Here is a 72,089-nt window from a genome sequence, read left to right as displayed (position 1 = left end):
AGGATCTTATCAGCAACCCTTCAACTTCTGTTCTCTTCAACCACCAGAAAAAATGCCGTGCTCTCTTAAATGGCACTGATTCTCCAGCTGGACCAAGTGCAGATCAGCACCAGGCTCCACTCCTATGCGCACTTTGGGTTTATGTGTTTAAATGAAAGCCAGTGCGTAACTACAGGGAGGACTAGCAGAAGTTGAATGCCCTACAGAGTAGAGGGAGGTTTATCCAAGCTAGAGAATAGGATATGGATCCTTTCAATGGGAGAGTGAAGGCAGCATCTCCATTTTCAGAGGACTTGCCCAAGAAGAGTGGCTGAAGGAAAGGGTTCAGATATTAGTCATTAGGCAAATTACTTGTAGTACAAATCTTAACACTATAAGCTAGGTGAATCTTAACTGTTTTGTTACTTCAGATGGACAAAATCCAAAACCAATCTCGTAGTGAAGCTCAACATAAAATCAGTTACAGCTGACTCTGAAACATATGCACATCTTGGAGGCCTTTGATCTTTTAGAATGGGTGACAGGAGCTTCTCCTTGCAACACACTTCATACTGAAATGATCTGGCTGTGGGGTGATGACTCTGAATGCTGGCACATGCTACAGACCATTTGACTCAGGAAAAAAGCTCTATTCCTTCACACTGGTCACTGGTTTGAGCACTGGAAATCACCATTTTGGTCTCTTTTCACAAACTCCTGTCAGAAGCATAACAGGAATTAGTGAATACCTTCTCTCAGTTGCATGCAGTCATCACTACCAGTAGCTCCTGTATGACAGTGTTTGAGTCTCCCAAAGGTCTTTCTGGCATTTGCAGTGCACATGTCTGTGGCAACCAGAACCAGACCAATTCCCCCCCGAGTCCTCTAAGATGAACGAGAGAAGAATGGGAAACCATCATAATATTCTTCCCAGAAAAACTCTACCAAAGCTGAAATGTTATTACCATCATGCAGATTGTGCCTGCAAAAGAAAACAAAAAAGAAAGGAAAAATAAAAGGTTTCTCCAAGGACATGCATATAATTATCATAGCAGAATAAGTCCTTGAGTCATGCAAAGGACAAAGCTGTGATAAAGCTAAAGTAGTAACACCATGTTTTTCAGCACTACAAGCTCTAAATGTTTCATATCTAGCAACGTTTATGCGCATTTTAAAAGGTAAAAATAATGAGTTATTAGAGAAATATGTGCTCATACATAGATATAATAGATGTTTGTCTCTTGGCTGGAAAAGAAAGAGGTTTGTATATAAAATTGGAAAGCCTTATAACACAGAATATGGTTCCAGAATGAAAACAAAGAAGAAAAGAAAACTCCATTCCAATAGACTATATTGTCATAGTTTGTCCTTAGCTAAAAGCAAATCCATGCTTAGTTTAAAAGATTTGTCATTGGGGCAGATATATGTAGTAGTCTGAGCAAAAGACAGGAAAGGTGATCAGATTTTGTTACTTGTTCTGTTGTTTGTTTTTTTCATGGCAGTTAATTCATCTATAAACTTAACGTACTTGTACAAAAGGTTTTGTAGAGCTTAATGAATTCATGCTCTTGAAGACTATCCATTTGTACAAAGAAAGGCATCCCAAAACTCCCAGTACTCCACATCATGGTTTTGATGATGGTGATGGTGTTGAAAGCCAGTAAGAAAATCCACCTTCCTGAAAAAGTACATAAGTTTTGTGAACCTTTCTAGAAATAAAATAATAATAATAATACGTCACTCCAGCACCAAAAGGGTGGATAGATAAGAACAGTGCATATGGCAGCAGGCAGGTAAGGCACACGATGGCCCTGCGCCAGCCTCGCTGTGCATCTGTGGCTCCTAGCAGAGAAAGCGTGTCATTTCTAGGGAGGAAAACTTCTTCTGGATGCTAGAGAAACAAACCAAAACGACTCCTGGCAGGAGGCAGAGCAGGGATTTTCATGCACGGCGGATATAGGTATCAGTTTGCAGAGTTAGGGGTTGAACGGCTGACAAGGCAAATGCAGCTGCGAGGAGGAGGAGGGACAGACAGATGCCCAGAGATCTGCCCCCTTGGGAGCCAAACATACTGCTTTTGGCAAAAACATGATTAAGATTTAATTACTAGGTAAGAACAATCTTAGAATCCCCAAAGGAAAATCTCGCGTTGTTCACAGCAGGAGTAAAACACCAAATTAATTTTGTCAGCACATACAATTCAGGCTGAGGCAGAACTAACATTTGACTTCAAATTCCTTGTAGAGCAAATCTTTGTCTTATCCTGAGAGGGATCAAATATCCATGAACATGCTCTGTTGCGGTATCACAAACCAATAACGTTTCTGGTAAAATAAACATCTGGAATAGGTTTTACAGAGCTCGTCTCATAAACCGGACCAGGCAGCACGCTCGGAACGGCTGCCGGAGAACCCAGCTTTGCAGCTTCACGCTGAGATGGACAGGGAGACACGTTGATTTCCAAGTGGGAACATTTGGCTGCCACAATCAGTCAGCTCTTCTCCCTGCAGCCTCAATTTCTTCTCCAGGAAGACCCAGCGCCCTGTGTTGTCCATGTTTTCTCAGGGGACAGAACGACAGAGTAAGGCAAGTTTTCCATCTGAACATCTGCTTGGACAACATTATCCAACAATCACCGCATGCTCAATAAGCCCTGGGGTGCCATCACTGAACTTGGGTCAAGTGCTACCACCAGCTGACTTCATGCTCAGCACTACTTGAATCTTCAGCACCGAGCTGAGTGACTAGTCAGACATCTGTTGTAACATCCTTGGTTGATTTCCAAGCAGCGCAGAGCTGAACACATCAAGCACGGTAGATTAAGTGGCAGCAAGACAATCCCATCTTCCTTTAAGCTCATGGATTTTTTTTTTCTCAACCTCCACTCATCTACTGCAAAACTAGAAATTATTGACAGCTTACAGACTGATTTTGAGAAATATTAATGCTTTCATACAACAGTCATTAACAGTCAAAAGACTAGTGGAAGCTTTCACCACAGCCCAGTTAAAACACTACTATGAATATCAGCCAGTCTGCTGTCAGGGCTACCATACTTTCTCAATGTATCAGGTGGAGGGCTGGTTTTTAATGTCTTTTTTTCCCTTATTGAAACAAACTGAAGTCAGCATAAGAGCAGTACGCTCATCACTTTTTGGTGAAAACCAATGTGTGAAGGACCCAAATAAATTAATACCTGGTTATGGGTAGGGAAATCAATTGCAGAAAATTTTCACTATTAAGTTAGAGAAGAGGGTGCTTAGGAACCCTGGAAGGGCCCTCGTGTCTAGGAGATTACAGCTAGTCAAAGTAACTCCTCTGAAAAATACCTTTTCTTCAGTAATAGCACAATAAGATTTGGCAGTTTTAATACTGGCAGCAAATGTCTCCTGAAGTTTTAAGCCATATTTTTTTATGAATAAGTAAGTCTCTAGCCCTTCCCTGCAGGCAAATTTTAAGGGCAAGCCAGCTGGTAGAGAGAATTAAAGGAAATAAAACGTTCACTGGAAGTTTGGGAATTGGGTGTTTCTTGCTGATCTCAGCAGAGGACCACGAAGAAAGCTGTAGGCAGTAGCTTGAGGTGTTCAGAGATCTCAGTTCTTTGTCAATGAGAACTCCCAGTCAGGACCCCACAGCACATCCTTGACAGAATAGTAAATAATAAGTTTTAGAAAGAAGGATATGAAAGGCTTCCTCCACCAAGCTGCTGTCCCCAGCTGATTGTAGTGGCAGCTGTTTCAACCCAAAAAACTTCAATACTCTTAAAAGGCTGTCAAATTTCCAGCTGAGCTGTGTGTGCCTTCCAAACTCAGGCAAACGGGGACAAAGCATTCAGTGGCTTGATATTTCACCGGGACCTTTCTGTAGGCTTTGTCCACTGTCGGTTGAAAAGAAATTTCCTAGTGATTTTGAGACAAAATTCACAAAATTATAAAAAAAAAAACCAACAACAAAGACTGAGTCTCTTAATTCTCGTAAGACCTTAAAAACAGCCTGGAATTATCATGTCAGTCAAATCAATGCAAGCAGCAAAGAAATGGAGAAATTGTACACGATGCTGCACACAGAGGTAAGCAGGAGGTGACCAAGAAACTGCGGACACCTCATAGAACAAAGAAATATTTTGCCAGCTGATGCAAGTGAAGCTGCAAAATTTTGGGTCACTTAAGAGCAAAACTGGCTGCCACTGCTTCAGCCCTGAAAAAAGGCCTGTGAGTCCAAAACCACGTCTATTAGATCATTTGATACAGCTGGAAAAATACAAATGATACCCGCTCCAACCTCCAAGCCTCACATTCCTCACGGTTGCAGTGACCAAGCCCAACGCAGCTCTGAGAACTGGACACCGCACCACACACCTGCCAGGACTCCCAGGGAAGTCATGGGTCACAGGCAGCTCACATGCCCCACAGCCCTGTGCTGCAGACACCCCACTCCAGAGCCAAAATATCCATGCCAGCCTGAGGGCGGCTCTGGACCAAAGAGCCGTAGCCATTTCTGAGGACCAAGCTCGCACGGTGTGTGTCGGCACGCCGTTCCCCAGCCACACACCAGGCTGCCCAGCAGCAGCCTGGGTAGCTCAAGCCTGCCATCTGCACCCTTGTGCACATAAATATGCTCTTTCCAGCTGTGCAGCCCCTCTGGATGTTTCACTGACCTATATCCCCACGTGCACACCTCGCAGAGCAGCACCGGTTTCTTCCTCTCACCGCGGCAGTTTTCCCACTGTGCCAGCCGATCACGTTGCACGCTGCAAAAAGGACCACTTCCAGCATGTCCTCAAGCCTCAGACGAGAGCACAGATCTTTGGCTGAGCATTTCGGCGTCACCCCAGCTCCAACACGCTCACCAGAGGGGTATAAGAGATGGAGCGGCACAGCTCGGATCGCCAGATGTACAACTGTGTCTGAACAGCAGCGGGCCAGTATGTCAGACGCAGCAGGAGCTCATGAAAACAGGCTCATTAGCCAGAAATCTAGGGCGCTCTGCCAATTAAATTATTAACCTCCAGGCACATTTAAGTGCATTGAACATACTCAGCTTTTCCAGCTTTACTCCTTTTGTTACGCTCAGTAATACATAAGTGTCACAGCGCTATCCATCTCTAAAGAGTGAGGTGCCTTATACGGCCAGGAAAACATGCTGGGGAAAGCTCTGCAGTGTAGGAAACTTCAAAGTACAGGTCCTATTGGTTTTCGATGGGAATTATGCCCTTCGGTCCCACAAATGCTTTTAAACACTTACTCCATCAATGTCCATTTTTCTTTGTAAGCCGTACATCGAGTGGCGCTGCCCTTTGGCACTGGGGAATGTCTGACTGCTCTTCCTATGTGATGCAAACAGAGAAGTGAAGGAGGGAGAAAAAACTTACCTTATTTCAGGTCACAAAGCTGGGCCAGGTTATTAATCTGTTCCATGTAAGAATATTAAAGAGAGGTTTCTGTAAGTTAACATATTTGACAGGGCATTTTGAGAGGATCGGGGAAGCAGAAACTACTTTTGCAGAGTCAGAATGAAAGTAGCAGGCAAAACCAGGTGTTAAAAAACCTCTCACTCTGAGAAGTTTCCCTTATTATGATCTCTGTGACCATCATGTTTTAAGTGAGCATCACTTTACCAGTATGCTCTAGCACCATCTAGCTTGCGCCTAAGGTATCTAAGCTCCATTCTTTTCTCCTCGAATGGGCAAACTGTGGTAAGAATCACCATTACCCTGAGATAGATGTCAGAAGACATCTCCTGAGGAGTCAAGATGGCTGTTCCTCTCCCTGATACTTGACACAACTGACAAGTGAGCTTTTGTGAGCTGTGAGGGCTCTCTAGTCATGCCTCCACAGGGCTTGTCAGCAACATTGTGGAGACCTCACTTACATTTTGGGGTGGGCTTTTAGCTGGCTTCTCCCTGAAAAGCACTGCGAAGATGAACCCTCGCCCATATGGCACTGCCTTACAGTGCTGCACCGAGCAGAGCAGGAAGCCAAGTTAATGAGTCAAATTCTCCTTCTCCAGGTCACTGTTGGACACAGCAGAATGACAGCATCTCAGTCTTGGGGTGTCCACTGCAGAGCTCCAGGAACTGCATCAACCGCTCACAAGGGCTGCTGCGTGTCTCTCGCACATGAAACAGCCACAGCCTTTCTGTTGGAGTGGCTTAGTTAGGTCCACTGAAACAAAGAAGAAAGAGAAAAAGCAAGGCCTCCAGGATGAAGCACAGTGTATGTTTTGTTTGCAACACATTGCACCAGCCCTGTTACACAAAAAGCCATCTCCCTGCTCAGACAGGCAGCACGCTCCCTGCAAAGGGAAGCATGGAAAGAGGGGAATGTTTGCTCCAGAGACACAAAAAGGTGGATGTCTGACCCCCATCTGGACCAGAGCAGCTTCGCATCGTGCAGCATTCAGTAGAAGCAAATTCACACAGTTCTTGCTCCACACTAGCTATTTTCCTGCATTTGTTCCCAAAAACACAGGGTTATCTATAGAAGAGAAAGGATCAATGTTCCAGGATATGTTGAATGAGTCATTTTAAAAACAAAATCTGACATGGCTACACTGAAGCAGAGCGATGCACTGACCCTGTGTCCTGGGAGTCTCCAGAGCCTGGGGAAGGAGCTCTGCTAGAACTCCTAAAGCAGATGTGGGAAATGTGCTTTTCAGCACATTCTGAAATGTAAAATCTTCCCAGAGGGGAGGAAGTAATTGAAGAGAGAACTGCACGGGAGCCTCTGGAGGCATTATCAAAATCTAGCTGGGCATATACCTGGAGAAGAAAATTGACATAAGTCTGAATAAAACCTGTAGGAAGAGGAAGCAAAGACAAGACATGCAGGTGCCAGGATTTTATAACTCCACAATCCACAGAAATGCTGCAAGTCCAAGGTGAATCGTAAGGGAATTGACCTTGGCTCTCTCTTCCCATCCTGTGTAGAGCTTGTGCTCCCAGATACTCCACAAAACAGTGGCCACTTTTCGTCCTTTCCCAGAAGATGAGCCTATGACTCCACGTAGCCAAGAGAGAATTTCACTTCGTCTGAGAGAAGCAGTTCTGTACTGGCCTTTTTGGAGAATCATGAATTTAATCCCACAGTCAGAGAGATTTCACCCAACATGAAACTATCTGTCACAACATCAGCGTGACACCTGCTGTCTTGAGAAACACTATTGGACCACAAAACTCCTGGAGAGCCCATGTAAGCTGGCTCTCTGCCACCTACTGAGAGGCAGGCACACAGCAGAGCTTGTGAAGAGGGGTTAGGAGATGTCCATGAAAAAGCAGAGGCGAGCTGTGTGCTTGGAGGCTGTTTTGCAATTTGGAAGATGTAGTTTCTGCTCCTCACTCTGCTAAGGTCCTCTTGGGTAACCTCAGGTGTCCCTAGCTCAGCTTTACAATTTATCACCTTGTCTCCACTTCATGGACATCTGAGCTGACTGTCAGCCAAACTGCCAGTGATGTGTTGGTATTTTAAGGTACATCACCACCAGCACTGATTCGCCCTAGACATTATTCTGTTCAGGGCTGAGCCACCTTCGTATTCTGGGTATTTACCTCTTTACAACCACTGTGAGTGAAAGCTTGTGATTGCCTTAAAAGCTAGAAACAGCAACAACCTTTGCTGGCAGTATGATGATGTCTTTCTGTTAAGCAAGGGTTGCGTTGATTTCCTCTTTGCTGTGACGCACAGGTGAAGGTATGCAGCCTATTTCCTTCAGGTTTGACGCCGTTCAGTTCAGCTGAGGCAAGAGCCTGAATACAAAAACTCAATTCTTGATCTAACATTTAAGTTTAAAAGCTTCATTTTAAGGTTCCACAAACATCCTTGGCCTTCACAAGGCAATTAAGCCCAGCAAATGACTTCTGGAAATTGCCATGCTGAGAAAACGTGCAACCCAGGTTAGATGCAGTTGAAATGAGTGGGCTCAGCAGCAGCAGCGACAAAGCAAAGCCTCGCTGTTCTCTGAAGATTTTAATAAAACCCTCAACTTTATAATTTATTGATGATGGCAGCACCTCTCACAAGTTGCTTAACTACCTTTGTAACATAGGTCATTACTAAAATGCATCAGGTAGCACCGAGGCAATGACACCACCACTTCACCAGAGACAGGACATGAGAACTCTAGGTTTTCTTCACCTCCCCTGCTAGTGCAGTGTGAACAGCTCTCTTCCATACGCTGGGCAGAGGATGAGGCTTGCAGACCAGCTGTGTGTAACATCACTGAGGTCCTTCACATTGAACTAGCACTTGTGTCATCGCCCTCCGGAATGTGGGCAGACAGGCCCTAAGGCCACCATGTCTGCAACGCTGGCTCTGGCAGCCCTGGGGAACAGCCTAAGCTCCTCTGTCATAAAGGACTTTGTTGGGCAAACAGGAGCTGGGGCAGGCATTGAATTGGGGATCGTTCCCATTTTTGCTGTGCCGAAGCTTTAGGGAACTTCAACGGGTTTGTTTTCCCGTCAGCAGCTTCATCACTAAATTAGCTGGCAAGTTACAAAGCAGTGATGCCAAAAGCTGGTCACAAGCAGGAGCATCTAGAGACCAAGCAAAACCTATTCTTCTGCCTCAGCTGCACTATAGCTTTACTTGTTTATGGGAAAAGCCTTAAGACTGTCAGTTAGGAGCTCTCAGCTTCATTTTGCAAACACAGTAAGTGTCCAAGACTTGAGTTCTTTTCATACATGATGATGAAAAATACAGGAACCGGGCTCAGCAGGGACAGTGCCCTTCAGAGCAATTTAGAGATCCTCGGCTCAGAGCTACACCGGGACAAACCATGTTCAAAAACTGCATTTTCCTGCCTGTGGGTTACGATGCGCTCACAGAGGCAGAAAGCCCATTACTGGCCCTAATCTAAAGCCCCGTCCTTCCTGACTCGCTGCCCGCATCACACACCTGTGCCATTTTCCCATGTGGGGGCTGGGTCCACCGGAGCGCTCCCACCCCTGGCAGGGAGCTCATGGGGCGCACGGCCGGAGCACGTGCGCGGTGACAGACAGCTCATCTACCGACGGCGTTTGGCAACGCGGAATGATTTCACAGAGGACGCTCCATCTGTCACTGCGTTCTGTGGCACAGCCTGACCTCGCTAGCACTAAGGAAGCCCAGCAGATTAACGTTTAATGATGCTTTCAGTTTCAGCCCTTGTAATTTTTCATCTTTCAGAGGGCAGACATAGAAGGGGAATAAAGTCATATATTATGTACAGCATATGGGTCATCTTCTTGCAATCCTCTTCTTTAATATGTTTGACTTTGACAAGTTGAGATCTTTTTCTTCTTTCTGCATTGAAAAAAAAATTCTCTATATGTATTTTACTCCAGAAACAGAACATCAGCTGCTTCTTGTACACACAGATCGTTGTCATTTTGATTTGTGTAACCATGATACCTAATTCAGTTTAAATCAGTAAACACAGGGTGTCTGGTTGTCTGTAGCTGTGTGAACAGAAGCAAGCAAACTAAAACTTGCCAAGACAGATGGATTGAGTGAGATCCTTCAGGTCACTCTTTGTTGTGTAGAAAAATACATTTAACCACATAACTTAATGCAGAAAGAAATCCTTAAGGGACAATAAAGTGAACCAGAAATGCAGAGTTTGCACTCTTTTTGGTAAGAAATTCTGTTCATTTTGTATTTTCTGCTTGCAAAGCATCCAGCTTGTGCCCCGCACTGAGGAGCACATGTGGACAAATCACTCGGAGGCCCTGCTACATGTGCCCAGAGGACCACCAGTGCTATGTGGAGCACCAGCTGAAGTCAGTAAAACCATCCACAAGCACAGAAGCCCATTGAAGAAATAACACTATAGTATGAAAGCTCATTAAATATATATTTGGTGGTGTGGCTGAGCTTCTGATAATTTAGGTTAGTATTTGTAGCAAATAGTGAACTGGAAGAAGGATTTACATGATAAAGTATAGGGACAAAAGTGATGGCGCAAAAGGAGGAAGAAACACAGAAGCCAGCAGAGAGATCCCAAGCTGCTAAATATTTCTGGAAGATAAGGGCAAGAATTTTAAATTTAGAATGCTATTTAACAAAAAGCAAGGCAATAGGCAGGTCCTTAAAGCAAGCAGATCACAAAGGAAAGTGATAAGACTACTGCCAACAGGATAGTTTAAGCTGCTTCAGTCATGATGCTGTAGAGGGAAGCTAGATGGGAATGCAGGAGGCCACCGGGGAAAAGCACCGACTGAATGCTGCTACCAGTCAGATCTGTGGCCAGCATCTCAGCCTCTATGTGCATGATATTAAAGAAAATGCCTAAGACAGCAAAAGTCCAGTGAAAGTAAGAACTGTGCAGTCACAAGGAGAAAAATTTGGATTACCTGGACTTGTGCAAAGCATTTGACACTGTCCCGCATGACAGTCTTGTCTCTAAATTGGAGAGACATTAATTTGACGGATGGACCACCCGGTGGATAAAGAATTGGCTGGATGGTCACACTCAAAGTGTTGCAAGTCAACAGCTCGATGTCCAAGTGGAGAGCAGTGATGAGTGGTGTTCCTCAGGGGTCGGTATTGGGGCCAGTGCTGTTTAACATCCAGTGGCGTGGACAGCGGGAGTGAGCCCACCCTCAGCAAGTTTGCTGATGACACCAAGCTGTGTGGTGTGGTCAACATGATGGAGGGAAGGGATGCCATCCAGAGGGACCCTGATGGGCTTGAGAGGTGGGCCCATGAGAACCTCTTGAAGCTCAACAAGGCCAAGTGCAAGGTCCTGCACGTGGGTTGGGGCAAACACAAGTACAGCCTGGGCAGAGAGTGGATTGAGAGCAGCCCTGAGGAAAAGGACTTGGGGGTGTTGGTTGATGAGAAGCTCAACATGAGCCGGCAATGTCCACTTACAGCTCAGAAAGCCAACTGTATACTGGGCTGCACCAAAAGAAGCGTGGCCAGCAGGTCGAGGGAGGTGATTCTGCCCCTCTACTTTGCTCTTGTGAGACCTCACCTGGAGTACTGCGTTCAGCTCTGGATCCTGCAACAGGAGGACATGGACCTGTTGGAGCAGGTCCTGAAGAGGGCCACAAAGATGATCTCAGGGCTGGAGCACCTCTCCTATGGAGACAGGCTGAGAGCGTTGGGGTTGTTCAGCCTGGAGAAGAGAAGGCTCCAGGGTGATCTTATAGCAGCCTTCCAGTACATAAAGGGGGCCTACAAGAAAGCTGGAGGGGGGCCTTTTACAACGTTGTGTAGTGATAGGACAAGGGGCAATGGCTTTAAACTGAAAGAGGGGAGATTTCAGTTAGATATAAGGAAGAAATTTTTTACAATGAGGGTGGTGAGGCACTGGAACATGTTGCCCAGAGGAGCTGTGAATGCCTCATCCCTGGAGGTGTTCAAGGCCAGGTTGGATGAGGCTTTGAGCAACCCAACCTAGGGGAAGGTGTCCCAGCCCATGGCAGGGGGATTGGAACTAGATGATCTTGAAAGTCCCTTCCAACCCAAACCAGTCTATGAATCTGTGAATACAATGTGAGCAACCTGCCCCATCCAGAAGCTTTTTGGGGTTTGTTTTTTTGAGTAGTGCCCATGAACCTTCATTAGCCAGCCAAGCAATGCTCACCAGCACCCTATCAGCAATGAGGTTACCACAGGAAGCTGCTAGTACGAGTTTGTATGTTCGAAGAAATCAAACTTTCAAAAAACTATTATCAATGCCTAGAAAACTGACAAATGTAAATAGGGAAGAGAGGAAGTCAGAACTGACAAAGGCCCACCAAAGTGAGAAAAAGGAATTGCTTTTTGAAGATTAGAAATGCAAAATCATAAGGTTGCAGCAGATTCCAAATCAGCCTAGAAACTGAGAAATGTGACTTCAAGGAAAGTGAACCCTACAAAGGCTTAAGACACCTACAAGACGGTGGAGAATCACAGAATCACAGAATGTTAGGGATTGGAAGGGACCTCAAAGGATCATCTAGTCCAATCCCTCATCTTGTCCCTGAGAAAGAGCAGCTCCATTCACAAAAGACTAATTCCCAAATAGACCAAGTTTGTATTCAACAGTGCAAGACACAGCAGAGCTGGCTCATAGGAAACTTCCTTCTTAATGTCATGGGAAGCCATGGTTTTACTGATGCAGGTACTTCACATCTTCATGGCCTGTCTCCATCCTACTCCGCTGTAGGCTGGATACCCTGCAATGGTGAGAGACACACTGAAGTAAAGCCTATCAATCTTTAGAGTGAGAGAAAAGCTTCTAGAAACTTTGGGGCCCTGATCTTCAACTTGCAAACCTTACGGCCCCTTGCTAAAGCTCAAAACAGATAGCTATGGCATAGAATTAACCATCCCTACATCCAAAGATATCCAAACCCCTCAGCGAGAATATCTGCAGTCTTAATTAACCTTGTAAGAAATCAGGAAAAGATAGATTATGCTTAGTTACTGCCTCATTTTGTTAATGAGAGATAATTGAAAAAACATGCTAAAGCGATTGCCTAATCATCACATCAAATTAGCTAAAAAAAAATAAATTCGTTGTGATTAAACAGTTATTTACCAAAAAAAGCAACAACACACAGAGCACATTTCTTATTTGGGGCGAATCTCATTCACTCTGGACAAATGGCCTTTGTGCAAGGAGTTTTGCAGAGCAGGGAAGATTGAGGCTGTGCCCCAGCAGCCCTTGGATGAATTTTCGAAGTCAGAGCATGCTTCCCCCTGCTCCATCACCTTCCATTTGTGAATGTTTCCCATCCCTTTGCTGTGCATCCTGAGGAACCTCTGACACCTGGATCAATGCTCCCCCTTGCAGCAATACCCTGATCCCATCCATTCTCCCTCTGCCATCAAGATAAAGGCAGTGAGGGTCCACATGAAGATCTTGTATGACCATGCCTCCAAAAGGCAGGATTAGACCTACTGACAACAAAAGTCCTCTGTCACCCCTGTCCCCTAATGACATTCTCTTAACCTAGGTTTTCGGTGAGGAAATGTATCAGTCAAATGCATAATGAATTATTTGCAAATAATTTAATCTGAAGATCTTTGTCCCAAACTCATGTGAGGCTCTGTGGATGTAACAAAGCGTTCAGGACACAAATTATTTTAGGAATCAGCAATATGCTTTAGGCAGAAATTTGGATTTGTAAATACTGCATTCTGACCCAGCAGATTTCCTTCCTGATAGACCATGACCACTTCATAATTCTGGGGCAGAACCATGAAGATTAATAAAAAGCAGAAAGAGGATTTTAATCAACACAGCCAGCTGGTCTGGTGTTGTGTGGAAGGGAAAGTGTAACATTAAGATTGAATGAAAAATGCAAAGCACTGATTACCCCGCAGAATATCTCTACCAGCTAAATCAACATTAAACTCAAATTTGCAAATCCTGTGCTTATATTACTGCACACAGGCAATTGCAATATATTTACCATCAACTAGAAACTAAAACATCCACCTTTAAAATAATGAGTTTGAGTTTAAATCCTGTCCATAAAAGTCACTTTCCTTTCTACCCATTACTAAGAAGATGACCTATTTTAAATCTTATCCTTTAAAAGTATTGCAATGAGTTCTTTTTTTTTGGAAGGAGGTAAAGCAGAGGACAGGACAGCTGGAAAGCAACTAGTGAGGGAAGAGGAGAGGGAGCCTGCTCAAAGCCCGGGAGCAGGAAGACAAAGGCTTTTCCAACACAGGGGCATGCAGCCAAAGGATGGGATCCGTGGTCTGCCGGGGAACAGCTCTGGGTGCCTGGGAGTTGGTGGCTCCTCCGGGACACCGACCCGGGGAGTCGGCAGAAGCTGCAGCCACGCTGCTGCTCTTGGCCGGCAGATGTGGGCTGCTGCCAGCTGCTGCAGGGCGGAGGGAGAAGGGGGGAGCAAGCTGGCTGGACCCAGGCCAAGGAGCAACAAAAGGCTTGTGTGCTATCGCCACGTCGCCCAGCCTGTGGAGTGCCATAGCAACCAGGGTTAAAATCGGGTCAGGATTGTCCGTGTGAGACCTGTTATTTTGAATATAGGACTTGGAAATGTCCGTTCATGTGCTATTTTGACAGAAGACATGCTGTTTGAGGAAGCTGGAGAGGGGACTGTATTTATGAGGACGCTAAGCTGCCAGAAGTGCTGCGAGTGCACGAATTTTTCTTTTTTTAACCTACACTGGACCTGGACAAGACACACTAGGACCAACTAAAGTACCTTAACATGTCTCAAACCTCACTGCTGCTCTGGTTGTGTTCAACAAGCCCCAGGTCCCGAGTCTTGCTGGGGACAGTTGAGGATGGGCCAGGCAGGTGCTTGAGCCCGGCCCCTCCGGGCAGCATCAGCCGGGCTGCTGGAGCCTGCCCCCGGCATGGGTCCGTCGCTCAGCACTCCCCAAAGCTAGGCAATTGGCAACATATATGGAATCTAGAAAGGGGACATTCTTATGCCTTGGCCTTTCCTTAGAAAGCACTGTTCTTTCAGCCAAATGATTTTTGAGAGCGGGGGACGTAGCCAGCAGCTGCCACTGCAGGTATTATTTGGTGGTTCACAGATGTTAATTAAAAGTACTCATTCCACAGTGAGCAAACACACCCGCGTCAGGTTAGAAAAAAATAACAAATACTATGCACACACAAAAGCAAGGGAGGGGGTGTGAAAATGTAACAGTGAAAACTGTTTCTTCAGATTACTCGATCAACATTGTTTAGGAAAAAAAATGTTCATGCTTTTTCCGGAAAAACATTTCTGTACCCTAACAAGGATTTTGAGTTAATATGCCAAGATCAAAGCATTCAAACCAAAACGCTGAATTTAGACTTGTAAACACCTCACCGGGCCTGATTTTTCAAAAGAGCTAAGCACATTGTTTTAATAAAACAGGGTCTGTTTGATTAGTCCCGAACATATATAATCCTGACACATATGAGCATCTCAGCATGTTTAATACAATAACACGTACAACACTGCCCCACTTCCAGTTCCTCTTTCCCTTCAAGCAAGGACAATACTGTTAGCAAAGTTATTAGTGAGCAACTGTAGCACAAAGACTTTATCACTGGCCCCAGGTCTACAGAGGAGTGAGACTGAATCCCAGATTTCCTTAGCATCAAGGAAAGGATGTTATCTAAAACTCTGGATCTACAAACTAAAACTTCCCAAACATCCTGTTCCAAAAAGCACCATCTCCCCTAAGAAACCTGAGAGCCACCACTCGATATTCTTTTGTCTGGAATGAACTAAATCCTGGATTCAAACGTAACATCAAACTTCCAAGCCAGTATGATCAACGTCCATGTTCTGCTTACTAACAATTTTTAATGTGTTGACCAATTACTATCAAATGTGATAGAGGCTCAGCCATATTATGTTTCTACAAGATTCAAGAAAATCTGAAGCCAAGAAGAGAAAATAGACCCAAACTGGTGTGCACACAAAGAAATAGACAGGCACAATTTAATACTTCCAAAGGCAGGTAGGAATTCCATGTGTGAGGGAGCAGCCAGCTTTCTCTGTCAGCATGAGAACAGCTCAAACCAGAGCTGTTCCAGTCTTCTGCCTTATCCAACAGGTAGGGAATGTGGGAGGAAGCAAACACCATGTGGCAGAGCAATCCACAGAGCCAGTGGAGCAGATGGGATTTTTGCAGTGGCAGACCTTCAGCGATACAGGACACAAATCTGCCGGAAACTGTTTCTCTGTAGCACAGTTTAGCTGGGACATCAAGTAGAATTATTCCAAGATGAAGGTAGGATCAGTAAATGATTCCTATAACGAGTTTCCATCAGTTGTGATCAATGCTTTTAAGTATAGTCTGATGTCATATATAAAAGCCATGTCTTCATATAAAGCAAAATATCATACAAAAGTCTTACAGCACTGCAACTAGTTCATAAATTATTATGAATTTTCTGTGTATCTTGAAACTAGTTTCCATATCTACAATGAACCGATTTACTTTCAACATACTCTAGCACTCAGATCAACAGAAAGAGTAAACCTGATGTAAATCAGGTTTTCATTTTGTAGCTAGATTGTCTCAGGTTCTATGCAGTGGATTTGTAATTTAAGAAGTGAATGACTCCTTTGGAGCAACTTCTCACACTGTGGGCAGAATTTAACTCGCTACCAATTCTTACTGTAAGTATTTTTCTGATCCTAGACAGCGGGCTATGATCCTAGAAAAATGGAGATAAGCAGGAGATGATGAAAAGCTCACCTCCAGGTCTCCCTTCAGACCCAGGCTGTGCAGGACTCCAGATTCAGCTTTGGGATTGCTAGCTTCTCATGGCAAGCTCACATCATCTCACTAGGTCAACACAAACAGTCTCCTCACTACTTACCAGGCCCCTTCTGAACTAAAGTGTTATCTGAAGGAGCTGCAGCCGGGAGACAAAACGCCCCTTTGCTCACAGCTGTCTACAGCTTCAGCTGGGGTCATGCCTGAAGGCCATCGGCTATTCCAGCTGCAAATTCACACCCCAGAACAACTCGTTCTGCTATTCTGCCTTGTACTTGCTTTCTGTGGGGTGACCACACAGGATTTTCCCTCTTCGCTTAATGTGCCGGGCTTTCAAGTCATCTGAGGTCCTCACTTAAAATGCTCCTGCCACAGCTAGATCAAACTTATTGGAAGCAAGGCTAGGTAATTTTGTGTTACAGTCAAGTAAAAATGTGAATTGCCATATCATGTTCTTGGTATGAACAACATGGGTTGAAACCCAGATCGGATGGTACCAGATCACCCTAATGTAGCTCTACCTTTGCCTTTGGCAATCTACAGCTGTATCACCCAGGCCGGACATTTGCTTTGCCTCAGCTCCCTCTCAAGTTAGGGGAAGATATTCCAGTGATGACTGGAGGTCTCTACGATTCATCTGCATTGTGTTAAAAACAGCTAAGGGAAAGGGAATTTCCTGTTCCAGGTAGAATGTACATAAACCATCAATAATTCGTTATTCAGTATCACAAAAATTGTTTTGAATTATATTGTAATGACAACTATTAAAAATGGTTGCAACTATATCACTGAGCACACAGAAACAGCAAAAAAACGACTGAGACACTTGAACTTTTTAGAACTAAGTTTTTCATTTGGAAAAATTAATCCATGCTTCCTTTAGTTGTTCAGGATGGAAAATGCTGCCAGCCATGTTTTCCACATGGTATTCTTCTAAGGTAGTCCTAGTTCAATTTTGTACAAGGGAGAAGAACTGCACAAGGTAGAGAATGTCACCAGTCCAGTGATGTCAAGATAAGTTCTATGTCTCCAAACACAGGAAAGTGAAGACTCAACAGATATGGGAGTGAGAATCATTCCTAAAGCTTCACACCAAAATGAATCAAAATCTTGGCACGTACATCACCCACTGTGCATCTGATGGGCCTGTGCCATGGTTTAACCCCAGTAGGCAGCTAAACACCACCCAGCCACTCTCTCACACTCCCCCAGTGGGACGGGGGAGAGAATCAAAAGTGAGAAAACTAGTGGGTTGGGTTAAGGACATTTTAAAGAAAAACCTGCATGTGCAAGCAAAGCAAAATAAGGAATTAATTTGCAACTTCCCATGGGCAGGCAGGTGTTGAGCCATCTCCAGGAAAGCAGGGCTGCATCACGTATTAACTGTTACTTGGAAAGACAAACGCCATCACTCCAAATGACCCCCCCTCTTTCTTCCTTTTTCCCCCAGCTTTTACTGCTAAGCACAATGTCATATGGTATGGAATATCCCTTTGGTCACCTGGGGTCACCTGTCCGGCTGTGCCCCCTCCCAACTTCTTGCGCATCCCCAGCCGACTGACTGACGGGGAGGGGGTGTGAGAAGCAGATAAACCCTGTGTAAGAACCATTCAGCCGTAACTAAAACATCCCTGTGTTACCAACATTTTTTTCAGCACAAATCCAAAACATAGTGCCCCACAAGCTACAATGAAGAAAATTAACTCTATCCCAGGCAAAACCAGCCCAGACTGACACTCCTTGGGCTGGCTGCTCCCGCTGTACACGCACTGTACAGCCAGCCAGCACGTCTGGCAATTCAATGTGTTCTGAAAACCTTATCCAGGGCGAAGGAGAATTAACACATTTTCTGGGATTTCCAGGTGACCAAGCACCCAGCTGACTCTCAGATGAAAGAGCCATAACGCAAGTATAGGCTGAATCACATACACTGGGTATCTGCTCTTGCACTTTTGAACCTGGTGTATGTGAAATCCCAGGCAAATAGCAAAGTTGTTCTTTTTTAACTAGACTAAACTTCTGGATGGAAAATCAGGGCACATTCAGGGATGCTCAGGGTTCTGTTACACTTCTATTATTTTCTCCTGGTCCCCAATCCACGAACTCATTCAGTGGTAACCCCAATACAATATAATTAGCGTCACAAAGGGACAGAAGTCATCTGATCCCCATTTAAAATGCTCTAAACACTACTGTTAATAGGTCATCCCATTTAAAAAAGTTTTTCTGCTCACTGTCAATCACAGATTTTCTCAGGAGCCTGAAGACTATTTATGACAGCTTTTTCAATGCCAAATATTTCATTTCTGCCAGTTCCTCCAAAGCTTTTGCCAAGGTGGATTTTTATTATCTCAGACATGTTAGAACACAGTCTTCATACAGCAACTTGTCATATTAAATCTGAATAAAATCTTCAAGAGTACCTTACTAAAAGCATATGACAGGAGTAAAGAAATAGTTGAAAATTCTTAAATGGGCAAACAAATGGTAAGCTTTTTCACACAAAAAAACAGACACTATCCCACATGCATCTCACTCCATACTCTAATCACAGGAAGTTTTTTGATGACAGGAAACACCAGGAGCTTATATTCTCCTACTGCACTGCTCTCTGCCACTGAGAAGAGTATTTCAACTCAGAACAGTGTGATGAAAACTTGGTGGGTCTAGAAATGTTAAATTTCTGTTCAAAATGTGCATGTATTATCATCTGTGACACTTCTTGGGAATTACCCTCAAGTATGGTCCATAAAAAAACTAAAAGAAACAAATGTCTGATGCATTTGGACCCAGAACCCAGTTAGTCTCTGGGATATTAAAGAATATGTGGTCTATACCATAAATACTCAAAAGGAAAAAAAAAAAAACACAAACCAAAACAAAAAAAACCACCAAACCCTTATATGTTTAAGGTCAAAGTCGCGAGTCATTTAAGGCAAAAATACTCACGGACATTGCAGTTAACCCCAACTGAAGCACATACATCTAAAAAAAAATCAGTGAGAATGTCATCCTTAAAGGAAATACCAAAATAGTGACAAAAGAAATGCCAAATGAAGGCACAGAAACAAATTAAATTCTCCCATGGCAACGTGAGGCAATAAATATACAATTAAGACACACTGTTGTTTATAAAGACTATGGTCAGCTCTTTTTGAGAGATTAATTTTTCTTCTTAATGTTTCCCTTTCACTGCTAAATAAAGAATTTCATTCAGAGTAAGGTTGTACACATGTAACTTTTACATTGTAAATCTTTAAAACTCTACAGTCTCTCCATTATATTTACTTTCTCTTTTCTACACAAAATGAATGATTGTTCTAGACAAACCCCACAACACTATTTACACTGCACTTGGTTATTACATCTGTTTTCCTTCTGTCTGAGCAACTAATGTGAAATTTCATTCAAATTTTACCTTAAAAATATATTTCCTAAATATAAACAGAAAGATTTCTCCCATGCAAGTGTGTATCCACATCCATCTTAGAAAATCGTGCAGGCAAGACATTATTCTTTTCAAAGATTTCTGTTCTTTCATCACCCTGGCACAAATCACAAAGACCAAGAAAAAAAACCCACCTGAATTTAGGAGTAAATAATTCATTTCTGCAGTACAGTTTTTTAAAAAAAGGTAGCTGAAACCTATATATCTCATTCAAACAGCAGCAGTGTCATTAAATTACATAATTGTAATGGTAACGATGGTACTGTTCTGAAATGGAAATACTTATACACACCATAGAACTGATCTGTTGTTCTCTAACTCACAGCACGTATTTCAGAGGGCGTTTGCACAGTGCTACATTTCTCTCTCTCAGTTTTGTTTGGTTTTGTTAGAGGAAAATATATATATATATATATATATATATAAATAAAGGGCAATGGATACTAAAAGAAGGTATACGCCTGTAGAATGGAAGCAGGTCTCCTGACTGCAAATAACATTTTATTATGTTATCATCTTCTGAGGTCCCATATCAGCAATGCTTCTACTCATTTGTTCTTGTCTGCTATATGTACAATATCATAGAACTTCACTATGACCAATGGGATTACTTATTTACACATCATACACTACATCACCTCATGTCCTTTTAAGAACAGTTACTGGAAATGCAGAGCTATGGCTGTTGTCAAATACTTTATTTTTCTCCTTTCTTTTTTTTTTTAATTAAAAGTAACACAAAATAGAAAGTCTCATACAACTCAGCAAGAGGTTTAAAAAAATATCCAGGGCCATTCACAAGTCTCTTTTTCCTGTCAAGAGCTTCATGGTCTTTTCCCCAAAGGACAGAATGATCAGCAACCTTTTAGTTACACTGCCGATAAAAATAGAAGTAGTAATCGGTAAAAAACATGCCAGCAAAATAAGGATCTGTTGAGCATTCTGCCAAACCCTGCAGAAAAAAAAAAAAAAAAAAGAAGATTCATATAAGATCTTCCCTCAGTTCACATGTTATTTGTCTTTTGTGACGTTGCCATTTGGAAAGGCTTACCGGTGCAGCTACACGGAAATAGTATGCGCTGTCATACAATCTAGCTACAGGCAGAATCCAAATATGCTGATGTCCCTAGATGATAAATAAGAGAGAGAGATTAGACAATCTTATTTCACACTAAATTGGAGAGAAGGTTAGGATCAGGAAACATTTCATTGACAAATGCACTGCAAAGTAATTATGATAACAAGACTTGATAGCTATGGTCACAGCATTTAAAGACAAAGTGCTGACTTTAAACCCTGCAAATGTGGGTTTGCTCTGATCAGCTCTTCCTAGGAACTGACAGACATCTGGCTCTCAGGGACACTCAACTGGCTCTGAATAACTGAACTCCCTCTCTAGTTTTCCAAGCAAATCCCGCAACAAATAGGGATTGTTCCTGAAGTGCCAAGTGGCCCAAGAGCTTTAAGGTGTAATAGTAGCAAATGGCAATTCTGCTGATTTTGAAACAGCAACTTCAGTAGTTCTCAGAAGACAGTGAAAGTTCCTCTATATATTCTAAAGATGTGAGTAGCATCTTCACTCAATATTTCAGAAACAGACACAGGCAAGATTTCATTCCGTTTTTGATTGCAATGTCCTGCCAGGTACAAATGAAATAATGTATTTTGTATCTGAAATAGTTATGTTACGTTGAATAAAATAAAATTCAATCCTCACCTCTTTTTAATCTAATGATCCACGGTAACTTTTCCTTCATCCGTTTCTAGTGTCTCAACTCCTTCATCTTTCCCTCCTCCCTTCACTTTCTGACACATTGTCTCTGTTGGAGATGGTATGTTCACATGACAAAAGTTAGGCAAGACAGCTGAGCCCAAATGATTGCTGTCCTGCCCTTTGGTAGGGAATAAGCCTTCCAGTCCCTAGGAAAATCCTCTTAAAAAAACTTCTCCAACCAGGCAGCATTTCTATTCTGAGTTACATCAGACCTGAATGCCTACTGCTGCTGGAGGATAGTTAGCTTTAGTCTTTTGATGTGGATTTCAGGTTGACAAGGAAAATCTCTTTAACCAGTTTTGGCAGTAAGCTTCAAGGATATTTATGCTCTGCAAAACTCTCTGGGTCTGACTTAGTTTCAGTTCTGTTGGAATTATGGCAGGCAGGTCAAAACTTGGACAATTGTGGCTTTCTGAGAAGCCTGTAACTTTTTACAAAGACATTTGAAAAGTTGATCAGAAAGTCAGCGTAAGAGCGGGAGTATCCCAATGGCTCTAATTTGACAAAGCATCAAAAAAAAATATAAAATCAATTAAGAACATACCATGTATAGTACCATAGATCAGAAATCTAAAGACAACTCTGAAATGACTTCGGGGAGGTTTCTCCTACAGTGCATTCAGAAATGCTACGATCCTTGCTGCTGCCTTTCCTACTGTTTTAGCCAAAATAAACATTTCCAAGCAATGTGGACAAATTGAGGTCTTGAAAGAGTCTTGTATTTCCAGAGAATTTGAAGGGAGTTTAAGGCATTCATCATTTTACTGAAGATTATCAAAAGTTTGCAAGATCCGATCTCTAAATATTTTTTACTGGGAAAAGACATGTTTTAATAGCTTTTATTCCCATTGAGGCAATCCAGAGAACAACATGTAAATAACTCTTGCTTTTACAATTAAGAATTTTACCTAGAGAGATTTATTGGTAAACTGTTCACACAGAAATAAAGGGGAATACTACCATTGTTCTCAGCAATTCAAGACTTAAAAACTGTAATTCATAACCAACAATAATGGAAACAATAGAGTAGATGAGAGTTTGGAGGACTCTGTCTCCTAAGGCCCCGGTTGAAAAGTACTCCCATTTCTTAACTATCTCTGGAGATATAATGAGTTATAGTGGTGAGTTAGGCTGAAGTAGACTCAAAACTGTCCTTGTAGAGAGTCACTAGACAGATTTTTAGAAAAATCAGCAGAAAACTGACTCCTGCCTAAAGGTTGCATCTCATCATGGTCATGCCAAAGTCAGTTATGACTGTCAGACTCAAAGTACCATTTAGATTTCTACTTCCTTAATCAAGTTCAGAATTTTGCAGCCATTAATGTTATCAAAATGATCCCCACAAGCCAGAGTTTTGCGGTAAAAATCTTACCTGTGTGGTTTTTAGGAAATCCTTCCTACTGTTTTGGCTTGAAGAATAACGGGAGCAATAATTTCCAAATGTGACTTTGCAGAGAAATACAATTAATGCTTCTGTGGTGCTTCAAGAAAAAGAGAAAAATAAGGATCTATCCCATTTCTCTTAAATAGAAGAATCATATATATAAAAATAATATATATACCGGGTGGAAAAGCCAAATAATTGAATTGTGGAGAAATAAAGCAGAGGAGCTTACTTCATTGCTTGATGTGAAGGATATAAACCTAAGTCATCCACCTCTAACCTGGTCCCATTCCCTCCCACAATGGAGAGCATTTTGCATTTGGAAACCTGGGTGATCTTTACAGCTGTTACAATAAATCCAGAAACATATACTGAACTTCCTCAAACCTCAGGCATATTCATACCGGAAGCTGTTGTACGTGACTTTTTATACAAATCAGTGGACATGGCATGCTTAAGTTGCATGGCTTACACCATGCATAGGCATAATATACCCCAACCAGAGGGCTCCTGGGCATCTAAACACAACATCGATTTTATGGAAGAGAAAGCCATAGTAAGTCTCAAAACGGATCTATATAAATAACTCTCATTTGTCACTGTACACATGTAAATATACCATTAAACAGAAGTAAAAATATCCCAGAGTTTGGGAAAGCTGTGGTAAACAGATTTTCATTCAGAATTCCTCAATAGCAAAGACCCTGTGGTCATTTCTTCTCCAAACTATCCCTAGAGAGAGTTTCTAGCACTTCCCAGCTTACCAGATGGCTTTTCTGAGAAGAGTATAAGCAAACAAAAATGCCTTGGAGATCCAGAGGAACTCAGATATGGCAACGGCTTGCAGAAAAATTAAAGCAGAAGGTGGGGAAAAGGTGACATCAATATTTACAGTTTATGCTGTGCAGAACAATGAAACACTCCTCAAAGCACAACAAAACATACTTTCACAACATTAACAAGGTATTCTAAGAAACATTTAAAGCATATAATTTATATATGGCAGATTCTCTGTCCTAGACGAGCTGTCAGTAATGTGTACTGGTTTCATGTGATTTTACTTAGCAGGCATAAAGGTTTCCCAAATTTTTGAAGTATTTACAGCATCTTACAGCATTTGGCCACAGCAGTAATCCAAATATGTTTGCGTTTTATTAAGTGTTTTGATTTTTGTTAATTTTGTGTCTTTCTTTGAAAGTATATAGAAAAGGTATATATAGAAAATCACCCTCCCTCCAAATCACAAACCAACATCCAAAATAAATTACTTCAGTGAAACTCTGAGCATGATGTATTAATCCCTACATGAGAGGGTTGTATTATTAGATTATAATGGCATACACCTAAAAGACATATTTTCAGTTGCTGTAGAAAATAAGCAGGCACTTCAGGAGTACTGTTACATTTTCTCTGATCTGAAAAAGGCAAATGTTTACAAGGATGACATTCAAGATCAAAAGATTGGACCTAAAGACCATCCATAACTTCACAGAGCCCTTGGAGAGACTGGAGTCATGAAGTGTCATCAAGCAGAGTGTTTGGCAGCTGTTCTGACTGTTGTCAGTCTTCATCAGAGAAGAACCCCAAAAGAAAGGATTTGATACTTCCTGGAGAACATCATGGATCTAGACTTTCACTTGGGGAGAAAATACATGCTGAGAGGAATGTCTGCTGCATATTCCTCCTGTAAATCATAATTTTATCTCTTACCAGACATTCCTGCACACGAATTCCCTCTTACAGGGCTTGGCACAACAGGCCAAAAAAGGCATTCTCTGGAGTTATTTATTTATGTTTCTAATAATATTTCTCTACATCGAAAAACGTCAAATCCCTAGGTCAAAGGCCACAATCCTGCTAATATATGCACACATGTCTGCTTAAATGATTATTAGACTGAACTTTTAAGACTACTGGATTTTAATATCTGCATCAACAGGTGAAATTGTCATTGTGCTGACAGTGGTACTGAGCCCATGCTACAGCAAAGAATCTACCCAAAGGTTTACATTAAGGACTTCGTTGTGCATAGATCTTTCCCACTCCTCTGAATAGGGCAAACTTAGTGTCACAATAGAAATCAAGAATTATTATCAAAAAAATGAATTACTATCTTTTGATATATGTATTATCTTTAATTGTACTTACTTTATTTCCAGTGAGATTTCTACATCTATGGGTGTGTATTTGTTAACAGGAATAATACAGCTGTAATTTCCAGCCCTGAAAAGAAGTGGCATTAATGCACATAGGATTTTGAGACAGATAGTATCTTTGCACGAACATGGAAATTGCATTTAAATTTAAAAAGAAAAGATGAGTAGGTAGACCAAACTCCTGCACACCAGAGGAAACAACTGTGAGAAGGAGTCAGACAAGTAGCCATATCACATTAATGGTATTCTATTCCACCATAATAAAGCATAATAAAACAATTTACCTACCCGCACTGTAGATTTTTACTACAATAGAGATTGTCAATGCTTTGCTGAGTTTCCAAAATCTGTATGGAACTGATTGTTGTATCAATCCCTAAAAATATTAAGAATCATGTTTTCTTCTTGATTATTTCAGAAATCTTAGGTAAGAGCATAATAAAATTGCAGTTAATACCATGACATCTACACCTTTGCTTGCCATTACAGGATTTGCTACAGGGTTAAATTAGCACTCAGTAAAAAGTCTTTGGTTGATTACCTTCATTCTGCCATTGCAGGGGACATAAAATCCTTGTTTGATTTACAAGGACAGATATTCTGGGCACCTAATATTGTAACATTTTCTGTTGGGCAGACATTGAAGGCTATTTTGGTGGCAGTCCAAGTAGGATACAAATGTGCCAACATTAACTGTAATGTACTAGAAGCCATGCTTATGCAAGTAACCATTAAATTGAAAAATGTCTTTGATGAGAGAAATAATTTGTAATGCAACAAAACTTATTTCTAATCCAGCATGCAGAAAAACTACCTAAGTCTAATGAATATTATAATTTCTTCATAAAACGCTGCCTTGAACTTCCAAGAACTTAGAATTCTGTAATACTCTACATATAGGAACATCATGAAATATGAATCAAAACATGCTCAGCTAAACAAAAATATATATGCACTTTTATCCTAAGCAAACTGTGACAATAGGAGCAACTAAAAACAGCGTCAGCAGGATACTGCGTTGGAATCTTTCAAATATCTTACATCCTGAACCCAAAGGAAGTTTATAGTCTGAGGAAGGGGAATATGGAATAAAAACTCTACAAAAATTCATATTTTAGAATTAGCTCATCATCTTATGTATGAACAGATATATATATACTCTACGCATACTTACGCATATAGAAAGTATGTTTCAGGGCAGCATGCAATTCAGTTAGATATCTAAACACTAGTAACTGAAAAACTAGTTTCTGGGGAAAAAAAACAACCTCAAACTGTAGCTAATGTACTGATTAGCAGGGCAGATGAGGAAAGTAACTGGTTGCCAGAGCAATTATGTCTGTAACCAGGCTGGATTAAGTTCCCCCATTTCCCACAGGCTTCCTGTGATATCTTAGGCCAGCACCTCTGTACCATGCAGGTGTTCCCTAAGATGGTCAGTTACGGTGAGATGAAGAGCATAGCCACGACGGTGTGGCTCTTTCCCAAGGCAGATTAACCCTGCAGGTAGTTGAGAGGCGAGAACCAGTATGCTAACCCAGCAGTACAACTTCTGCTTTCACTGCAGTGACCTGCATCCTGAAAAGCTGTATTTCTTCTGGGTACATTTACAGCATTGGAACAGTGCAGGTCCATAGGACCTGCAACATCTCAGACCCCTAAACCAGCCCACTTCAGTTTGAATTGTGGAGGACCCTCAAACAGAAGGGGCTGAACAGGTTTAAACCCCCCAAGAGGACCTAGGCTCACACTGCCAATGGTTTGGGGAAGGCCCCCATGGGGAGGGAGTACGTGAGTCATCAGCAGATAGACAGACTCCAGCTGCTGCCTACAGTTGATATTTTAAGTCTTCCAATGTGGTGCAGACAGCATAAGGAGGACCTGGTTCAGGAGGCCCAAGCATGCTCTTCACATTGCACTGTGAGCACTGGTTTTGTGTTTCTGTTCCCTTGTTCTACCGCAACAGTTCCCTACTTTGGAGATAAATTTGATGATTATAGGCTGACCTGTGCTCTGATTATAAAACATTTGTGTGGCAGTACCTACTTAAGTTTCAGCATGCAAATATCCACACATACGCTAAAGTGACAGAGGGAAATTGAGCACGTTCCTTTCAAAGAACTAGCACAGAAGAACATTTCCCTATGACACAGCATCTCATTATGGTATGTGTCATAGTAATGCCACAGAGGCTCTTTTCTGAGGTGTGTAACCATGTAAAAGATCAGAAGGAGAATGATTTTTCCCAGATGATCCCATAGAGATTTACTCAGGCAACAAGCAGAACCTGTGTTCTATTCCTCATATGGCCCTGGGTAGTAACCTGCTTTCAGTGTGTGCCGGTGTATAGATGTTTAACCATCCAAATATTGCTTAATCTTTAATCAAACATTTATTAAAAAAACAAATCTTAAAACAAAGCGTCCACATAAACAGAAAAGACAAGGCACAACCCTGCTCATATTAAATGAATGTCAGAGCATGCCATTGTAACATATGTACTCAGCAGATACTCATCTTCATGGGAAAGAATCAGTATTTCAGCCCAGACTGGCTCTGACAGCAGTGCACGGTCACTAAAAGGGGAGCCTGAAATCAAGCTGAATGTCCTGTGTCAAAGAATTTAATTTCATCTCCGGTGATGCAAGCAGTGTCAGGATCCTAAGGCAGAGATGGCCCCTTTCAGCAGCCGATGTTTTTAATCCATTAGGTCAATGGGGCCAAACTCCAAACGCCTCTTTTACACTGTATCATGCATTTCCTGCACATAAATACCATACTCATATGCTTAAGCGTTTTGCTGTATAATAGTTGGCAGTATTGAGCACCTCACCAGATTTCAGCCCCTGTCAAGGAAAATGTCACTTGTCATTTTATTGCATCTGAAGCCAAGTCTAAGAACTCTCTAGAGAGGGCAGTCAGAATATCTGTAAAAGTCTAATGAAGATGTAAGAATAAATTGCAATGACAAGAAAATTATAGCGAATCACAGGTATTTAAGAGATTCCTAAGTGCTAATTCTCTATAATGGCCAGCTACAAATGAAACTTCTCTAAATTCCAGCAGCAGAATTCCAAGCCTAAAAGTAGCTTTTCGAAGTTATACATTTCAACAGATTTTTAAAAAAATATGGGACTTACAGTCATTTCCAAGATCAGGTCTTTCAGCTAACATGTTACTTCCATTTCCTGTGAAAGGATGTATGTACAAATGTCCCCAAGTTAGCCTTGCACAAATGTAACAGTGAAATATGAATGTAACATCAGATGTTTTGTTAATTACCTCTTGGAAAAAAGCATGCATAACCACAAAAGAAACCTTTAAAATACGAAGCATCTCTATTCAGAAGAAGATATATACAGTCAAAAGAAGCTTATAGCTAACAAGAAACAAGCTTTTGGAATTCTACAGTATATCTAAAACATTTCAAAAAATAGCCTAATAGAAAAGATTTCGTCACACACACAGAATATCACCAATTGTTATAATAGAGAGCAAAAGTGAAAGTCAACATCCAATCAGGCACTTCAGCACAAATCTGATCATAAAGCCACATCTTTCTCATTTGTGAGAAAATGGCATTAGTAAGAATAGGCATCTGCCATATAAACATAGGCCAGGGGCATAACTTAGGTTTTTGAATGTGAGACGTAATACACTGAGGACTGACCCAAGTGAGACACAGCACTTCAGAGGGAGAAGGATGAGTCACCAAATTAAAGAAACTAATACACAGTTCTAACAAGTTGGTCACCAAGTTCACTGATGTCACTGCCGCAATTTCAAACATTGAACTGGACTGGGAAATATAAGCTGTTGTTGTTTTTTTTTTTTATTCTATTCATTTTCTCAGTACTTCTCTAGAAAAGTGAACTTTAAAAGATCTTCTGAATAATCATCACTTAGTACAACCTGGGGAAGGCAAAAGGCCCTTCAAGCCCATGGGAAATGGTTTAAAGTTATTCCTGTGCTTTTACACTCACTGCCAGCCACGAATCTCTCCAGAGACATGTTACCAACAAACTGGCACTGAGAAATGTTGATCTTGCCTAAACTAACATGCTTCATCAAATACCATTTGATGAAAAAATGGAATCATGTATTTCTAGAATACCAAAATGCTCCATTCCCACATTTTCTAAAGGAAACATTCTGATTTCAAAATTACTGTTTAGAAGAGAAGTCACTGCTTCATTCTATAAAAATTTGTTTTACAAAAGGAAGGACTAAATGCATTATTTTACTGAGATTGAACAAGACAACTGGATTGACCTTACTGTTTTATTACTCATTCCAGATTTTGGTTTTCATTTCAGTATTGGGAAATAGGAAAATTCAGACTTTCCTCATGCTAGTAGGTGACTGAGAGCATGGAACATTAACAACTGGAATGTGAGGACTCAGAAGCAAGGTAATACAAAATCACCTCTGGGATTTTCATCATTGTTGTGTTTTGTTATGAATCTGTGATACTGCTGCCAGTTATTCCTTGAATCCATATTCTATTTACTTGATAATCATACACATCTGACAGCTCTGCCAACTGAGGTAGTAACTGTTGCATTTAGTAGTCACCTGCTGTCCCATTTCTTTACACTGTGATCTGCCACCACACACCTAGAAAAATGGCTACTGAACACAATCAGCTATACATGTAAGTCCTGAGAGTGATCTAAAAAAGACCTATTCATTTTCTCATTCTTCCTTCTAATTTATAAACTAGTTGTCACATCTTCCTTTCACTTTCTGCTGTTTTCTCTTAATAGTCTAGGTATGTCAGCAACGCATTAAACGTTCCCTGCCCTTTTACATTTTCATTAACAGAGAACTATTCTGTAGGAAAAACTATATCCCCTGCTAAAGGTAAAAGACTGCTCACTGAAAGAAAGATGTTCTCACTGTAGATACAATACTTAGCTGTGTAAGTGTTGGCAGGAATATTTATTACATACTCCAAATTACTAAACATTTAATACTGTGATTCTTTAACAGATGACAGATGAAAGCGGTGAGTACTAGAAATTTGTATAAAAACTAGGATGAAGACAGATTTACTTCACTAAGATTTCAACTATTTAAATTGAGTCAGTAACCAGTATAGAAAATTATTTTTACTTGATATTTTATTCTTCATAAAATTACTATTTCATTGTCCTTTAAGCTGACGCAATCCAAATGAAATGTAGAAAACTGGACCCTAAAGTTATTTTTATTCGGAGATCAAGTTGCCAATTGAGAACACCAGGAACCACCAAAAACCACTGTAGCAACCTTCAATAAGGTTGTGGTAAACTTCCACTCTGTCACATACAGTAACTCAGAGGGCTTTCTCAAAGGCCCGTGTGGGGTGCAAAGATCCAATTCAATAACAAACATAAAAGTACGAGCATGACCAGAATGTAATGAGGATGATAATCATCTTCAGATAAGATTCGGATAAACTCATCCAATACATTTGGTATCCTTTTTTTTTTCCTCAAGCACTTTCCGGTTTTAATTCACATGAGTTGTGACATCCTATCACATGAGTTGCAATATTTTATAAGGAGGATGGAAAAAATCTGCTGATGATTTCTTGTGGTGGTACCTTGCTATGAATCTATTAACTACCATCCAGAGACAATAAATGTAAATACATCAAGTTGACCAAAATCCAGCAGGAGTCCTCACCAAGCTTTTATCGTGAGGGGAGAGACACCAGGGAGAAACAACACTCTGAGAGAAAGTACAGACAGTCCCTGGTTACCAGTGACACTTAACACAAAGGGGCAAGCAATGGCTTGAAAGCAGAGAGCAGAAAAGGCCCTGATGCTGAAGGGTATTCATGCTCCTCCTTTCCACCGAAATCAACAGGAGTTTGAAAGTCTAAATCCTTCAGAGAAACTGGTTCTTAAAATAAAGTACAAGGAAAAAGGCTACATTGAGCTAGACTACATAAAGATGTGCTGAATTTTTGTTTAATAAATTTTATCTTGCTTATGAATGCTTTGTTTCTATTTCAACACTCCTAACAGCCTTCTCCTCAACAAATCTGAGATGCAAGAGATTAGGATCTACACTGAATGGACTCAGAAGTAGCCTGCACCCACAGAATTCAGGTATCGCATGGTAGAACAGTAAAAGGTCTGTTCAAATATCACAGAATCATAGAATGGCATAGGCTGGAAGGGACCTCAGAGATCATCTAATCGAACCTCCCTGTCATGGGCAGGGACGCCTCTCAACTAGACCAGGCTACTCAAGGCACCGTCCAACCTGGCCTTGAACACCTCCAGAGAGGGGGCATCCACAACTTCTCTGGGCAATTTATTCCAAAGTCTTACCACCTTTGTGCTGAAGAATTTCTTCCTAAGATCTAATCTAAATCTGTTCTCCTTCAACATAAACCCATTTCCCCTTGTCCTATCAGTGGACACTCTTGTAAAAAGTCCCTCCCCAGCCTTCCTGTAAGTTCCCTTCAGGTATTGGAAGGCAGCTATTAGGTCCCCCTGAAGTCTTCTCTTTTCAAGGCTGAACAATCCCAGCTCCCGCAACCTGTCCTCGTAGCAGAGGTGCTCCAGCCCCTGGTCATCTTTGTGGCCCTCCTCTGAACACGCTCCATATGAACTCCTAAATCAGCATTTAATTCAATTGTAATTTCAAATAGTTTTATCTTCCCATGAATCAAATTAATCAGCTGATTCTAAAATATCCACTGGTTATCTTGATTATTCCCCGTATTTAAACCTTGCTTTTTGTTCTGAAAACATTTTCCTTTTCATTTATCTTGGCTACAGCCACATTAAGCAGCTTGTTCGTTTTCCTTCTGTTTGAATCTCATATTGACATAGTTACCTTCCGTCTGGGGATATATTCAGCTTCATTAAACTGAAACCTTTCAGTAGCTTGTGTACTGTGCTTATTTTTCACTCTTGGATCCACCTTTAATGCTATTTGGAGCATAAGACCTTGAGAAGGCAATGCTTTGTGTTTATTCTTATTTTCTCTTTTCACTTAATATCAAAAGCAGCCAACTGGGGATAGAAGGTTTTCGTATTTCATTTTCATCCATCTACAGTTCCCTCATTTGTAAATGAAATTAATGTCTTTTTAATTAACCAACACATTTTCAGGCTTCAGAGCAATACAAATCACTAAGGTATGACCTCTTGAAAGCACTATATTGAGCTACATCTGCCACAGGGCCTCCTGCAGCACTAATCACAAGAACCACAATGACCACTTCCACCCAGCTTGTCTGCAGATGACAGCACATTGCAGTATAAAGAATGGTCAGTGGGTGAATCCCACTGGAACAGTTCATGTGGTAAGAGTATCACAGCAATTGGCAATGACTGCCCTGGCAGACTTTTGTACATCAGACACTGAACTGCATGTGTCTCCAGTTTCACCTCAACTTGTCAACTGTGGTTGGGGCGAGAATTGTTCCCAAGGCCAAGAAAGGAAGAGTATGAACGCTGGGTTTAGTAATACTAGCACTTGCTTCTAGACATTGACAAAGTTAGATTCTGGGAAAAAGGAATACAGATTCCAACAACTTGTACATACCTTTATGTATAAACTCTTTCTTATAAAAATTATCAAAGTTGTAAACAATACATAGACTCATATATTACACATGTAGCATCTGGCAGACAATATTGAAGAAGAATTCATTCCAGTAAAAGAAATTTATATCTTAGAGCTATGCCTTCAAATAACATTTCTCTACTCAAAAGCCCTGTCTGAATAAGCAGAGTTTTAATTCTAAGTTTTGTGTTTTCTGGCAGTTAAATTTCTATCTCTGTCCACAGAAAAGTTGCAGTATCACCACACTGTGACACCATTAAGTGATTTGTTTTTTTTTTTTTATAAATGCTAATTCACCCTCCACTACCCTCAGTCAACTCCTGGCCAACTGTAGCCAAAGGTTAATTAAAGGGATTAGTGACTTTCTGGTTCATATAAAATCATTTACCATGAATGGTCAGGAAGAAGAGTGACACCTGACAAAACATCTTAGGGCCCAGAACTCTTAAAGGTAACCAGGCTAGATTTTTCAAAAACGTATTGACTGCAGTGATGATTAGTTACATCAAGAGTTTTGAAATCCTCTGGACTAGGCACTTTTGTAGGAAGCTCACTACCTTTAAAGATTCTTGTCCCTTCCCCTACACTCTTCATATAGTCTTTATTCAAATGGCAACTTACGTTTCTCCTTTGCATTGGTTTCCTCATAACTTAGAGATTTGACTTTTGGTTGATGAATTGGACAGCAATAGACCTTGTCACAAGGCAAAATGTCACAAAAATTCACTTCAGGGATCTTGCTGATAGGTTGTGTGCTCTGAGAAATTGTGCTTTCCCCCGGCAATGCTAAAGGAAAAAAGAAAAAAAAAAAAAAAGACATAATTCTCACTAGTGCTGTGTGTCTGTTGGCATTTTGTAATAGCAGAGAAATTGAAAGCCTGTTACATGTATGCAGACCAGCAGAAATACAGTACCTGCTGTAGTGGTAGGAGAGAGTACAACAGAACTTGAGGTACCGCTAATGAAGAAAAAGAAAAACAATTCATTAAGAAATGAACATCAGAGTCGTGGACCAAAACAGATCGGTCCACAATCTATTACTAATTCTAATTTACTAACACTAATTCAACTACTTGCCTGTAAATCGGATGTTTTTCAAAACGTCTGTCATGAATGCTAAGTAAATATAGGGTCCATATTGTCAAAGCACTGTAGGAAGAGAATTATTCTGTAGATTTACATCTATCTTTTATGTAACATGATATGAATAATACCTTGACAGCACCTTATAGTAACATACAAGTTAACTATCTGATCACTACCCCTTTAGGGGGAAAAATCTTGACTGAATGTAATGGTTTAGGTCCCATACTTGTATACAGCTAAATTCAACACAAAGTATCATCAGTTTTCCGTGGTAAACAGAATCACAATGCCAGTTCAGAGTAGTCAGTTCACAGAGAGATTGTAAGCCACGTTTTTTGGGACTGGAAACAGAGAATAACAATTTCAGAAGTGTGGAGCGTACTTTGCTTTCCACAAGTCCAATATCACAAGTTAAACTTTCAGAGTCACAAGACTGCCCACCATATTGGGAATGAGTCCAGCTCCATTTCACACAACAGAATCACTCTGTACATCAGAAATTGTACTTAGGCACAGAATGATTGCATAAAACTTGCCATCTCATAAGTTCAGCTTTGGACCTGCAGCATAAGCCACCAAGACACATTCAAGGTGCACCACACATTGTGACATAGACAGAGATTAGCTGTGCAGGTACCACATCAGTATCTCACTTTTCTAAAATGATTACACTTTTACAATATTACCAGGCATAGTCACTGTTACTTTTAATACATTGTGTTCTTTAAGTAGGAAGGGTGAGAAGAAGAAAAAAATTGCAATCTTCTTTCTGATGAGATAACTAGAAAAGGGAAGGGATAAACAAGTCAACTTGTTGATAATTAACTGTTACCATAGTGTCATAATAGCAACCAAAGCTATTACAGTCACCCAGAAAATCTTCATGGAGCAAGAGTCTTTCTTCTTTGACAAACAAACCTAGGGAAAAAAAAAAGTTTAAGTGGTACATAACCAAGCTGCTACTAGTAGATTAAGAAACACTGCACTAATCCGACTTAAGTTAACAGGTTTTTTTCAGAGGAACCATACAAGTCGTCCTTACATAGGGGTCAATGTCTAAAGAGAAAATCTTAATGAAAGGCTTCCTGAAACTGTGAGTGCACTGCACACTGTTGACAGTCTGGGAACACAAACATTGCACAGGAAGAAAGGATGGATAAAAATAACAGCTCCTTCTCTTTTCTTCCTGCCATTTTTCATAGTCTTGAAGTATTTCAAAATCAAACTAAGAACTCAGTGAGCACTGGTCACAACTAAAAGATGACCAGCTTTCAGCATATGCTCAGATCAGGTTAAACCTGTACTTCTGTTCTAAGTACAGAAGAAAGGCACTTTCCAAACAAGTAGGATGATCTTAGATGATGGAGCATTTGATTGTCGTTATGGAATAAAGAACATTTGACCTATTATTTTATCTTGCTCTTTGGTACTGGCAAAAGCAAGGTAGGCAAATGAGCATTGGTTTGTCTTAAAGAACAGGACTTAGCAGCCTAGGAAAACTGTCTTGAAAAACGTCAACATATATTCCCTAACTCATTGAATCCCCATGAAAAGGGGTCTCCTCTTTCTATACCAGGATATAAGCAAAAGGAAGTAATTCAGCAATAGCAACAACATCCTATCCAGGTCTTAACCACCTGAGAGACAGCATTAGCCAGTACAAAACAGGAGATGCTAACTGCAAACCACTCATCCAAAGAAAGCTGAGGAAGAATTATCACTGTGCAGACTTCCAAACCGAAACCTGCATTCCTGCATAAGGCTGCAGTACACTATGTGAGCACACCTACAGGCTCAACAATTCTCTCCTGCTGAGGTCTCCTCCTTTGCACCATTACACAGTATGGATCTACTCTCACACACAGAACGTATAGGCAAGAAGTGGAAGTGTCTTATCTGTATTTTCTATCTCAGCACAGTTAGTTTTCAAGATTCTAGCATGAAACTAGATAATTCTGGCTAAGGAATTTGATTCTATATTTAGAAGCATGAATGCTTTCACCAATATTTCAGCACTTACAAAAACTATCTCATAGGCACATTTCGTATAATTAATTCTACTCACCTTGCTGGATTTTAGCAGAACTGATTTTTTTGATGGCAAAAGACTAGTAGCTCGACTATACCTGCTGTAAGAGACAAGATCTCTTTAACATTCAAATGTTTCAGCAACTAATAAATGAAAAAGAGACATTTACAATAGGTGTAAATGTCACTTGTTTTTGCAATTTTAACATTTAAAAAGAGAAAGGCAGAAGTGTCATCAGATTCATTTTAAAGAACAAAGGCCTCCAGTTAACTCATTCGGGTGAATGCTATTAAATGCTACATTTGATTTCAAAGAAAACTTAGGGAAATGGTTTAGAAATAGGAAACGTCCATCACTTCCACTGAAGCACTAATAAAGATTCTTTCTTGCAGAAGAAGCAGTGCACATTTCTCTTAGCATCACCTTCCAAGCTCTGGGGCTGTAACTAGACATAATCTACCCTTGCTTTATGTAACTGAAGCAATTGCAAAAATCACTGAAATTTTACAGCCATTCCAAATACTAGTTTTGTCAGTGAGTTATAAAATATGATAAATTTGCAATTTTTGCACAAATTAAATGCTGGAAATGAGCTGAACTCCACTGTCAAGCAAAATTGGTTTGCATCTCTGTGGTAGAACACACTTCACCAATTTCTGTGACAACTATTAGAGAACATTCTAGAGAGGTACCTGACTTTGCTCTCTTCACTGACCGTTGACTTTAAACTGCTCATCCTTTTCAGCCTGGCCAGTTTCCTATTCCACTGTTCCAATTCTTCTATCCTGACTTCAAGATTGTTGGTTAGCTTACAAAGCTGCTTTACAGCACCAACATTCTCCATAAAGATCTGATCCTGAGAAGCAAAACAATGAAAAAAATAGATACAGTATATTCATCAATCAGATGTAACAAGCAGTAACGAGTACAGAATTCACCTATGTAAGGACACATCGAATACTTAAAATGCAAGCACGAGTTATCTCACTGTAAATGGGACCCACTTTATGACTATAAAACCCTTTTGCTAGATGGTAAAAATTGCTTATGGTCAATTTGCAGTAAATTGAAAATGAAGACTTGCAGAAAAATTTGAAGAAGCTAAAGGGCTTTGTAGGCCAAGAATTTAAACTATATCTTACCTTCATACTGTGTTAAATTTTAAACCTTTAACACTGTCACAACAGGCATCTACTACTAGATTTGTAGTGCTGCAGCTGAACATAGATTTCAGAATCCGTTAGCAAAATGTACATCCAACCATCTATCTACAGGATTGACAAACCTGGCTCAGACAAGCCAGAGTTGCTGTCCATGTTGTACACATAACGTGAATCCCATAGGAATCAGTGAGACAGGGAAAGATCCAAACCAGACATAAAGCTGTGATGGCATGATATTTTGTTCTCCCCTTTAACCTCTCGAGCCTTTTACAGGAGCCCTGTAAGTTTTAATATCATGATCAGCTCCTCAGCTAACACAGTTCAGACATCCTCCATTTAATCCATCTGAATTTTTTACCCAGGAAAAGCCACTTATTGTTCTACCCACTGCTTATTATCTAGGTAACAATCTGCTGCTGGAGATGCCCTCACTACAACCATCCAGGTAATAAGAATTTTATCCATTTCTGAGTCAAAAATTGTTACTGATCCACTGCAGGAGCACAGTAACAGCATACTTTCTTTGCTGTGTTGGAAAGAACAGCTTTCTCATACTAATGTACAACCAGACTGATGCCATTAAACTTTGGATGAAGCTATTACTGCAGTTAATGATGCTAAGTGTTCCAGTCCAGCCAAGTCATGCAGAAGTAAGGCAAAAGCGGAGTTTTGCTTTTCATGTTGTAAATGCCACGTGCACCTTTCTTTTAAAGGTGACTGCATTCCACAAAAACAGACAGTATTTTGTATAAACAGAACCAGAGCACAGATATCGGTGGTCAGCTGTAAACTTCTCTACTGCCAGAAGATCAACAGCTTGTTTAATTAAAAAGTTACTTCAAAATAACCTCCTGTGCCTAGAACTGTGAAACCATTTATGCGGTCGCTTGTCCTCATATCAATGATATGCAGCAGTTGCCCCTTCCATTCTCTTCAAATTATGGATAAATCTCTTCTAGGTGGCTTCAAGTAGCTAAGAAGATGGCTTGTCTGGCAAAATCAAGGAATACTTTCTTTGGGAAAAAAAGACTGATGAGAGTTTTACTGCCTCACTGATTACAAACTACTGAGCACAGTGGGGTTGAGAAGGTAAGAAAGATTCTTGTCCCAAAATAGCAAATTTCTACATGGTTGAGAAATTTCTCTAGAAAGTAGCAGAGCCTGGTTCAAATGTGTGATGCAATCAATTTTAATTTTACAGAGTTCAACAACGTCAAACAGGTGACTGACAAAGAGACACAACCAAACCAGTCAATATCCTGCTTATCTGGAACTAAACTTGGAAGGTGAGATAACAAAATTCAAGGCCTCATCACCTGCCTAAAGTGAAAGCAAAGATATGAAGCACTGCCCATTTACTAGTCAAGGTGTTGAGCTATTCTGGAGTTGGGAGCTCCAGATACGTAAAGCAGATATTCCACCTGAGACATCAGATGTCCCAAAGCTCTGAATTCAATATACATCTTAAACTGTTAGACATAGGTGTCTCCTGCTGCTGTCTCTCCAAAAGTCACAGAATTGACATTCACATGCTCTGCCACAGGTGTTAGGAGAAAGAGGAGAAAGCACAGATTGCACTGCAGTTGCTTACCTAACTGTATTAAAACAATGTCAAAGTGATTGTGAAGTGAGCTCAGACCTAGCCAAGTGGCAAAAAAAAAGTTAAGTAGTAAATAAGCCATTGCTATAACAAATCATTGCTGCTTGGGCCACATCCGTGTCACCCTGCAAAGTGCAGTAGGCTTTCTCCATTTGCTAGGTCACATCCCTGGAGCACATCCTAGCAAAGCAGTTTTGTGGGAGGTTAAAAATGCAAATGATGCTGCAGCTGTCACACAATGTAACAGGAAGGGCTAAAGGGCAAAATGAACCTAACGTCACTAACGTCACTGCCCTTCTGTGACCATCTAAAAATCAGCTACAGGCTGGAACCCTGACCAAATACAGCAAACTTTCTCAAAGTCTCATTTTCAACAGTACCTCTAGAAAGTGCTCTTTCCACAGCTTTATTCGAAGTGTCTAATTTATGCTTCCTTTCTATGGAATACAGCCTAGCAGATTTAACCCACTAATTTAAATTATATGTGGCCTATTAAAGAAGACAAGTGAAATGCAATATTTCTTACAGATACTTTCTCCAAGTTTGGTGGCGTAAACTTGTGTTTTCTACAGAATAACGAAAGCATGCATGATTATAATGAATACAGGATCGTGTTCATGACATCAACCAGCCAAGACAAGGTTGCTATTCTGTAAAATCTCCCTCTTCCCATCATCGACTATAAGCGGGAAAAAGCTGGGAACTGGTCCTTGACCTGCAGTGAATCAGCACACAACAGAGGGGCCGCTCTGAGCAACGTTCTGGAGAAGGACTATCTGCAGTCACGTGTGAGTGGACTCTCTGACTGACAGTCCCTTGCAGTCCTATTTCTATAGGAACAGAGGAAGAGAGCACAAGACAATAGACTAAAGCATTGTTTCTGACCTATGAGCATGGTAATTACTTTGTGTGCCATAAACATTTTATAGTATATGATTTTGAAGCTATTAATAAGGATTTCATATGGCCAAAGAAAGCCTTCCCACAGAGCTAGCGTCTGTAATTGGTATGAAGTGATTACACCAGGATTAGAGTAAGGAAGTTTTTACTTAACAGATAAAACACCATCATTGCTTAATTCACTTCTGGAACACTTAATTAACTTAAACACAGAAGAATGTCTTGGAGTCCCACTTGTTGGACCAGTGCTATGAAGTCACTATCCACCTTTATTCAGCAAAGTGTGTTTTTTTTTCTTTTCTCTTTCATTGTATGTTTATTTATTACTATAACAAGATTTTAATGTAAATACTTTTTGTGGTTAAAATATTCTGCCATTTAGTAACATCTGGTGGTTCAGTGTTTCTCAATGATTTGCCAAATACTATTTTTGTAAACACATGTGCAGGCCTACATCTTTGTATAAAGCATAGTGTGTGTTTATAGCTCCATATACCAAAGGGCTAAATATGAAATAGTCTAAATGCACACCTCCACTTCCTCTCTCAAGATCATACCTTGTCAACCATGAGGAAGTTTTCTATTTTTTCTCCATCATTACAAGCAACATCTCCAACTTCTCTAACAGCTTGAGGTAAAAGCTCCTTCACTTCCTGGGCTATTATTCCTGTTCAGAAGATAACAGAAACTACAGTCAGGAAACACAGTGGCATACCACTGACCGTGGCTGTGTGCTTTAATCGAGGTTGTCACTTTTTTTTTTTCCATTCCACAGAAAATAAACAGAAACCTTCAGAAGTCCCATTTCTCTGCAATAAAAACAAAATTATTTGTGTTCGCATACTTCATTCTCATTAAACCTCTGGAAAAATAACCTCCTGTCTTTGAAAATTGAACCTGAAGTTGGAAAACTCCCAGAAATACTCAATTTTGGCATTTCTATATCATAAGAGAAAGAGAGCAAAGTGTGCAATTGTAGTATCTTAAGAAATGAGGATGAAATAGCAAGGTGTTAAAAGGCGTTATGGCATTATGAACAACAGTGGAAGTTAATGAAAAATGGGAACAGAGCTGACTAAATACCTGTTTCATGGATATTTTTTATTCCCATAACAGATGCAAATTCAGGCTTGTAGTCATACTCCACCAGCCTCATTTGTGTTATTCTTCTCAACTGCTCATTCGTATCGACCTAGTTGGACAAATACCAAGATTCATATATTGAAACATTAAGAACGGTCATGGCATCTAAGACATCACTGAGATAGCAACAAGCCTGACACGGCCACTTGGCCAACCTTCACATGAAAATATATGGACAATCTTCCCGTTCCCAATTAGCAGAGTGCTATTTGTATTGCCAGCTACCCTTCAGCTCTCATTTACACATGTATCTGCAGCTTCTATGGTCAGCCTCTTCCAAGGTCCATAGGCAATGGCCCTGCAGAGCACATTGGTACACCTGATTTCTTTAGGATAGCACTTCAGCACACCCAGGATAAAAAAGCTGCTTCACATGTCAGAACAATGATCCACACACGTGCTGTGGTGCAAATGCCCTAAATACTCCACAGCCCTCACCTCCTGGATATTCTGTTTTGCTCGGCTGTCAGATGGGTGCATGACTCTGCCCATAACTTTTGCATTTCCGCAGACAACCAGTGCTTCATCTGGTGCATCTGTGTTAATTCCTACTCGACCATGATAGAATATAGTCTCTGGAACATGTCCTCGCTGCCACAGTATATCACTGTCATTCTCAAACTGCCCTGGGTTAGATGCCTGGAAGAAAAAATTATGTTTAAAGACATAGTATAGCATAGATGTACTGTTCCTTATTCCATTAGGAATTCAGGGAAAATAAAATGCCAAATCTTTAAATAGTATTCAAGAGCTTTTCTAACACACAAACAGAAGAAAACAGAGTCATTTCTGAGTGTTTCTGCTCATACAGCATTGGCCTCATTGCTTTTTCCCCTTGAATTCTATTTTATTATCACCTGTGATGGTTTGATGTAGGGGGGTTCTGGTGGCAGGAGAGGGGATTTGTTCCCTGTGACTTCCCTGGTTTTGGAGCCGGGTCAGACCCAGTTCTGGCCACCGGATCGGGCTCCCATCCCCCTCGAGGTTGAGCCAATTATCGCCTCTGCGAATTGCCCTATTTAAGTCAGGACAAAGGAACTGGAAAAGGTGCTTTGTCCGGGAGTGAGGAGAGAGGAGGAGGGCACTGACCCCGCTTCCCGGCTCCCGGCCGGGGCCTGCCCATGCCAGGCCAGGCCTGTCACTGAGAATGGCGGCGGCAGAGCCGCCGAGGGAATTCAGGGAGTGCCCCGCTCCTGGGGTGCCCGCTGGGCTGAGTTCACCCAGAGAGGACTGAGATCTGAGAGAAATGGCCACACTGACACCAGGTCAGTGAAGATGGAACGGGACGAGGTGTGCCGGAGCTGAGTTTCCCCTGCAACTGGTGGCGAGATGGCAGGCGGCAGCCATGGCAGTCTTGGTGGAGCAGAGACCCACTCGCAGCCCGTGGAGAAGCCCACATCGGAGAAGAGATGCCTGAGCCTGAGGATGGTCGTGAAGCATGGGATGCACAACAAGGTAGAGAGGCATCTAGAGTCCATGGGACGACCCATGCTGGAGTGAGTGTCAACAGCTCCCTAAGAATCCAAGACTGTGGTAAAGCCCACACTGGAGCAATCCGATGGGGAAGGATTGCATCCTGTGGGGTAGGACTCACTCTGGAGAAGTCTGTGGATTTTCCCTTGTGAGTAGGGGATCCACTGGAGGAAGGGAAAAAGGGTGTAAGGACTCCTCCTCCTTTAAGAAAGGAGCGGCAGTAACAGCATGGGATGAACTGACCTGCACTCCCCCATTCCCTGTCCCCCTGCACTGCTGGAGGAGGAGGTAGAGCTGGGAAGAAAAAGGAAAAGGGGGGAGGCGAGGCGGGGGGAAGGTGTTGTGTTTAAGATCTGGCTTTGTTTCTTTTTATCCTCTCAAGTAACCGGTTTTGTTTCCCTTTGTCCTTTTAAGTAACCGTTAATAAATTGCTTTGCTTTAAGAAAGACGAGTCTGTTCTGCCCGGGACCATGGTTGGTGGGTGCTCCCTCTGTTCTTGTCTTGACCCTCAGTCCCTTTATTACATTTTCTCCTCTCCACTTTACTGGGGAAGGAGTGAGAGAGTGGCTGTGTGGAGTTTAGTTGCTGGATCGGCCTAAACCGCGACATCATCGTAAGCTAAATTATCAATGTCCAAAGCTTTCTGAATTTTAACTTTCACATTGTGCCACATAATTATTTATTTACCAGCAAATTTTAGCTGAGGCTGGAAATCAGAAAGGAAGAATTTAACATGTTTTAAATGTTAAAATTTAACATTTTTTTAACGTGTTTTGGCCATATTATTTTTTTTCCTTTTACATGCTGTTTCACAAACTTTTCCAGCATGCATTGAAAGCCTGTGCTGAACAGGTCAGAGGTGATCTTGGCCTGCATTCACAGGTCCTGTTCTCCTGAAGTAGATCCTCCAAATGATAAATGGCATGTATTGCAGGTTTCTAGAAATAACTATTTAAAGCAAGAAAGTTGAAAAAAGAAACCCAATTGCATTACCTAAATGGTAAATTACAAATGTAATTGTAAAGCATTTGTGGAAAGGACCCATTTTGTTCTCTGTTTACGCAATAGCTAGTACAGTGGAGCCTTGCTCCAGAACAAGAATATGAAAACAAGGAGAAGGAGGGGAGGCAGGAAGGGGGTAGCGAGACTGCCCCTACACATGCTCCCTTTTCACAATCATCAAAACATCTGCTGAGGAGCCATCACCATGGAGGAGGTTAGGTTTTGTAGGGCTGAGGTTTACTTTTCAGGCTCATTCTATTTCCTGCAACCATTTTGCAGCAATGTCAGATAGACAATCACCTCAGCACAACTGAAGCAATGGAGAACTGTGACACAGGGGGAGGAAAGGCAATCAAACTATACCCCAGGGCTATAGGTTAATGTACATTTCTGGCAGCAGAACCAGTGTAGGCAGACCATATCACTCCATCAACCATCTCCACCTGACAGCCCTCAATTCTGCTGATACACCGACATAGATGACAATGGAGGAACCAGTCTGACTTAAAATTAACCAAGCACAAAAATTAGACTTCTTTTTAACACAGATCAGTCTCCATTCCTGTTCATTGCAGGGCCCTGGAAAAACAGTTGCACCAGCATGGCTGAGGAAGAGTGTGGGAACAGTAGCAAGAAGTCTGATAGGAGCATAAATGAGTCAAGCACTGTTCATTCAGTGCTGCCGCAAAATGAAATGCCCAACAAACTATGGCCCAGGAAATACTTGTGTCTTTGTGGGCATTTCTACAACAAAACACCACAAAAAAATCAAGTCATTAAATCAAAAGTCTTTTGACATTCTGAGGAGCTTAAGTCTTACTAATACGCCCCCAAAACAAAATGGAATAATGAGATATTTTTCATTTGTTTGTGTTTTTGGACCAGTAGAAAACACTGCTTAATGAAATGGGCAGGAACAAATTAACTTTCTAACAGTAACTTCTGCAAGTCACAGCTACCAAATGAATTTTGCTTTTACTTAGCAGATGAGATACTGAGGTATAAATTACATTCAAAATCTGTTTGCCAGGTTCCAGAGACCTATGAAGTCTAAAAATAGCAGTTGCTGAAGAGGTGACCATCTGGAAAAACAAATAATTACTACTATCTAGTTAACTAAACACCATTTTCACTGAGGGATCACAAAACAAGCATATTCATAAGTTCGCTAAAATCCTCTGTAATGTTTAAAATTAACTCATATTCAAATTTCACGTCAAGGAAATAGGGTCATTCAAGAAACACCAAAAAAAAAAAACGGAGTGTGTATAATTAGAAAAAGAATTTTGTTTTAAGAATTTATTTTGTCATGTTATTTTCATTGAACTTTGAATTCAGGCTTTAAAACTTGAATCTGAACAAAAGTATGACCACAATTAGAAGTTTGTACTCGTTTAAAGAAGTCAGGTTTTCACAAGGCTTTGCCATCTACAATGCATGGTGCTGGGCACTTATCACTGTTTGTCACAATTAGAGCATGATCTGATATGCCACTACTCAGCTGGTAGTTTTGTTGCGTTATGCTTGAGTGTATAAAGGGCCAGAACACGAGTTGCTTTCTCTCACAGTACATTCGCACAGCTTTGCCTCTTTAAGGCAACCAGTGGCTGGCTCACTGTACCCTGCCACTCAAGCCCTGTCAGACATCTGGAAAATTACTTTTTTTTTTTTTTCTTTCCAGCTTTCCTGTTGACATTTTCACCACTTCAAATCACAGCCTCTTGATCCTTCTGCTTTTCTGCTTTCTTTTTTCTTTGTCTGGAATAGTGGCCAGGTTTGCAAAATCTCATTCCCTAGATTCCTATTAAAAAATTGTCTCACATACATCAAAGGAGCTCTCTTCATTGAAATTTCAAAAGAAACATTAAAAATGACAGAAAAATGTAAATTTCTGAATCTTACACAAAAATATAGATATTATAAGGTAACAATAACCCCAAGGATGAGTCAAATGTGAAAATTCAACAGCCTTCCCAAATTAGTAAAGAGATTATATTTGTGACACTGCTAGATGCAGAAAGAGAAATTCAGACGAAAGCAGTACTGAGGAAATTAATGGACAAAAAAGGAAAAAAAAAAAAACACCTATATATGCAGGAACGATACAAACACAATGCTTCAGTGTCCTGAAATAAAAGAATCCACAGCAATAGCCAGGATGACAAACTTTTCAGTAGAGCAGAAAACTACTGAACTCTGAACATGACTTTCAAAGCCCTTTCACAGCTCTACCCAGAAAGGAGCTCTCGGCCATATTGTCCTCCAAAAACCTAACCGTAATTGCAGGAAGAGGGTTTATGGCACAAGAGGACATAAAGTTATGGCCCAGACAAAAAAGGAGCCAGGTGTGAAACCATCTGAAAGCCATCGTCTCCCTTTGGCAGGTCCCATGTAACACCGCGCTTACTGGGAATTTGTGCTTTTGCTCTCTCCGAACTCTAACGCTAAACCAGGCTGTGATCAGAAGCCTGGGCAGACAACGTGCTGCCAAAAAGGACCCAAGCAATGGCATACAAAAAACGATGCCAGGACTAAAAGCTTTTGACAGCCCTCACCTTTCTGTAGGAGCCCCTTCCCAGCCACGCTTCTTATACTAGAGCTCTTGGTGTTATTTGACTCTAAAACAAAACACTAAGCCTATTCCTCACCATAAGCCGAGGACGAGAAAGGCTCCATGCAAACAATAGAAAGCTTCTTGATCGGCCCACAGGAAAAAGTTCACTGGACTGCAATCTTCTGGAGGTCCTCACCATCCTTTGCAGACCCACCATGTGGCACCTATGCATTTCCTATTTTTCTAAGCCCTAAACATAATCTTCACCCTAGAAATAATCATAACCCTAGACTCTGACCGATTCAAACTTTAAACACCAGCTACTGGTCACACAAAGAAGACGTCAGGACTGAAAGTTTTTGGTAGCCCCCACCTGCCCCTGGCAGCTCCCTCACAACCCCACTCATGCTGGGGCTCTGTGCTTTCTCGCTCTTCTAAACCTAACCCTCCATAGCTCCTGTTACAGTAGAGCTCCGGGTTTTTTCTTTCTTCCAATTTGAACTCTAACTGTAGGCTAAAGCTGAGTACTAAAAGGAAAACTTTACATGGATCGGGGGACTGAAAAGTAATGGTCATGAGGAAGAGAGACCAATTCTTCCTTTTTCTATTTTGAAACCTATATGACAACCACCAAACTAAGAGCTGGGACACTCTGGAAACACACTGGAAAGAGGCAGCTATGGGTCTTAATCTTCCTAGAACTGCTTGATCTTCTTTCCTTGCAATTTTTTTCCTTCTCTTCTTCCTTTGAAAATTAAGCATCTAGCCAATGAAAGCATTAACCAAATTCCTGGCAAGTGCAGGGAATTGTTTCACCTCAAAGAAAAAACAATCTGGAAAAAATCAACGTATTTTGTATTGGAATGCACAACAAGTTTTCTTATTAAATTCTTCTATAGTTAGTTCTACTTTTAACATTTTTAAATCCTGATAAATAAAAGATAACAACATACTCATACAATATGCAACCGTAATTTTTTTTCCTCAATATTTTATACTCAAGAATTACGCCCCCCATAGCCTCCTGTCATTATCAAAACAGTAAATACTTTTCACATGAAAGCAATATAAATTTCTACCTACCCTCACAATGATCTTTTCAGAGACATTTGCAGACAATAGGTAGAACTGGTCCTGAGAGACAGCATACAGTCCAACCACCAGCATGAAGTACCTAATTTGAAATTGATTTAATCAAGACAACAATTGAAGTAATGTCTTCTCACAGAAAAAAAAAACAAAAAAAACCAAAAACGTTTTAAATACAACTGCTATTATTGATGCATATAAAGATAGCCAGAACATTTTTTTTAAAGTATTTATGTTACAATATGAAAGAAAAAGTATTTCCTTCAGTCTCAAGTCACTGAAAATGAACAAAGATTACAGTAATTTGGACAAATCTAAATAACGAAGACTCTTTCTTACTCAGAAGAAAATGACCATCATTTGATTTTTTGGCTTCCTGATTTTATAGGCCATCATTCCAGCTACGATTTCCTGAAATGATCTCTAACCATGAGGATGAGGTATTTTCTTTTATTCCTGTATAATTCTGTGACTAGAAGAGAAGCCTTTAAGCAGATAGCAAGTATCACAGAATTTGAAATAAAATCACAGATTTAGCAATGCTGAGATTTTTCACAAACATCAGCTCCATTCTAAAGTAGACCATCTCTTTTCTGCTTCACACACACACAGGCCGACTAGCTACAGCAATACCTTTGGTCAGGATTAGGTTTCCCCTTTTTTCTCATATTATTTGCTGTTGTTTCACTGAAATGCAACCTTCCCAGTGTTACTTTAGTTATCTGGTCCCCTGGCAGATCAACTCTGAAACAGAAAAGGAAACAAGATCAGGGAAATAAAGCATTTGGAGATCTACCTGGCTCAAGCTAGATTTTTTTTTTATTTCACCTACACCTAATTTGTATGTCTGGAAGTATAAAATATACATCTATGTCTCAAATACATACTGGCACTGCTCCTGTTAAGTGAAAAATAATACAAAGAAAGAGTTTGCATGGAGAAAACCAAAGTCCACCAACTGCGTTCTCATCTGGGATAACTGAAAACTACACCATCATCAACCATGAAACAATTTACACCCAGAATCTATTCTTCAGTATGCAAAAGGAAGAAAAATGTCATGACAGAGCTAATTTAGTGAAAATTGAGCTCTTTTGACAAGCTCAAAGTTCATTTTTCCAGCCTATGTGTTGCAGCCTTTATCTCAGCACTGTCCTGTCGAACTCGACACTGTCTTATCTTTTTCTGTTTTAAGGCTTATTTCATTATTTATAGAGAACAGAACAGCTCCAACATAAGACACTTATGCCAGAAGAACAAACATTGATTCTGCCAGTGAGTTAAGATGCAGATGAATGGCTGAGAGTTCCAGGGAGAAGGCACACGTATGTTTCTAGCAGAGGCACTCCCCCTCAAAAGCACTGCAAATACATCTCATGCCCATGTAGAACAGGAACATTACTGACATTTTGTAAGATAGGAAAAGCATCTGCCATACAGCTCTAAACACCATACAACAGTGTTACTAGCTGAATATAAATAATTGGGGTAGGCATACTTAACATATTTGTAAAGCTGCTGAAAATTTTCCTTAATGATGGGAGACCAGGTATATACCACTGCTGTGATTCTATGTGCCCATCCAGAACGGAATTTGTATAAAGATCAGGAAACTGGCTTAAAGCTACTACAAGTTCCCAAGAAACAGCTAGTTCACATTTCAGACCAATCACGTATTGAAATAAAATGGAATGATTTTCTCAAATTTCTTACTTAACAGGATGGAAAGTTTTTTTGCTTCGATCTGACTGAGACTGTTCGATAGCAATTGTTTGATTTGGAGCTTCCACCTATAAAGACAAAAGAATTTTCAAAAATGACAGGAATATTAAATTTTCAAACACATAAAATATGAAATAGAAAATAATAAGCGGTAGTAACTGCCTTGTAAAACAGCTACATGGATTTTTTTTAAATAACTGAATTTTGGTAGTAAGTAAAAAACCTTGTAAAATCTTTCAGAAATATTAAAATTTCTTACTACTTCTGTAAAGGCAAGCTTGTGGAGCCATAGCAGCTGGGAAGAATTTGGTTCTTAAAATGAAAATGGAAAATCTGGCCAGAAGTAATGAGGAAGTTTTGTTATTTTCTACACGTGAACTCTTCAGGAAAAACAGATTGGATTCTTTTTCTTTGCTTTGTGAATTGTTTTTTTCAAGACATCTTTCTGACCAATGGTTAGACTGGGCACCTACACACCAGCTGACACCCCTACACTGTCCACAGTGGGAACAAAATTTCAGCCAGAGAGGGAAGTCAGTGAAACCATGGCAAACAGGCAAACGTGACATCTTTCAAACATATATCAGCACAAGCATGCATAAAACATCGCTTTTTTTTCAAAAGACTTCCACACAGAAATCACTAGTAACTTAAAAGAGTTCTCTTTTGTGAGTTCTTGGTCAAAAATGACTAAGAAAAGAGTTCATTGCAATTATTTATCTCATTCTATGGATAATTACATACTAACTTATTAAAAGTAATAATCACAAAGAGGAAAAATACTTGCCTTTATTCCAAAAGCTTTCAAGTAAAACTTTTCTATTGGTTTCCCCCCCAGCTGAGTTTTGACGTATTTTGGATGTCCAGTGATTCTAATATGGACTGTGATTTGGAAATGATTCTTCTTCTGGCACACAAAGGCATCATCTGTTGTTGAAAAATTAAATCCTTTATCTGTGACAATATGATATCCTACAGCAGGTCTACAAAAACAAGAAGAAAGAATTGCAACTTTAAGTACAGGCATATTTGAGTGACATCTTGAGTTCCTATTTTTTATGTGATCTGAAAATCCATTTGATTTTTACTGGCAAAATGGGAGCCAAAATACATCTTTGCAATCATCAGTTCTACCAGTATTTTCTTCTTAGCCTCTTAGAGGTCTAAAAATGAAAATGCATATAAAACATACTGTAACTCTAGTCTGGAAATTGGAGGTGGAGAAGTTTACATAATCCTCACTTACAAATGTCATATAAAGGAACTCTGTGCACCTAAAAGCACAACCAAACCTTTTCGTGTATTCAAGCATTCATTATAACATTGCTATAGACAACAGAGCTAAACAAGTGCTGCAGACAACAACATGCTAATGAGCCAGCAAGACTCCCTAGTTTGTTCCTGAATTCCCACACCAAGTGCTTCTGCAGAAGCTGCTGGGATTCAAATAAGGCTTTATTCAAGCTAGAAGAAAAGCTATCGATAGTGACCCTCCGCTGGATGACTATAAAACTCCTTTATAATGATGTTGTCCATCCTACTCCAACTAAGGAAACTGTTCGATTTATTCAAAGGGCTAATCTGTCATCCAAAGAGAAAAAGTATTCTGTCCTTATCATTCACAGCAAACAAGGAAAGGTATCAAAAGATCTTTCTAAAAGAGCCAATGAACTCGCCATCCCAGCAATGTTTCAGTCCTCTGATTTCAACGATGGATAATTCTGAAATAATAGGACTACATGGCAAAGTTCTCTTATATGGGCCTCAGCTTTTCTTGCTAATGAAAGTTTGATAATGATGATCATATCTGATGCTACTGAGAACCTCTCATTAACACAATTACTGAAAATGGCTTTTAGAACTCATCCATTTGTTTGCACATCATTAGTTGGAAAAATCAAAATGTACAGACTTTACAAGAAATGTACAGGCTTTATTATCTTTTTATAAATTATGAACAAAAGGCCCCTTTCAAACAATCACTGATTGTCTGGGACAGGGAATAAAGAGAAAATTATAACTACTTCAAAACTACTAAGTCATACGTTAATTCACATTTAAAATTGTAATTGTCTACAATCTCCTCAAACCATCATTATTAAAGAAGCAAAACTTCAGTTTCTTCCTACAATTGGTAATTCTTTTTATTTATGTAGGAAATGTGTGTATTTCATAGTAGGGAAAGGAGTCATTTTTCAGATTTTAGTGTGAAACAACTTCACTAGCTGATATTCTTGAAGCAATTTCAGACTATTTGCTTACAGGCAGGCAAGCAGATTGTTAAGCAGAAGTACAAATTTCCATTTCTCCAAGGTAAATTGTTTGGAACAAGGAAAGAGGAATTTCATGTTTATAATTTTCCAAGTAAGTCATTTACAGCAATTGAGACCAAATACATATTTTGATCTTATCACACAAAAAATGGTCAGTCTTACCAAACAATACAGTAAAATTTGGAAGAACTTTTAGGTAGCAAAGGATATCTCTGACACACAAGTGTCCCTGCTAGAAATACACTTCAAATTCCTTTTTCTATTCAGAATTTGAATCTTCAGACGACATCTTTGGAACCGAGTCACTTCAATGACAACAGTAATGGGGCAAGGGGCTAAGAAAGTGCCAAGCAGACAAAATGCTGGGCATTATTAATGATAGAGTAACCTTTTCTAATGAATCTACCTCAGCTAACAGCATTTTGTTGTGAAAATGAAATAATCAAAAGGTTAAAATACAGGATGAATAAACCAGAAAATAATAATTAACCTGAGAAATGCCCTCAAAGTGAGCACAGCAGTTTCAAGGTACAGGACCAATCCGTTTACAATGTGCAGGGATAAGCACAGGACTTGTGTGAGGCTAACAGAATACAGAATCACAACTCAGAAAAATCTGTGTGCATAATTACAGTGCACCTTGGAACAAAGGCATTGCCATTGACCTCACTTAAAAGTAACACTGGCTTCCTCTGCAAATAATATCTCAAGCCCCTTCCACAGTAATCGTAACAGTACATGTGTTTGGATGCTTTAATGTCCAGCATCACATTGTCTTTGTTGATACAAGCCACCAAGAAATGAGAGTCTGGAACCTCAATTTTAAGTGTACGAGAACCAACGAGTAATTGGGTAGTGGCAGAAGAGCAATCTCCCATCATCAGCTCACAGCTCTCATGTAGCCATTGACTGAAAACGTAACAGGAGTTGGAAGCCAGTTCCATGTAGAGTGATAACTCACATCACAAACACAGATGAAAGGCCCATCCAGCTCCCAAGGAGTGGAAAGGTGTGGACACTGAGCTGTCTGCTCTCTTGTCATGTCAATACCTTAGGAGAAGGGCTGTGTGGGACGCAGTAAGGTGTGTACTGCCCTTATCACACTGTGCACAAACAGGGAACATCAGCGTCCAGCAATGACACTGATACACTCCAAATTCCCATGAGTGCTTCTAGCAGGCTGGGCTAGAGGAACGTTAAAATTTACTATGCTATTTAAGTCCCGTGGAGACAGCGACAAATTGTTTGCACCAGTCCTGGCAAACTGACTAGACACTGTAAAAGGAATTCCTTTTGTTAAAAGGAATCATTCACTAAATATTAGAATGGAGAAAACCTGGGATGTAAAGTGAACTTGGAATGACCTTTCCCAGATCATGTGGCCAAAAAAAATTATTTACAGCTCTGATTTATACAGGAAAACTCTAAATCTTTCACTAAACAGTTGCACGTCATACATATATGTCTATAGTTACTAAGACTTAGGTTCTATGAGCCCAGTAGTAATACAGGTATCTCCTATTTCCATTTTTCTTCAATGTTTTAGGCCGTTTGAGGGAAAGGTGCCATATGCTCAGTAAAGACTTGCCCCAATGTGCTTGACAAAATAAACACAAATTTACAGGTATTTAAAGTTGAAGTCATTTTTCTTTTGCATTTAAATCCTTGAGGGGAAATCAGAAAACCTGGCATGAATTTCAATCAGTGTTTAAAGTTCTGCTTATCTGACACACCTGCAGATTCATAATGCAACATGCCTGCTCTACCTCCTTCTCCAGTCTTATTTTCAGTGAGAACAAAGGATGCCAAATGCATCATTTATTCCTACAAAAGTACATTAGCAGAAAAACAAAAACAAAAACAAAACAACACCACCACAAGAAACCACTTTTTCCAAGTGCAAACATCAGTGCTTACAGTTTTTCATAATTAGAGTTAAATAAGCTGTTCCACTGAGAAGTTTGATAAGGTTTCCATGTTAGAGCTTGACTGCATTTTTCTAAAGCTGCATTCTGTCCATCACTGTCATATTCTTGCACTTCAGCAGCACAGTCCTTAACAGTTGCTGTAGAGAGATAGTGACAATTCAGTTATTACTTTTGTGACTAGCCAAAAATCGTTCATAAACATTTTTATAAATATATTTATGTATATACATACATATAAAGCACAAATATATGGCATATCTATTTAAAGCTCATTGTCCTTTGCAGTTAGTCCAAAAGGTTGTGTCATATTCCCTTGCCCTAGAAAATAAATTTTTCAGCTTTCCTGATCTGCAAAATATTACACGAGTAGCACTTCTTGTATTTATTGTCTCCAAAAGAATAGATAGTTTCGAGGGGGGCGCAAGGGGAGGAAAGCTAAGCATTTTACTGTATACCTGCACCACTGCAAGAAGCAAATAAGCAAAATAATTATATGTTTCTCATTCACTCTACTACAGCTTTAAACCGAATATACTCAAACTCACTGCAACAGGTACCATCCCAGAGCAGGAGGCACAGTTTGCTGATAGCAAGCACATTCACCACTACATCTGGTTGACTGGTTAACGCTTTCTGACTATACCTTATAGCATTCTGAGATAGATAAGGTCAACCACAATTATCTGAAATATTATACATTTTATGAAGACAGGAGAACGTGATAAGACAGACAGATAAACGGAGTGCAGTAAGGACAGGAGAAAATATGTCATTGAGCATACAAGCTAAGATCCACCCACAGCCCGTGGCAGCCCAGTAAGACAGAGCCTACAGAATCACTTCAGGCCTAAGCTTCGTTTGCAATTCCCCACTTCTGGCATACAGTAGAGCAAAAATATTAAAAAAAACCAAAACAAAACAAAAAACCAACACAGTAATGAAATTCACACTTCATTTCTAAATTATCCCCATGCCATTTTTACCAATGGCTGTGTTCTTTTTCCAATGGCTTGTGTGTCAGTGAGATTTTATTAACAGTGACTCCCAAGGGAAGCACGTTTCAAAGCTGTGTCTTTAAGTATTAAAAATAGTCATTTTAGATACAGAAGTGTCTGCTCATTTTCTCTTTCCGAAAGTGGTAGACGTAAAGGACTAGAGACAATCAAGCAACACTGATCAAATAAAAGATACCAAAGGAAAAGTAACCTACTAAATCCAGGTGATACTTATGAAGCGTTCTAAAAGATTGATTTCATGCTGAAAAATAACTTACTCCAAAGAAATAACAAGCAACTCTCAGATTTTCCACTAACAGACAAGGGCGACATTCCTCAGATAAACTGTTGATTACAAACTGTTCATTCACAGAGAGCCTCACACTTCACCGAAGCTGATCCACTTCTGTACATGCCTGATAAGCTTTTTTCTATCAATTGGTATAAGCTTAGCATTTTTATCTTGACAGAACAATGAATCAAATTAATTTGGGGAAGGGGTGGGGAAGAACACACAGCTTTTACCAAGCTTGGGTATGGATACACTTCGTAGAAAAAATATGGAGTTGAGATGATAAACTGCAATCTGTTTGCTCATCCACCACATTAATTCGCTGTTAAGCTGACCCAAGATGGTTTCTTTGCCCAGTCAATTTAGTGTCAAGCAAAGTCAGCAGAGTATGGTATCATCTGTGTACTGCAGGCTCACACATGGAGAAGAGCAGAATATTTTGTCCAGAGTCCTTAGGAAACATAAACTTCTAACACAGCTTCTCTCTTCACCAAATGTAAATAGGTCCTGGTTTTCAAAAACACTGAAAAGTTAAACTCCTCCAAACCTAGTAGTGGAGCACAGACTGTTAATACCACTACTTTTTCAGAGCCAGCAGGAGCTGTGATCTTAAAATACTTACCTGTCTATGGTATGAAACATTAAATTTCATCTTCACGCAGTTGCTTACCTTGTCTGGAGTCCTGAGACTGGACTGGAGAATCAGAGGCATCTCCCAGTAATTGTGAGAGCTTTCTTTTTTGGCCTGATGCTGCAGAAATGCTTTTTTAAAAATACACATTGCATTACTCATATGTCCAGATATTACAGAATCATAACAGGAGGACACGCAGGTATCTCATTCTAACTGTAGTGTAACCCAAATTTTGATTTGCCGAGGAAGGAGATTGTTGTTGGCTTTTTAAAACTGAATTATACCATTTTTCCTTCCAAAACATAAATTAGTTGATTTTCTTATTTCATATGAATAGAGAAGTTGATCTTTTTTAGAAAACTTACACAGTGCCTATGTGGCACAGTTTTATTGTTTCTGGATATTTGCATTAAAATCATAGCTTTATCTTGAATAATTGTACTGCATCGAGTGTGAACTCATTTTCCTTTTTATACAGAAAACACTAGTAGCAGTTAAATTACTGCATTAATTAAGATATCTCAAGGGACAACTGCTGGACAACAGTTTTCCCCTTTCCCGGGAAGTGAGATTTAAAAAAATGCTCCTTTGTGCAAAGGGAAAAAACCTTCTTCCAAAGTTTTGATATTATAAAACGTAGACTAGAATATCCTGACAGATGGTCACTCCTTCTGGATGAGGCAAAAACCAAGCCAAACTCCAGGTCTCATTCAGGCCCAGTAGCTACTCAAACTAATGCTTCTCCACGAGTAAAAGAAAAGCCTGCCCACCACAGTAATTGCTATTCTTTTTCTGGGTTTGTTCGAAAGTTCCACATTTGGTTAAGAAGTATTTTGTATCTTAGGTTCCAGTAACTGAAGTATTCCCTCAAAAAATAATATGAGTTTGACTATCCGGCACCTTCTACTGGAAAACAAACAAATAAGGAACACAAATAGCTTCACTGAGAAACCCGGGCACAGCTTCCTTCTCCACACCACATACAACACGTAACTGAGCTCTGTACAGAAGAGGAGACAAGGACAGAGCATCAGCAAGCCAGGACTAACACCGATGAATTCACATTTCTCTCCCCACAAGCAGGGAGGTCCCTCTCTGGCATGCATCAGCCAGTTCATTCTTGTTAGGTATCATGGCTGGATGCTTGCACTACCCGGTGTATTTTAAATAATTAAGTATCCACAACGTGCTGGTGGGTGAATATGGCAGATGGTATATGAATACCGCTTCACTTGCTTACATAGATATGACTTTTTCTTTTTTTTCCTCTCATGTCACTTGTCAAACACTTACAAAATCCTTATGGACAAATCTTGCAATAAGTATTGCAAAACGCCTGAATATTTTTATAATCCAGTTATGAAGCACCTCTTGATCCCTCTTTAGCCTTTTCACGTTTTTAAAATTGAAATCCATTCCTACTTCCAATCTGAACTTCAATCAAGATGTTTAAAGCCTCAACCATAAGTGTCTCAAAAACGTCTAAACACTGCCATCCTGTGGAAAACCTTACACTTAAGAGCATTTTACACCAGTCTTCTACCATGTCTTCTACCAGCTATATTTTTTTTGTATCTGTCTCATCCTTTGCATAAATACTTTATCATTTACCCAGAAATCTGAGATGCATTTGGCTGAAAGTATGAATAATTAAAACCCAAACAGCTGGAGGATGTAGAATTATTCCAAGGAGCCACAGTATTTTCTGTCTTCTGACAGCAGCCTTGGGGGATGCTGCAGGGTTGTCCGCTGGCACTGGGGTCAGAGTAAGTCTCCATGAACCGGCAGGGAAGCTTGCTGGGTGCCACAGCAGATGAGCATGGGAGAGAAGGCTGCAGCCCACTGGGCCACATAGTGTCATACCATGGGGCTGTAAAAAGTAAACAGACAAGAAAGTAAGAAATAAGAGGAGTTGAAGATCTTCCTTGAGCTTGGGAGAGGATAAATTCATGTGACCTACTCTGGAGCTGTGGTGGAGAACATGGTTCAGATCCAGAGTCTGGCGGGGATTCTGGCAACTGGCTTTGCCTAGGGATAAAAAAGAGATTTTAATTTCAACTGGGAGAAGAAATGGAGGATGACTACAAGACAATGCTGAAAGCAGCTGAAGAGGGACCACCAGACTACTGACAAGAGTCTTCAGGAAGTATTGCTCACCATGGTTGCTACCTCTTCTTACAGGAGTGACATCACTTACACTTCATCAGACCATCTCCCACGGCCCTTCGCCTCTCCTCCATCTAAGGAGGCCCCATCCCGATCAGCTCCTGCCCAAACTCCCCTTCAGACCCACTGACTTCAATCCTCCTTCCTTTCCATGACCCATTCTTCAGGTACCTCTGAGCACACCAGCACCTCTGAATACACGGAGCTCACATTCTCTCTAGACCACAGATTAAATATTTGTAGCATCTTCATCCACTAGCAGATTTCTTAAGACCTTAGTTTGGCCAAAGTGCTCTCAGACTCTACAAGATGCTAGCAGGTCCCATTTTTAGCACCTTGCTGACCACAACAGGCAGCCCAAGCGCGGAGGGAAGGAGGGTGCTGCACTTGCAGGAAGCACATTTGCCCAGTCTGAAACAAGAGCTTTTACAAGCTCACCAAAAAGATCCAGAAGCTTACTGTGAGGTTTCCATGGGTCATGAGCTAGCTTCCCTCTTTTCAGTCCTATACAATCTTCCAGTTCCATTTGGAAGAACATAGTGGGGGACCAGTAACTAGCATCTTCTATGCCTAAATCACAAAAGAATTGAAAATAAAGAGTACTAACAGGTCCACCCTGAGGGGACTGCGGGCCAGGAGCGATCCAATCCAGAGCCGAGGAAAAGGAGTACAGAACAGAAAGGAGAAGCTATTACGCACTACTTCACCTTCCCCCCGTGGAGACACCACGTGTGAGGAGCGGCAGCAACAAGGGGAGTAGGAATTGTGCTCAGTTTAAATTGAGCCTAGAAAAGGGGGAGGGGAGGAAGGATGTTTCCCCAAGTGTTCAGTTGTTTATATTCTCTTGTTCTCAATACATGAGTCAGTGATCCAAAGCTTGTGTTAATTAGTGACAAATTACAGGAAAAAATTCTCCAGTCTAGGTTCTCTTGCTCACAACAAAGAGTGCTCACGAAATGCAGATCCATGCTGTGCTCCATGCAGTACCATCATCCAACAGCTTCCAGGTCACCTGCCATGACAATGCCTGCTGAGGAACACTGCGCCATGCCAAACACTGGCAGAGCTGGGCTGTGTTCCTCTGTGTAGAGCTACCTAAGCAAGAAGCTCATCTCCCGGTTCACATCCTATGAACTGGGAAGCAAGGCCACCTCCACAGGAGCTCAGGGCTGTTGGCAATCGGCACTGCACAGGAGGAATGCTCTCGGCACCCTGGTGTGAGGCAAGGTCCCAGCATAGCACAGCACCTTCAAACCCCAAGTGGGAGCAGGTGCAGAGACATGGAGACTATGAGATGGAAAGGCAGTTATGCTCTGACAGTCATTACAAGAGCTGGGGACCAGAGCCATGACAGAGGAATGCTGGCTGGGAACCAATACATTCCATGTGATCCACAATCACCTCCTTGCCAAATCCCATAGCCAAGCAAGAATCATTTATGTTTTAACACCCCCGCTTGGAGAGGTCATCGTGGAAAACCAAACAACCTAAGCATGCTCTGTGCTAATTGAGTGTTCACTGTTTTTTGTTACTGAAACAGGTAAATCTCTGAAAATACGACCTCAGAGGATTCCTTTCTAAAGAACTTCAGGCACACACTGCTCTGTACAAGAACATGCCAGCCCGTATTTTACTGTGCAGCTTTCTCCTGATTCTCAGGCAGGAAGTGAAAGTTTCCTTGTGTGCAGCTGACCCTAGGAACTTTGCTCTCAACTTGTCTGCAACAGCTCAGCCCATTCGCATGCCTGAGGTTTGAAAGAAGGTTCTTGATTATTTACTCTTTGGTACCTATGCTTGATTATATTGTAACATATCTCCCTGTGATACTTGGTTTTGCTTTTACGCTTAGAGTGTTTCTCCTGTCAGACAGTGTGTAGAAGATTAATCTCTTAGAGCAAGACCTGGAACTACACCATAGTTAAAGCTAGGCCAGGTCCTTCATGAGGAGGTCACAGCAACAAGCAAATGTTGCCACGCTAAGTAGCAAAACCACTTCATTCATTCTGCGTTGACAAGAGGAGCATCCTAAGTCAACAGCAGACCACTACAGAGAGGCTATGCTTCTGTCTCCTGTCAGTGAGGGCACAGGTCTGTCACATCTCCTATTTTATTTCAAGTTTTTCAGACCTTCATGATGGTGCTTTCAAAGCATCCTATGTCATCTGGCTGCCATTTAAAGGAACTACAGAGGGTTCCTCTGTTACATTAGGAATAGATGGAGGTTCAAGAAATGGACTTTGAACCCTTTCAGGTATTCCCATGAATTGTAGGCTCAAACACTGCTCTGCAGCACTACCTGAAAGACAAATGCTTAAGACACATGTTAGGCTAAAACTGCTAGAGCAGAAGGATGACAGACATTTAAGTGAGGCACACCTCCTTTACTAAGGCCCAGTGTTCCGGCAGAAGTTGCATAAAACAAAATTGCTTGAAGGGACACCCTCATATTCAGAAAATACACGTGTTCCCACGTATGCAGCAAATATTTTCAAGCATCAATGGAAAACGTCCGTCACCTGATTTTCATTCTACTGTTTCCATTTCAGGTTTTGTATTTCTGAGTTCCGATGTCATGAGAGAGAACAGCCTAGGTTTTGGTCACAGCCTATTACTTTTGACATGTTCTTGTGTATTTCATAATGATATCGCTACTGGTTTTCTAACATGCCACATCCACAACTCTGCATTTTGAGTTAGCTTCAGCTACACAATTACTCTTAAAAAATAAAATTTAAAATTCCACATTAGAATAACCATTAATTTCCTTCAAAACTAATTTTCTGATGCTTTTTAATACCATGTCTAGTGCTCTAAGCATTGTTCTCAACTCTGAATAGAGAGTTGGTAAACATTTGAATTATTTTTTTTCTGTGGGACATTTGATCCATAGCTACTGAATTCCAAATGTGCCTTGTACAGTTTAAAAAGATACATCTATAAAAGTCTAAAACTTCCCTTCTACACGTTCGCTTCATGTTCCTGGTTTCAAACACTGGCTTAGGTACTGGATTTGTGCTTCAAGTGAGAGTATTTTAGTAAAATATAGACAAACACTTCACAGGACGAAGAAAGTATTCATACAGTACAGAGGTAGTAGGGATACATCTTCAAGTTAGAACTTTACTGAAACTGGTATTGTGCCTTTTAAGGAAAACAAAAATTCCGTAGTTTAAATGATTCTGTTATATAGACATAGCATATCAATTAAAAGCCTTCTTAAGACAGGACAGGAAACCCTATTTCTCCTTTCACTGCACAAGAATAAGCTATTACTGTAGGAAAAGGTGAGGAAATCACATGATGCTTCATGTGTGGTGTAAGAGGAGAATAAATGTAACACCGATGACCTATCTGATGCAAGATGATCTTTAACAGACACTTCCAGATGCACCCAAGACCTTGGTGGCAACATCAACCATTTCATTGCATTCTGTATTCAGTACTGCACATGCCATTATGTTGATCTGCATTTTATACGTACATGGAGGCTTTTAATATTTTTCTCCTTTGACACATTTTGGAAACTTCCTTTATGAGATTCTATTCTGTTTACCTACAAACAGTCTGCAACATAGGCAAATATTTAATAGTTTTACTTTTAGAGAACTAATGATTCAGTAAATGTTGTTCTTAATCCCATAATTTTTGAAGTATTACTGTAGTATCGGTGTAAAATCCTGTTGAGCCTCCAAACCTATAGTAGCTTTACAGATTATTTCCTTGCATGTAAATACTTAGTAGCACTGCAACTGTAATATCTAACATACCTAAGCTACATATACATTTATATTTCTGATATGTTTTGTGTAAAAAAGCCAAAGAACAACATTTTAAAATTGTCATACAGGAGTTCAATAATCTGTTTAACCTGGTACCTGTTTAGTTAGTCTAAAAATAAAGGTTATGTATATTTATATACAACCACCTCTTTTATAGCATGAGCAGAGAGAGAATCAATTTGCTATTCATGATTTAGAGCAGGTAGAAGGCTATTTAGCCCACTGTAAGTAAATATGTGTGCTGCTGACTGTGTCTGGAATAAAAAGAGTCCCATGCTGAATTATTTTTGAAACATTCACTCTTCCTCTGCTTCTTGGCAAGTGCAAGTGTCAGTCCATTAATAATATTTTGCATTGAACAACAGTCATCTGACAGTTGTCTAGATGAAAGATTTGAGTTTGAAGTCTTTGATAGATCTGTGTCATATAACTTTCCACCCTTGACCATGACCCTTCACGTTATGTATCCTTTGTATCTCAAAGTTAGTCTCAGAAGAGATTAATGGACAGTTTCTCTGTTCTGAATGAAGCATTAGGATGAAAACAATAGCCCTGCTTCCCTCAAACTGGGAGGTTTACATTATTCTCTCAATTTATTACACATTAGTTGCACTTACATCACTTATTCTGTACATAAACACTAAACTAGCACTTACAAGAATGTTAAAATAACAGCTTTGCATTTAATGCCACAATTAGCATAACAGTTGTGAATTATTCCAGACTTCATTATCATTCATTCTGTTGGAACTACCAAGACAACCAGATTTCCATGACTGTCAGTAACTCATTTTCCCAAGTCGTCTTATACAGCTTCAAATAAGTAACAATATCAAGAGGGTCACAATCCTCTTGAGACTCTGATTTGAGGTCTGACTCTTGCGTTCAGATTTCATCACAACACTAATGAGAACAATTTAAGGGATGTCACTAAGGAGGAGAAGTACATGGTGCTGTAATACTTACAAAGTTCCAAACTCTACGTCACTACTGATGAATTCTTCCAACATACTTGTATCCACCATGGGATTCTCCAAGGTTCCATGGATATCTTGCCCTAAAATTAAAAACATCAAAAAGACAGAAATTATGAGAGAGGAATTTGGAGGGAATTGTCAGTACTTCAGACTCAGTAACGCTGCCCACTCTCCTACACAAAGGAAAACCCAATCCGTGTAACATCCCACCCACCAGGTGGGTTACGCTTCTGGTTTTAGTCACTTTGGGGAAAGGATGACGGGAAATGCAGAGTAAAAGAGAGTGTACAGGGAAGATGAAGATGATGCAGCAGCACCAGGCAAACACCAGTTAATGCATGGCATTAAGGCTTCACTGAATTACCACAGCAAGAGAATGAAGGGCCCCAGTCTACAACTGGGGGAAAAAAAAAAAAAAAAAGGAGTTTTGAAGATAACTTCATACTTTTTTATTAAGAAAACAAAAATAAAGCTTCAGAAATGTTACATGGATTGGTGGCTTCCTTTCATTTTCTCTGAAAAAACAGCCCACTGACATGTTAAATGTATTAATGCACAGAAAAGTTCAGTACTTTGTCCTTTGTTGCTTGGTAACTGAAGGCTATAAAAGGATTTTATGATTATAAAGTCTCCGGATTTCATGACAACTTTTGTAGAAAGTCAGACGGAACTCTAAAGACACCAAACAAACAGAACTGCTTTGTAGGCTCCCCACCTCTCCAGCAAGCCTTCCATAAATACAGGTGTGGCCCGTCAGAAAGCAAACAAGATAAGGACGTTGAAGTTACTGCTCCCTCCAGTGCATGGCTCCGTCCCACTACTAGGCAGGGTAAGACGGACCAGCCTACAAACCAAGAGCTGTGTGGCTCAGCCCCGAGCAGCCAACACCAACCGTTTCTCCTCATCTCTGTAGCAGAGTGGGAGAACACAAAAGGTTGATCACTGCCATTGAGCACAGGAGCAGTAACTGCCTTTGGTGCTTTTACTGTATTCTCAATGTACCAGCAGCAGACATGTGCCTGATAAGAAGCCACAGCATAAAGTTTCTTCTGTTTTTTTTCCCCTAATATCTCTCTCTGACATGGTTTCTTCTTGATCCAGCATTTAGACATTATTTATCTGCAAGTTATATCTTGGCGGTCCTGGTGGACAGCAGGATAACCATGAGCCAGCAATGTGCCCTTGTGGCCAAGAAGGCCATTAGCATCCTGGGGTGTATTAGAAGGGGTGTGGTTAGTAGTTAGATTGGTTCTCCTCCCCCTCTAGTCTGCCCTCTGCATCTGGAATATTATGTCCAGTTCTGGGCCCTCAATTCAAGAAGGACAAGGAACTGCTTAAGAGAGTCCAGCGCAGGGCCACAAGGATGATTAAGGAAGTGGAGCATCTCCCTTATGAGGAAAGGCTGAGGGAGCTGGGTCTCTTAAGCTTGGAGAAGAGGAGACTGAGGGGGGACCTCATCAATGTTTATAAATATGTAAAGGGGGACCGTCAGGAGGATGGAGCCAGGCTCTTCTCAGTGGCATCCAATGACAGGACAAGGGGAAATGGATATAAGCTGGAACATAGGAGGTTCCGCTTAAACATGAGGAAGAACTTCTTCCCAGTAAGGGTAACAGAACACTGGAACAGGCTGCCCAGAGAGGTTGTAGAGTCTCCTTCTCTGGAGATGTTCAAAACCTGCCTGGACACGTTCTTGTGTGATCTGATCTAGGTGGTCCTGCTCCAGCAGGGGGATTGGACTAGATGATCCTTTGAGGTCCCTTCCAATCCCTAACATCCCGTGATTCTGTGATCTAAAAATCCACTTCCACCACCTTGCACAGCAATTCCCTCGTGTTTCCATCCATACATAAATTCACATTGCTAATAAACATTTCCTAAATTGCTTTGGGATCACAGGTTAATCTAGGCATCATTTGCTTATCACTGCTGCAGACTTAATTTTGGCTGCCTTTCACTGTGAGAGAGGAACTCACAGGTGTGCTGCTGACAGATCCTTGCATCCCAACATATTGGTTTTATACAACTTGTCCTTCGCACATCAGAAAAGAACAGATTCAATAGGTGCAGCATACTTACTTGCCTCAGCAAAACTGTAACATGAAAAGTCTTGAAGTAACAGCAAAGCACTTGGCAAAACCAGCTTCAGAGTACAAAAGAGACTGGGTTTCCTTAGCAGCTTTCCTCAAAGTTGTTGGATTCTTATCTTTTCCTCTTCATGTCTAAATTTAGGATATCCCTTCTTGAATCTCAAACGCGTCTCCTTTTGCTAATGTAGCCCATAGGAAAATGATTCAATCACCTTCTCTTCCTTTTACCTGTTCCTCCTGTTAGAACTGCCTCGCCCTCATGCAGAATGATATAATTTTGTCATTAACATTAGGCCAGAGGTCAGATACAAAGTGTTTTTCCTGTACCACAAACCAAAGAATTCTTTATTTTGACCAAGGTCAGAGACAAGCTCTTCTGAAGCGTAGCTATGAATCAAACAAGGACAGGGCCAACAGCATCCTGGCTTGTATCAGCAATAGTGTGGCCAGCAGGACTAGGGAAGTGATCGTGCCCCTGTACTCCGCACTGGTGAGGCCACACCTCGAATACTGTGTGCGGTTTTGGGCTCCTCACTACAAGGAAGACATTGAGGTGCTGGAGCATGTCCAAAGAAGGGCAAGAAAGCTGGTGAAGGGTCCGGAGCACAAGTCTTATGAGGAGCAGCTGAGGGAACTGGGGTTGTTTAGCTTGGAGAAAAGAAGGCTCAGGGGAGACCTTATTGCTCTCTACAACTACCTGAAAGGAGGTTGTAGCAAGGTCGGTGTTGGTCTCTTCTCCCAGGTAGCTAGCGATAGGACAAGAGAAAATGGTCTCAAGTTGCACCAGGGAAGGTTTAGATTAGATATTAGGAAAAAATTATTTACTGAAAGAGTGGTCAAACACTGGAAGAGGTTGCCCAGGGAAGTGGTAGAGTGACCATGCCTAGAAATGTTCAAACTGTGTAGATGTAGTGCTTCAGGACATGGTTTAGTGGGCATGGTGGTATTGGGTTGATGGTTCGACTTGATCTTGGAGGTCCTTTCCAACCTTAATGATTTCATAATTCTAATATGGGCATCCCACAGTCCAGAGATGAGCTCTGCTGCTAAGTGATGACAACAGCAATATGTATCATCCTCTTATAATTTCTCCACTTTGCATAAACATTTAAATGGGTAAGAGGAGAAGGAAGGAATAAGTAATTCTACGCTGAGAGAAGAAGGAAGCACAGAAGGAAGAAGATGGGCCAGCACTAATCAGAGTTCACTATGCAGGTGCACAGAAGAGGCAGTACATTTGGCTGCCCTGTAGAACTTTATTCTTTCTGAATGTACTTTCCAGATCAGTGGCATCACATGCTTGCATTGGCATCTATTTCAGCAAAGGAGGAGTTGTTGGATGATATGCAAATTTATTTTAAATGGTGGCATCCACTTCACAGCCATTTGATCACAGTAAGTACTCAATAGACACAGGTAGTATGCAAGCCAGTCGCTCACTCAGACATTAGGTGGCTGCAAGAGCAGAGAACTGTGTGTATGTAGGTGGACGAGCCCTGCTGAGAGGTGCCTGGGAGCACACAGCTGCCTGCACAGAACCGTGCTGGAGGATATGCCGAGTCAGCAGCCTTTATCAGCTTGCACCCAGAGATCTCTGTTCCCAGTGCACACTCCATGCCAGAACACACCCAGGCATCTCTGGGAAGAGTCTGCCCTGGGTGATGCATTTGACTTTAGCGTCACTGCAGAGGGGATTGCCCTAGAAACTGATGAAGATGAAAGGCCAAGACAGTGTTATGGTTGGGGTTTCATACGTTGTTGTTTGCAGAACAGAGACTGCAGTCATAGGCAGCATATGATGGTATTTTTCCCATTTCTCCATAAACTTGATATTCTGTTGTCTCCTTCACTCTCAAGTCTAAAACCTGTCAGTTCTACCACTGGCTTCTGCTGCCCTGTCCCTATCCCCAGCCCCAGGCCCCCAAGGAGCATCATGAACTCCAGCTTCCTATTCTGACAGTTGCTTGCTTCATCTCTCTCTCTCTTTGGCAGACATCTCCTCTTTTCCTCCAGCCAGGTGGGGTTCATTACCTGGCTCCTGAGCTTCACCTCACACTTCTGTAGTCTCAATCCCTGAACTACCTGCCTCCATTAATTCTCCCAACACTTCCATGTAGTGTCTTACATAGAACTGCGTTTAAATCCGTTGTCTCCTTTTCAATAGTATCTAAATTCAAGGTGAAGGGAACCAGAAACTCCTTGCAGTAAGTTTTCTCCTTAACAGAGCAGCTATTTCAGAGAAAGTCACACACAGTTGTGAATTTGCCTTGAACCACAGCCATCGCTTTCCAAAGGAGTACCCAGATAACCAGGCTATTAGGGTGCTCATTCTGCAAATACAAATTCAGTCTACAACCAATAAAATATTCTGTCAAACTTCTAGTATTGACTAGAAATCAACACTAAACTGATGATTTCCTGACATTAAAGAAGAATGCCAAGAAGTTCCCAGCCAAGTCCAGCTATTTCTAGTAAAGTTTGTGTTAAAACATCAGCTACTCTACACAGGAAGCAATCCCTAAATACATCTTAAGATGTAAAAAAAATGGCACACAGAACACAGTCAGTGCTCAGTAATACCTGCTTGCTGAAAGAACAAATTCATAATGTTTGCTACAAACCCTTGCAACTTAAGGGAAATATTTCTGCTTGAGAATTATTAACTGATTTTCATCTGAAGATACTTTACCACTACAACAGGCCTCAGCACTTTATGGGCTCAGTGGAAAGTCCAGCTGAACTTCATTGACTTACACTAAGGCAAGTATTACTTAGGGGGCTCATAGTCATAGAACCATAGAAAGGTTTGAGTTGGAAGGGACCTCAAAGATCATCTAGTTCCAACCCCCCTGTCACAGGCAGGGACACCTTCCACTACACCAGTTGAGTCCCGTAACTTCTTTCATGCTAAAGGACTCCGAGTCCTGGTCATTATTTAAACTGTTCAAGATAGTCCAGTTCATTTTGACTGGAACAGGCCTGGAGTAATTGATAAAAACTGCTGGGCCAGAAGAGCTACGGACATGAACCTTGGGCACATTACAGCACCGAACAGGAAAGGGTGAAGGACAGAACAGCCACAGGTGGCAGAACTTGGGCCAGCCAGGACATATCACAGTCTGGGGTTAAACAGCAGGAAGATCTGCAACACTCCAGCTGATAAGGAGGGAGCTTGTGTCAAGACAGATGGCTTTCCCCTAAAGTAAGGTTTTCCACAGAAACAAATCTTATTGTTAATACTTTAAATTCCTCATTTTATCTTTTATTGCTGTTTCCATCTCTCATCCTTGAAATTGTATGAGACACCTTTGGGTTTTAAGTGCTTTGTGTTTAATGGCATGTTTTTTTCTGTAGCTTAATTTATTTACCAAGAGCTCTAAACTATATGCCAGGAGCATGAGTATAGAGATGGTGATTCCACTAAGAGCCTTCTTTAGATCTCAGAGAGCACTGAGACCAAACACGCATTTCAGACACCTCAGTATGCCTTCCAACAACAACAACAAAAAAAGAAGACCGAGTTTACCAGTGTAACCAGGTCGGCCTTCATTTCATTTCTTAACCCACTGATAACATCAGCAAGAATTAGATTGCCCTGCTACACACAGACAGGCACAGGAGCGTAATCAGGAGCTGTGACCTTCCCCTGACGAATAGGAAGTTACTGATTAAAAACCCCAAGTAATTTAATTTAAAACTATTCATTTCAACAGAAATCAGAGGGAAAACTGTTCAAAGATGAAGCGTATAATGTGGGAGTGAAATAAGACAGAAAAAAAAAAGACAAAAAATTCCCACAACAGCCACATGACAAGAAAAAAAGCCATTTACTCTTGAGAAAAAGCCACAGTCAAATTTCAGAGTTGTATCTAAGAGGTCTATTGACTATTGAAAGTCGTGATCAACAGGAAAACAAACATTATCTCATTTTCCTTGAAAAAAACTCCTTTTTCAGACTGTCCCCTCTCAATATTGCAAATGTGAGTTTATCTTACTAACAAGCGTCAAAACAAATATGCACTGCAAGGAACTAAAGCAACAGGGAAAACACGATCCTTTTTGCTCATGAATTTCAAATAATCTCACAAAACAGATCTGTAAACGTGCTGAGTTGCCAGCTGATGCACTTGGAAGCCAAAACTGAACGAGTGACGAAGCAGAGAGACTTCCTCAGTGGCAGCATTCTCCACTTGCTACTGCAGGACCCAGCCCTTTCGCGGCCTTGAAAGACAACATTCTAGAATCGCTGTGATGGTCTCAGAGGCCACCAAGTTAGAACGAGCAGTTTATTGCTCTTGCCTCATGAGGTGGCATCATAAACTCAACCCCAAGCCATAGTGCTAAACTGGAGAAAGGCCATCAGTTCAAGCTGGCGTTACATTCAGCGAAGCTAATCCCTGCCTGAAGAGTACAAACCCTGCTTTAAATCAGCTTGCTCCCTTTTCAGCTTTACCTACGGTTTAACAGCAAGAGGAGTCTACCTGGTGAGTGCTGAATGAATGATTAGCTCTTGTAGCCTTGGCACATATCTCACCTCAGCATCCAGATAATGAAATTCAGCCACCCAACAGCATCCCCGCCTTGTGCCAGCAGCCCTTTCTCATATTCTAGCACTACACAGCACAACCACACATCATTACTGAAGGAAAATAACATCCCAAGATGTTTTCTTCCTGCAATTAAAGGGAATTGACAGGGCTTCTCGCCCTCATGCTTGCCCAGACAGATGTTCTACTAAACTACCTTCTAAAAAGTTAAATTAGTAAGTCTAGAATTACTAATTGTAATTCTAAAGAGCTGATACTGCTAAAATATGAGATACCTTCCACCATCGAAGTATCATTGTCACAAAAGCCAACAGAACCTAGCCCAAACTCCCTAGAGTCCTGTTTTCCAAGCCAATTCCTAAAAAATTTTCTGATTGAGATTTTTTAATATAATTGATGTCCAACACTATTTGGAGTAATTAACAGCTATACAGTGCAGCACTTGAACAAAGAGCTTAATAAAAACAAACATCTTGCTGAAAGCAAAGCCAAGGAAGTTTGTTAGCTTTTGATCTCCATGACTTAAAGTGAACTTAAGAAGCATGGTATGAATAACTGCTGGCCTGGATAGGCACACCCTCCTTTGGGTTAAAAACTGGCTGGACGGCCGGGCCCAAAGAGTGGTGGTAAATGGGGCTAAATCCGGCTGGAGGGCCGGTCACCAGTGGGGTTCCCCAGGGCTCAGTGCTGGGTCCAGTTCTGTTTAACATCTTTATCAATGACCTGGATGAGAGAATTGAATGTACCCTCAGTAAATTTGCGGACGACACCAAGCTGGGAGGCTGTGTCGATCTGCTCGAGGGTAGGGAGGCCCTTCAGAGGGATTTGAACAGACTGGATCGTTGGGCTGAGGCCAATGGCATGAGCTTTAATAAGGCCAAGTGCAGAGTTCTTCACTTGGGGTATAAAAACCCCAAGCATCGCTATAGGCTCGGGGAAGAGTGGATGGAGAGCTGCCTGGCGGAGAAGGACCTGGGGGTGTTGGTTGACTACCGGCTTGATATAAGCCAGCAGTGTGCCCAGGTGGCCAAAAAGGCCAATGGGATACTGGCGTGTATCAAGAATAGTGTGACCAGCAGGAGCAGGGAAGTGATCCTGCCCCTGTACTCGGCACTGGTGAGGCCGCACCTGGAATATTGTGTCCAGTTTTGGGCCCCTCGCTTTAAGAGAGATATTGAGCTCCTGGAGCGAGTCCAAAGAAGGGCGACTAAACTGGTCAAGGGGCTGGAAAATAAAACTTATGAAGAGCGGCTGAGGGAGTTGGGGCTGTTTAGCCTGGAGAAGAGGAGGCTGAGGGGAGACCTGATTACGGCCCATAAATACTTGAGAAAAGATGGTGGGGAGGTAGGGGAAGAACTCTTTACATTAGTGATGGGTGATAGAACAAGAGGAAATGGGCATAAGCTTAGTCAGGGGAGATTCAGGTTGGATGTTAGGAAGTATTTCTTCTCTGAAAGGGTTGTCAGCCACTGGAATAGGCTGCCCAGGGAGGTGGTTGAGTCCCCATCCCTGGATGTGTTTAAGAATAGGGTGGATGATCTACTTGAGGATATGGTTTAATGGGGATTAGGGATGGTTGGACTCGATGATCTCTAAGGTCTTTTCCAACCTAGAAATCTATGAATCTATGAATATCCTAACACTATAAACAACGCATTTGCTGGCTAGCAGCCCTAGATTGTGGTTCACTGATTTAAATTTCTTGGCTTAAATTTTCCTCATCGATGCTGGAGAATCTTTAATTTCCTAGTTTGAAATTAAAACTCAAAAGTTATAGTTGCCACCTCTCACCTAGGCCAACAGAGTGCCAGGAAAAAAAAAAAAGGAAACAAAACCAACAGCAAAAACCATTTCACTTATTTAGCACAATGAAAATTAAAGGCAAGGAAATAAAGATTGACCACGTTATCAAAACCAGAAAAGGTAGTTTTCCAAGTCACTCTGAGACCAGTATCACATGAATACCTGCACAGGTAAAAGAAGGAAAACAAATAAAGGAGAAGCTTGGAATTGAAAAGTTATTTTTTAAAAAAAAAAGTGTAAATTGGCGGAAAGATTTAGTAAAATAGTAAAAAAATACATAAGCCATTGAACAGCCATTTTGAATCACATTATGACAGGGCCTGAGAAATGCAGTTTGATTATGGAATCTATTAGAAAGTAGATTTTTTATGGTAAGAGAAAGGCAGGAGACTAATAGGACCTTGCTTGAATGTAAAATGTCTTTGGGAAAAAGGCGGGACAGATCCCAGCCGAAAGACAAAAAAAAATAAAAATCTGGAGTTTACCTTCTCAGAAAGATCCTGAGGATACTGTCACAATTACCATTTTATAAATTATAACCAGACTGTTTTAGAAGAACATTAGTGGAAAAAAAACCCACCTCTTTAACCTGACATAGTATGATAGAGCAGGAGGGAGCTCTCTAACCTCAAGAAAATCGCTAAGATTTCAGAAATGGTGAATTACAAGACCCCAGCCACTTCCCATTCTTTCTCCCTGGCAGTTACCGGAGCAGCACTGCAGGCTCTGCTGTGTCCACCTTCCCATTGCTCTTCTGGCCGAAGTACAAAAAAAGGCACTGCAGTGCATCCGTACCATTTCATTCTGGTATCAATTCACACGATAGCTTTGTGTAAAGAGAGCTTTGGGGTTTGGAGCTCTTTCTTCAATTAACCCCGAACAATTATACTATTTTTGCTGCCACCGGAAATTGTTAAGACTCTCTCTTGACTCTTACCTTCAAAGAACTGCTGCAAGGCCTCATTTTCTCCCACCACATCCATCAAAAGCCAGTAGAAGCGTTTAGCTTTCCTACTGCTTGAAGAATCCCACTGAGAAAAACGCACAGCCTCTCTTTCAGTTGATTAGGAACGTGCCAAGGAACACATCACGTTTTTGTCGGAGGTTTCAACGACTTTGTGCCAGATGATTTCATCCCTTCGTAACTAGAGCCAGGGCTATATGTAAACTCTGCTACATGTAAAGGAGAATCTGACAAGGCTTTTGAGGCGTGATGAAGGTGATGTGCGTTCTTCAGTTCAGTATGTCTAATGTTCGCGTTTTACGGACCTTTGGTCCCAGTACTAACCATAATTACACATGCGCAAAAAACGTGGCAATAAGAATTACTTATCTTGTCTCTGTACTTTCACGCAGGTGACGTAATTAACGCTACTGATGAAAGCAACAGTAATCAAAAATGCAAGAGCAAAGCCATCACTGGTTTCACTGTATGTACTATCCCATTTAAGCAGCTGAGCGTCAAGACTATCCAACTGCTCTAAAAAACTTGTATCTCACCGCAGTTTGATCATAGGGAAGTAGAATTTCTATATTACAATTGTTACTATTATTAACAAAACTAAATTATAGATTAACCTTTTTGTCTAAGGTAACACTGAAAAACACACAGGAAAGCTGAACGTTGAACAAAGGTCTTTTAAGGCTAGTAGCAAATGTTATTTCACTTGCTTTAGATTGATCTTTGTACTCTGAAAATTGCCCCTGTTCTGTCAGCCCTAAGCAAACAGGAGAAAAACATTCAGACATTTCGAGTAGGTACCTGTAAGAAGCATTTGGTTGTGAACAAAAGCTTCAGTGAAGTCAAGAAGTCTGGAAATAAGCCCATTTTCTGGAATATATTCACCAGACAAGTAACTGTTGTGGAATTTTTACAAGCCCCAGACACTCAGTGACACAGGTTTCTCAGGACAGGCAGCTTACATTAAAAACATAGAAAATAATTTTGGGGAAAGGACTTGAAGACAGAGGTGAGCCAAACAGTATTTATAAGATGTCGATGTAATTAAGCCAAACAGTCATTGCCACTGAGATACTAGGGACTACAAAGATGCACCCAGTGTATGAGAAAAATCACCTCCATGTAATAAGCTTTAGATACCATTTATATCTCCACACCATCATGTACAGAAACGACTCGTTCTCTCTACTTGAATGAGCAATGCTTGTAAAGGACTATTAAGTCTCAATAGCAGCAGCTACCAGCTATCATTTAACTACTGTTAGCTTTATGTAAACTAAAGATCAACAATCATTTAGGAAGCATTTATGAGCCTAACATACAATATAATACCAACAAATACAGTTTGTTTTCTAAGAATGATTAAAATCAGACTTCCTTAGCATTACTGAAACAATAAACAAC

At 40.9% G+C, this 72,089-nt stretch overlaps 1 protein-coding gene across 1 annotated transcript; it reads right to left on the bottom strand.

Annotated features, from left to right (window-relative positions):
• Positions 1 to 20,461: 20,461 nt before the first annotated feature.
• On the bottom strand, positions 20,462 to 70,707 carry MYRFL (myelin regulatory factor like). The gene is made up of 25 exons (XM_086610659.1): positions 70,662 to 70,707; positions 61,274 to 61,364; positions 56,323 to 56,390; positions 55,974 to 56,232; positions 54,399 to 54,490; positions 52,431 to 52,578; positions 49,028 to 49,223; positions 48,232 to 48,308; positions 47,152 to 47,262; positions 46,513 to 46,603; positions 40,839 to 41,039; positions 40,341 to 40,449; positions 39,815 to 39,924; positions 36,287 to 36,450; positions 35,631 to 35,694; positions 34,398 to 34,483; positions 33,557 to 33,628; positions 33,394 to 33,437; positions 33,101 to 33,265; positions 28,051 to 28,098; positions 25,199 to 25,286; positions 24,903 to 24,977; positions 22,743 to 22,851; positions 20,648 to 20,722; positions 20,462 to 20,548 (listed from the first exon to the last, which is right to left on the bottom strand). The coding sequence occupies exons 1-25, from the start codon at positions 70,705 to 70,707 to the stop codon at positions 20,462 to 20,464; spliced, it is 2,676 nt and encodes an 891-aa protein (XP_086466785.1).
• Positions 70,708 to 72,089: the final 1,382 nt, after the last annotated feature.

Source organism: Tauraco erythrolophus, chromosome 4, assembly GCF_009769465.1.
Source record: "Tauraco erythrolophus isolate bTauEry1 chromosome 4, bTauEry1.pri, whole genome shotgun sequence".
Classification (NCBI taxonomy): domain Eukaryota; kingdom Metazoa; phylum Chordata; class Aves; order Musophagiformes; family Musophagidae; genus Tauraco; species Tauraco erythrolophus.
The sequence above is the reverse complement of the archived record's forward strand: the minus strand, read 5'-3'. Positions and strand labels throughout refer to the sequence as shown.

Bases quoted from the DNA above. Each gene is read 5' to 3' on its own strand.
- MYRFL (XM_086610659.1), bottom strand. From the start codon at position 70,707: ATGGATGTGGTGGGAGAAAATGAGGCCTTGCAGCAGTTCTTTGAAG. The intron at 61,365-70,661 runs GTAAGAGTCAAG...TTTTAATTTTAG, and splicing joins CTTGCAGCAGTTCTTTGAAG to GGCAAGATATCCATGGAACC. The intron at 56,391-61,273 runs GTAAGTATTACA...TTTTATCCCTAG, and splicing joins GACGTAGAGTTTGGAACTTT to GCAAAGCCAGTTGCCAGAAT.